Source organism: Crotalus tigris, unplaced genomic scaffold (genome assembly GCF_016545835.1).
Source record: "Crotalus tigris isolate CLP2741 ecotype Arizona unplaced genomic scaffold, ASM1654583v1 scf7180000024465.619267, whole genome shotgun sequence".
Taxonomy (NCBI): Eukaryota; Metazoa; Chordata; class Lepidosauria; order Squamata; family Viperidae; genus Crotalus; species Crotalus tigris.
The window spans coordinates 449,058-506,510 of NW_024100636.1; the positions used below are offsets into that span (position 1 = coordinate 449,058).

Below are 57,453 nucleotides of genomic sequence, written 5' to 3' on the forward strand. Positions count from 1 at the left end.
TTCTCCAGTGAGTCCTTCCTTCTCATTAGGTGGCCAAAGTACTTGAGTTTCAACTTCAGGATCTGGCCTTCTAAAGAGCAGTCGGGGTTGATCTCTTCTAGGACTGACCGGTTTGAATGCCTTGCGGTTATAAACAATTATATTTATTTACAATTATTTCTCAACAGTGAAAAAAGCTTAACTGTATACTTGTTGCACATAAAACTGATGTCTCCTTTCAGAATATGTTTTTTTTTTTCAGCTAGAAATCACACTCCTTATATTGTGTGGTCAGAATTTTTTTATTTGAGGAAGAACAGGGAATGGCCTTGAAGGACAAAAGGAAGAGTTGCTACCAAGGCAATGGTCAGATAAGAGACATTTGAGCTTGGGCCAAGAAAATAAAATGAGAAAGCATCTCAGACAAGCCCCTCTCAAGTTCACACAAAGAGAAAGAGAGAGGTAAACACTCAGACTTGCAATACTTTGTCACTATAACTGTACAAAAGTAGTCTTGACCTATATGGCATTAGTTTCTTTATCTGATCTATCTTGTTGGGCTACTCCAAGCTCTCCTATGTCCACAAACCATGATTATGTTTCTTACTCTTTTACTACGCAAAGATATTTATTATTCCCTTTGTTCACACAGCTTTCTCCAGCCTAATATCCCCAAGATGTGTTAGAAAAGTTCCCATGAATCTTAGCCAGATTTGTGGAAGCTAAAATCCTGAAAAGTACTAGCTTGGGAAAGTTAGTTCTGGTATCTTTCTCTTCTTACACTTAGTTTATTCATCTCCAGCTTATCCATCTCTAACTGTATTGTACACTCCACAGTTCAGGAACCTGTCACGTTATTTCACAAAAGCAGCATAGGGATCAAGAAAACCAAGTAATCACGTATAATAACCAATATGGAGGATGCCTTGAGTAGCAAATGCAACAAAATTAGAAAAAAATGGGGGGGGGCAACTGAAAAACAACAGCTCTCTACATTGTAAAAGTGTGTCTTTAGGTTAAATCCAAGGTTTAGGGAAGGGAAGGGAAGGATAAACATTCTCTATTAGAATGTGCATACATATCTATATGCAGCCCATCCTGCTTACATATAATTTATAGTTTACTGGAGAACAAATTGGCTAGTTGGAACTTTCAAACTTGAGCATTCCAACTGGGAGGTGAGAACACATTGCAGCATTTTATTGCATTTTTTACTCCAAAATAATAAATACCCCTCCCTTCCTCACCCAACTAGCACATTTGTTTCAGTTAATAGTGCTATCTGGAAGGTGATAATCTATCTCTCCCAAATTCATATAACATGTCGCAAGATTTTTGTTTATTTTAAACAAGCTCAAGTAAGAACTTTGTTATCTACCTTATGCCCCAAATGGGAATGTTTTTATTATATATATATATATATTGCCAAATTTAGAAACTACCCATCTCACAGAGAGACTCTGGATGATGTAAAATTAAATGTTCATAACCTAAAAAACTAAATATAGAAATTTAAAATAGAGGCAAGGATAGTAAAATTTAACATTGAAAGTTAACTAAAAGATGGGAGGAGAACCTTCAGCACTAATCCAGCCCCACAGTTGCTCCACTGTAAACTCCAAATGATGTCCATCCAGCCTATCATTTTAACAGGGACAACAGAAGTATAAAGTATAAAATTCAGATGATCTCCTTTCCTTATAGGAGTGTTTTGCTGCTGCACTGCCTTTATACACAAATCATCCCAAAGTTTCTTTACCAAAAGGCAGCTGGACTTTTTTCGCTTTTTCCTTGAAAGCATTTCCCTTCTTGTCTGAAAAGCTTCCTCAGTTCTGACCGACTGGTGGGGAATGGAAAGATTTATATTCTTTGCAGTCAGCTCTCTGAGAGTTGTTGAGGTCACTTGGGGATTTATCTATATACTCAGAGTCACCTGAATCAGAGTGCAAATGGGTCTGGAACCTTCTTGGTACTGCTGAAAGGTCTATGTTGTGGACAGGAGATAGGTGGTGTTATATTTTCCCCCCTCTGTTGAGAGAGGGCTGTTCAGTTTTAATATAACTGAACTGAAGAAGCTTCTTGGACAACCACAAAAAAGATGTTGAGACTCTAAAAAGAGTACAGAGAAGAGCAACAAAGATGATTAGGGGACTGGAGTCTAAACCCTATAAGGAAAGGCTGCTGGAATTGGGTATGTCTAGTCTAATGAAGAGAATGACGAGGGGAGACATGTTAGCAGTGTTCCAATATCTCAGGGGCTGCCACAAAGAAGAGGGAGTCAAGCTATTCTCCAAAGCGCCTGAAGGCAGGACAAGAAGCAACAGATGGAAACTAATCAAGGAGAGAAGCAACCTAGAACTAAGGAGAAACTTCCTGACCATTAGAACAATTAATCAGGGAACAACCTGCCTCCAGAAGCTGTGGGTGCTCCAACACTGGAAGTTTTTAATAAAGACTGGACAGCCTTTTGTCCGAAATGGTATAGGGTTTCCTGCCTGAGCAGGGGGTTGGACTAGTTGACCTCCAATGTCTTTTCCAACTTTCTTATCATCATCATCATCATCCAAGGTTCTTTGGGACAACCATGATCTGGATGCTTGCCATAGACATTTACAGGCAAATAGCAAGGCACCTCCCATCATAAATTTGGACACAAGATATGATTCTTCTCCTCTTGGATTTGGAAAAGTGAATGTTTTCAACTGTTAGAATAACCTTTCCCTGTCTCTAATCGGGGACTGCAATTCCCAGAATTTCAAAACCTGGGAATTTTGGTTGTTCCACGGTAGCTGGAGAGCACCAAGATAAGAAAGGATGGAGAAAAAGAATCAAGTGAAGGCAGTGAGGGAGATTTCCAAGTATCTTGGGTCCTGCACATGTATTTTTCTATTATGGATTTAGAAGGATTAAGTCTACTGGATCAAATATTTGTTAAGAAATAGGAAGAAGAAAGTGTTTTCTTTTGAGATAACACAACAAATTGGAATGAGATTAATGGCTAGTGTTGGAATTTGGCAGTGTTTCCTGGAAATAATCTGTTGTGGTTCACAGACCATAATTATGAAATTTGGAGAAGGCATAGCGGAAGAAATGTAAGTAACATAAGTAGCCTAACTCTTTTAAATGTGTCGTTATCAAGCCAGATTCAATACTAACAGACAAATCAAATCAATACAGGAACATCCCCATATTAATCGAGGCTTGATATGCTTCAGAAAGCTATTAAGATACAACAGAGATCAGCCCAGAATCTAGGATTGTACAATCCATATAAAAATGGATGTAGAATTATTCTGAAAGGAATTATCAGATGCATTATATGATAAACCTTGTTGTCAAAATATTTTTTTTAATTAAACATATTGTCTGTATTTACCACTCTATATTTATTTATTTATTGAAGACATTTTCATTCTGTTTAAAATACTCCCAGAATGATTTGTTTACAATAGAGACAACAAGACTGTCTTTCTTGTCTAGGTCTACCTAGGCAGAGGCCCCAAAGGAAAGCAGGATGGAGAGGGAAAAGGAAGGAAAAAAAGAGCCTGGGTATCTATTCTTAAGCTGTAATATTTTTTTATTATCATCTGGAATGCATTAGGGAGAGGAAGAGACAACTGAAGTTGTTCTAGCAGTACAGGTAGTCCTCGACTTACGACCACAATTGAGCTCAACATTTCTATTGCTAAGTGAGTTTTGTTAAGTGAGTTTTGTCCCATTTTACAACTGTCTTGTCACAGTTGTTAAGTGAAACACTGCAATTGTTAAATTAGTAACATTGGTTGTTAAGTGAATCTGCCTTCCCCATTGACTTTGCTTGTCAGAAGATCGCAAAAGGGGATCACGTGACCCTGGGACACTGTGACCGTCATAAATATGAGTCTGTTGCCAAGCATCTGAATTTTGATCACATGACCGTGAGGACGCAATGGTCGTTAAGTGTGAAAAATGGTCTTAAGTCACTTTTTTCAGTGCCGTTGTAACTTCAAAGAGTCGCTAAATGAACTGTTGTAAGTCGAGGATTACCTGTATTACAAATTTTGATTGGAAGCAACGTACAAAAAACAAAACTGGCATGCGTCTTCAGAATATAACATGGGTGTATTTCATGTCAGAACCAGAGATTGGCCCTAATTTCAAGACGTTTATGACAGGCAAAATCCTCTCAGATATAGAGCTTTCCTAGTAACAATACTGGTTTTAAACTTCTGTTTGCTTGCAGGACAGGGTAGTACGATTAATGAGGAGCACATTCTACGATGCACCGCATAATAGATTACATCTAAATTGTAATGTGGTTTTTAAAAATGTAATGCTAAACTGTTGAAGTGGAAATCCAGGTGGTTCCTGAATAAATGCATGAAATCTCTCAGTTTACCAAGGGATAGACCCATCTCCCTTATTTATTTATTTATTTATTTATTTATTTATTTATTTATTTATGAGACTTATATACCGCTTTAAGTGCAAGCACTCTCTAAGTGGTGTACACCAGTAAGCAATGTATATATATATTTACATTGCCCCCAACAATCTGGGTCCTCATTTTACCTACCTTGGAAGGATGGAAGGCTGAGTCAACCTTGAGCCGGTGAGATTTGAACCTGCTGACCTGCTGAACACAGTCAGCTAAAGTGGCCTGCAGTACGGCACTCTAACTGCTGCGCCACCTCAGCTCTGGACATATGCTTAAGGTAAAGCGTGAACTTCCCGCTCCCTATCTAGTTTCTTGGACTTTTATGATAGTCTGATGTTGCACTGTGACACTGTCTAAATGAAGGGTCAGGCAAATTTCTGGACTATTGTGGCCTCCAGTGTTCTGGTGCCTGAGGCTCCATTTCTGCAGTCACTGACTCGCTTTTCTTTCCCTCAGTATAATAGTGGCAAAAGGTAGGGATAGGTTTCTTTGCAAGTGGGAAGAGGGAGCTCATCCTGGGAGTATAAATGTGATGGAACCTTCTAATCTTGCTCTTTAAATCAATCTAGCAGGGAATTCCACACTGTCATCTTGAATGCTTCCAGGAGAAAAAAAATAGCTAAAGAAAAAAAAAACCTGAGTACACATAGCAAACTAATTAATAATGTGCTTTTTTTGGTTGTGGCTTAGTATTACATGTGAATTCAGGTGTGGCTTGTTCAATAAACTGTAGTTAAAACATGGTTAAAACGAACAATGGCTTAGTATAATATGTGGCTCCAGCTTTCATAATACTATATATTTATGTTTTTGTTCTTGGTTGTTGAAGGAGGCTGGGTTCTGGTGGAAAATAACAATAAGAGGTTTTGTTTACTTGTTTTCAGTCAGAGAACAGAAATCTAACAGATCAGCCTTTCCCACTCCGTTGTCCTCCAGAGGTTTTGGACAATGACTTTTAAATTCCCTGTACTAATGGCAGGACAAGATTGCGAAGGGAACATCAGGCAACTGATCTATCTACTGCAAAGATGGGGAACTTCTGCCTATTTATATTCCAATGATTGGAGATAAGAATTGTAATCCATGTACGTTAGAAGGATTACACCTTGCTAAACCCTGATTCTTGTCTTACTAGCCAAGTTAATCCTGCTATGAATGGGAGTAATTCTCTAGTGTCTTGGGAATTTTCATTTTATGAAATCATTTTAACTGGAAAAGCTGGAGTTCAAACATAGGAGCTGCTGTTGAGAAAAATATTTTTCGTCTTGAGTTCTAGCCCTTTCCAAACTGGCACTTTATAGATTTCCTTTTGAACACTTAGGGTCTCTTTTTTCAGAATAAGCAGGTGGTACTGTATATAGTTGTCGCCTTTAACATCTTAGCCAACTATCCCTTTTCCTAAACTCATGGGGCAAAGGGGGAACATCCCTTAGCTCAGCCAGTTGTTTGGTTAGATTCACTGCTGGACAGTTCCCTTGTGCACAGTGGCTGCTGGAAGAAAGAAGCCTCAGCATTGGATTATAGGGCGGTCTTTCACAATTGTCTGTCCAAAGGAATCATTTCCAAACACCTCAGGTTACCAAATGCTGGCAGATAAACACAGGGAAAATTTCTGAGCTCCTCTAAGTATCAGAGTGGCTAACCTCCGGGGACAGAAAGCAGCTTCAGAACTGGCAAAATGATTGGGCTTCCGTTTCTTGAAAAAATGAGAGAACCCCCCCCCCCAAAAAAAGGACAGCTCTAGAGAGTTGTGCTGGTGTCGCTCTGAAGCTGCCTGTAGTTGGATGGAGGAATGCCCAGGAGATGAGTACAGTTCAGGATCTACTGTAGGAGGCTTGAAGGGATTAAAAGCACTGGGAGGAGGGGGGGAGGTCACAATGCTGCATCTTTGCATTGCATGAACTAAATCTTTCAGCCAAATCCCCAAATGTGGATTCAAATGGGAAATGGAGCATTCCAAGTTCCAACAAGTCCTGAGGGTGACAACTGCTATAAACTTGGAGGCCTCCCTTCCTCTAGGGATGAGCGTAGCCTGCTCTGTTAATTAGATCCGTTGTGGTGATCCCCTCAAACAGTGTTTTGAAGTCTGCCATTAAAACAGCAGAAAAAGCTAAGTGGATTACTGTACCGTTATGACATTATGATATTAGTAGACTTAGGGAAAAGAAGAATGGCACATAATTTTCATGGCCTTGGGCTTCCTTCTGACTGTGAGAGTGGAAAATGTAATTTGCAGCAAAACGTCTTGATTAACCTTGAAATAAGGTCTTGGAATTTTCCCATGGGGAACTCTTTTTATTTCTCCTCCTTACTTATAATACCTTTCTGTGTGATGATTAAACAGGTTGCATGAACTCCACTGTAACAGGTTATTTTGAATAGCAACTATCATTTTGTTTGGAAGCCAAAATATTGTGAAGCTGGCCATACAGCATCTGCAGACGTGGTGCCCAACAAGCCTCGCTTACTTTTTGTTTATTTTTCCTGTAATAAAAGAAAAGAAGGGAAGTCACCATGCTACAAATCAAAGCACTAGCTTCCAGAATCATCTTGATTTACAAGAATGCCTCAGTTTCTAAGATTGGTCTCACGGGTATCCGTAGAAAATAATTAACTGCAGGGTGTGGCTGCAGTTTATTCACATTTTGCATAGAAAAAAAAAACAAACATAAACTGGGGAGACAAAGAACATCTTAGCAGAGAAATGAGTGAGGAAGGAAAGAGTCACCCTTCATAAAATGGCCTTCTTGGAAAGGCGTGGTTTTCCTTTTAAGATGAAAGTGCCAGCTTTTCAAAATTCCTAACATGCTTTATTAGTCCAAACGGTTGCTACCCCTGAACAGAGTAAAATGTGGGGACTCTACCGCCCCAACACTGCTACTATTGCCCTGTGTGCATTTCACACTAAAAACAAACTAACGTAAGGATTTGGATTACTGATATCCTAGCTCTGTGAATTCCCTAAATGCTAATGTATGTCACTTTCCCCTGATCTGGCTCCCTCCTGCCAATTTTGGGTTGCAACTTCCAAAGTAATTACTATTCCCAGAGTGAAGCTGGGATCAACACGCATTCAAAGGGAACCACTGACTGTTCTACGGCTAAATACACTGCATGGGTTCTATTCCCCTCCCTTAAGCTGAGAACTGATAGGATTTTCTCTCTTGTTTTTTCTTTTCACTTTCACTCAGCCTCTTGTAGAAATAAAGAGAAATGCAGAATTCTTCCAGCTCTTCCAGAGCGTGGAAAGGCTAGTTATTTTCCCTTCTCCTGTCTTCTTTGTTGCTGAAAGCCAGTCAGGGATGAGAGATCAAGTCCTTGCTTTGCATCTCTCTCCCCTGCGCTAGGAGAAGAGAGTGAGAATATAGATTGGCCAAAGGAACCTCCAGCCTGCTTTGCAATTGCTAGATTCTGATTTCTGATTGCGTCCTCACCCCTCAAGAGATGGATGGTTTTAAAAAAAAATTGAGGCCAGGAATCTCATCTATCAAAATGTAGGAAAACTACCGCTTGCCTTTTGTCAAAATATTTCAGTTCTGCCTTGAGGTTTGCATAGTGTCAGTCATGCTTATCTGATGGGATCTAGTGATTAATGTGGAATTTAGAGCTTTTAATTCCTGTTGTTGGCGGGGGGGGGGGGAGTTTACTAATGGGTGGGTGTCTTATTTGTCTCTCATTAACCAGCAAACTATATTACATATTGCTGCATCTATCAATAAAATTGATTATTTGAAAATGAAAACTAACTAAAGTTCCCTGCTTCTTACTGCCAAGGTTATAGATTAACCTATTTAATTTATGATGCCTCTCACACACTATACACCCACAGAACAGAGAACTAAAGCAATCAGTAAGATAATAGGAATATTTTTCAGTTATGAAATATAAAGATACTATCTTGGGAGCTATTGTTTATTTTCTTTTTTTAAAAAAATCCTGCAGATGAAGAATTCTGTATGAAATGAAAGATTACTTTAGACATTTTGACCTTTAGCAGTTATAATAAAGGCACAGTGTCTTTTGCAGACAAATCCTTCTTGGTGAAGTGATATTGTCTTAGACATCATGGCTTGGATCAAGAATTGCAAATGGATTGTTGATGACATTTACACTGAAGTCCTCTAACAAGGATAGTGGGAGCAACTCCTATTATAAAAAAGTACACATTTTACACATGTTAATTATTAATGAGAAAATAAATAAATGTTTTATGTGGCAGTATTAATGTGCACAAACCTTTACAAAGTTTATATAAGCCAAAAAAAAAAAAAAAAAAACCCAGGTCCTTGACTTCCAAAGTAGACACTATTGAAATTTAATGATTGGAAAAACCACAAAAGCTGGAAGGGAGGCACAGAATGAACATGAGAAATGGGGGAAACGTATGTGTGAATCTAAAACTAGAAAAGATGAACTTAGAAAATAATGAATTTTTCAGAAGGAATTAAAAGTAAGGGGGAGAGGAAAACTCTCACTTTAGCATTCATCAGAAAGGACTATCCTGAGCAAGGATGGGCAACTATGACCCCTTTAGGGCCTATGGACTTCAACTCCCAGAATTCCTGAGACAGCATGGCTGATTTAGGAATTCTGGGAGTTGAAGTCCACCGGTCATAAAGGGGTCATAGTTTCCCATCCCTGACCCAGAGGGAAAACAAAGAATGGAGTGTCAGCTTTTTTCATGTGGATCTTCTAGGGATATATTGGAACTACAGCTCCCAAATTCTTTGCAATCCATGAAATAAGTAGACCTTTAGAAGCACTTGCTCTGTTGTATCTTAAATCACAGGAGCATTTTAGACTATGATTGCATGTCCAATCTCCCCCCTCTCTTCTTCCCCAACTATAGTAAGTCCTTCTTGCATATTTCACAGTAACCTGTTGCCCCTAGGCTTGGGGGCAAGATTCCATTCAAAGTGATGTATTTAACTTTTAAAGCTTTAGTGTCATTTACTCATTGCTCAGTTGAAGAATTACAGAACAATCCTTGAAAAATGGGCCAGCATGACGTGTGCTGAGCTCTATTCTACTTCTATTGTCTGTTCTGAGTCATTGCTGAATTATGCTGTCCTAATTATGCATGTGCAGCACATCATAACAAAAGTGATTACTTTATTTCTCTAGCTCTGCAGCACTTCACTTGCCCTCAGTCAATAATGGCACTGCAGTAAGAAAGTGCTGAGTCTGGCTGCAGGATACCCCCCTCCCCCCCCCGTTTCTAGGATTCTTCTTGGGCCCCTCCTCTTATACCCATTCCACAGTAATCAAAGTTGGATAAGTTAAAAAAAGACTGAAAGGAGCTACGTCAAAAGTAGAATTTTTATTTGGGATTTCCCTTTCCTTTTTGTCACACCCAAACAACTTTTCCTTTCCTTTCCTTTCCTTTCCTTTCCTTTCCTTTCCTTTCCTTTCCTTTCCTTTCCTTTCCTTTCCTTTCCCACCTCTTAATAGAGACAACAGATACTGACTTTCATGTTTTTCAATACTTGTTTATTTATTTATACAATATATCTACCATGGATTCTCACAGACATTAAGTCTAAGCTATTTGAAAGACACGTGTCAAGATACTGATGCTTAATCCCATCAATCTATTCTTGCCCTTCATCACACCCAATTTTATGATCTTTTTACTGCAGTTGTTAAGCAAATCATGTGGTCATTAAGTGAATCTGTCTTTCCTCCATTTACTTTGCTTGTTAGAAGTCCTCTGGGAAGATCATAAAATGGTGATCATGTGATCCTCGGACATAGCAACTGTCGTAAACACATACCAGTTGCCAAATGTCCAAATTTGGATCACATGACTAAGGGACACTGCAACGGTCCAGTTATAAGTCACTTTTTTCAGTTCTAGCGGTCATTAATCAAATGGTTATAAGTCAAGGACTACCTGGACTTGAAAAAGGCTTTCCCTTTGTATTCGTCTTGTTGAATTCTAAAATTATTATCTAAAATCCTCCCTCAGATGTCGCACGAAATGAGGAAGGTGGGTGATACAGGGAAAAGGGCCTTTTTAGTGGCAACGCCCTGTTTCTGGAACGTCCTTGCAAAAGAGGTGCCTCTGTGCTTTTCAGTTTCAAAGAATGACCTTTCTATTTTCTACAGCCTATGAGGAAACTGAATTTTTATGCTTTTCAATCTTCAGTGTTTTTATATTTTTTATACCGTTCTTTTATTCTTTTGGTTTTTTTTAATGATTTTCATTTATTTGTATATTGCCCAAAGATTTTTGGTAGTCTCCGTGTCGTAAGCGAGCCCACTATCCTGCTATAGCAGGTCACTCAAAGCAATGGTCTTTAAAGGACACGATCCAGATACATCTGTGGAGACTCCCACATCTGTGGATTCCCATAGCATCAGCTGTGGGTTAAAAACTTATCTGATTTATTTTGCTCAGTTATCCTAAAGCTAGTCTTTGGGGTTAGTAGGAGTATCTTTCCCATGTGCAGAAACTCAGGAACAATTTGCAGTTTTAATATGACTGTATAGATCAGGGGTAGGCAACCTTGGCTCTTTTATGACTCACGGACTTCAACTCCCAGAATTCCTGAGCCAGCATGACTCAGCTTGGAAACCTCTCCCTTTCCCCTCAGCATGGTTGGCTCAGGAATTCTGGGAGTTGAAGTTCACGAGTCATAAAAGAGCCAAGGTTGCCTACCCCTGGTATAGATGGACAGAATACGACATGGATGGTTAAGTGTGTATGCAAGCAATTTTTTTTATGGGCAATGGGGGTGAGGACCGGGGACATTTGTATCTATAAAAGCTGCAGAAACTTGGAACAGAGTAGTGTTCCTAATTCTTGGTGTTTAGGGTTGGAAGGCTGGAAGATCATCTTTAAATAGCTTTGCGGGGCTATTTAACAGTAGTGGTAGTCATCGGGAAATGCTGTGAGACTGGCTGTCGGAACAAAGAGCAAGCCTTATTAATGGGTAATATTTGGAATAAATAATCCACTGGGTGAATCGATACCAGTTTCTTTGAGAAACATCTCCAATTATATAATGCAACACTATATAAATTTTAATTTTGCAAAAATATTTCAGTGCTATAGGTAAAGCGAACATGAAGCAATTGAAATGTAAGCTGTTACAAGTTGACGCTTTTGGTTTGTGCTTCTCCCAGTGCCCTAAGGCAACCAAGAGATGCTAATCGTCAAGGCTCAGAGAAAGAGAGAGACTTGTTGGCATTGCTTTGGGGCAGTACATACAGCTCTCTAGGAGAACGCTTTCTATTTTCTTATGTTGAAGAGACTTTTGGCACTTGATGTTATAAAATGAGCTTTCTGAATATTGGATTTGAGACTATTGTATGATACAAACAGAATATATACTTTCTTAGTTGTGATAAATGTATTTGCTGGTTACTTGGGCTAAAGACGCGTTGCATAGAACTTGAATTTATTATCCAGGCGTGCATGGAATGTATTAACATTTTGTGTATTCACGTTTGCTGCATACTGGATGAGCATTATACTCCTTTTCTTCAAGGAGATCGGCCTTCACAGAGTTAATTTTAAATCTGAGCCGTATGTTTCTGTTTTATTTCTGTACACAATTTGCAGCTTGTATTTTTGATGCTTCGTTTCTATATTGTGGGATGCAAGGAAAGCATAATGGCGCAAGAGTGCCCAGTTCGTATGAATGTTTTTGAAACTCTTTAAGAGGGACTGGGTTTCTCACACCTTCCTAGTTGTCAGAACACATATTTTCGACATATCTGTCTTGTGGCTAGGCTGTTTACAGTTTTGCCCTTTGCAGCTAATGGAATAGACTAAGGGGAGACTGGGAGTTTATCGGGATTTGAGGCTGGGTTGACCCTTCACCCCACTCTTTAGCAAAAAAGCCAGCAGGAGATCAAACAAAGGTTTGAGAGGATCCTTCTAGTTGCTTAGGAATTATATCTAGAGCAACGGGTGCCCATTGTCCTTGACTGAAACAAAATACTTGCTCCCCTTACTGTAGAACATAGAAAAGCGGACAGGTCAGAAGAGCTTTCAAGCAAAGAAAGGGGAAAAGCGTCTTTAACTCTCGGCATGGAACTGTTATGGAGACATAAGTCAAGCCGGAAAAAAAATGGAAATGTCCAGTCTTCCAGCCTTTATCTTGTATGTGTTGTATATACAGTGATGGCCTGGTACATTTTATTTATTTATTTATTTATTTATTTATTTATTTATTTATGAGACTTATATACCACTTTAAGTGCAAGCACTCTCTAAGCCAGTGGTTCTCAACCTGTGGGTCGGGACCCCATTTGGGGTCGAACGACCATTTCATGGGGGTTGCCAAACCATGCTGTCCACCATTTTGTTCCCTTTTCCCTAGCTGTCCTACTCCCTCTTATTGGTGGCCACACCCACTTGGGGGTCACCACAACATGGGGAACTGTATTATGTGGTCACGGCATTAGAAAGGTTGAGAACCACTGCTCTAAGCGGTGTACACCAGTAAGCAATGTATATATATATTTACATTGCCCCCAACAATCTGGGTCCTCATTTTACCTACCCCGGAAGGATGGAAGGCTGAGTCAACATTGAGCCGGTAAGATTTGAACCACTGACCTACTGAACACAGTCAGCTAAAGTGACCTGCAGTACTGCACTCTAACTGCTGCGCCACCTCGGCTCATTTACTGTTTAGTTTCAGTAGCCGCAATTTCAAATCTGTGCAGCAAGCGAAGTAATTAGAGCCAGCTTTCCCTAAAAATCTCTCCTGAAACACTACAGGTAGCCCTCAACTTACTATCAGAGCCCAAAATTTCTGTTGCTAAGTGAGATATTTGACTTCAGGACACTGCAACAGTCATAAATATGAGTCAGTTGTCAAATGTCTGAATTTTGATCATGTGACCATGGGGATGTTGCAACGGTCGTAAATGCGAAAAACAATCATAAGTCACTTTTTTCAGTGCCATTGTGACTTTGAATGGTCACTAAACAAACTCTTGTAAGTTGAGGACTTCCTGTAGTGGATCTGTGATGAAATGTAGTCTGGATTCCCAGGAGAGAGAGGTACATTCCAGAGGAAGAAGAGCCTATGCAGTTCAGATAACCTGTGTGAGAAACAGGATTCCCCAATCGTTTTCAGAGTATATGCTTTACGTGGTGGTAGCATGCTTTAATTTGGCAAGATTCTGCCTATAGGTGAGGAACAATAAAGATCTGAATCAGGATCTGCTTGGAGAATCTCTTTCTTTCTTTCTTTCTTTCTTTCTTTCTTTCTTTCTTTCTTTCTTTCTTTCTTTCTTTCTCTCTCTCTCTCCCTCCCTCCCTCCCTTCCTTCCTTCCTTCCTTCCTTCCTTCCTTCCTTCCTTCCTTCCTTCCTTCCTTCCTTCCTTTTTTGAACCTGACAGGATCCTAATCCTAGTTCCATCGCTTGCTGAGGAAAGTCCAATGCTTGAAACAATTCAGGAAGATTATGGAGAAGCTGTAACCAGCTAAATACAGAAGAAGGGAGACCAACTGCATCTTGTTCTTCATGCAAGTGCTGCTTATAGGAATTGGGGATTATAGATTGCTGCATCATAGAGTATATAGGACAAAGCCCCATAGGGTTTTAAATTAAGAACTCAGTAGCTCAAGTGCAACTTTCTCATTCACCAGGATGGCTCTTTGTAACGGGAACTGGAATGAGGTCCAATCTGAATGCTAATTAAAGGATAAAACACAATGCAGAAAGTAGGATATGGACATTGTGGAAATAAAGATGATTTCCAAGGCTAGAAAAATAGGGAGAACTATCATAACTGTCACTAGCGTAAACTAGTTTAAGATATATTTTTTTTCTTTCCCTATCTCGTGCCTTAATTTATTATTCCCTATACCTTTTCTGAACTAGACAGGAGGGTTTTTTTCTCATAAAAGGTATGGGGATATAGTACACATTTGCTGACTATATGATTATAATATGAGATCCCCTTCTTTCCAGAAATGAAATGATACCTGTGAGCAAGCATCAAGGCACTGTCAGCTTTCTTGAAAGGTCCCGGTTTTTTTTCTCTTTCTGAGTCACTTGACCTGAGGGCAGCCACAGGAGACCCCTCTGTCCTGCTAATCCAGTCTACTGCTGACATTTCTGCCTGACTTTAAAAGCCTCAAGGCAATAAGGGGACAGTTGCCACTGTAGGGCCCATCCTGCTTCTTCTGCTTTTTCTTGTTGTTTTCCTGGAAAGCGACAACCCTGGAATTTTGCTTGCCCCAGTAATAGAAAACAGTTTGGTGAAGGCCAGTCATCCAAGATCTATTTCTACAGCATCTGGGCTTTTGAAGGTTGATGCCAGTTCCTGGAATTAATCTACAAATCCTAACAATCAAGGGATATTCTATCTGTATTTTATAAAACAGGAGGATAACATTTTATATTTTATAAAACAGGAGGATAACATTACTGGGGGGCGGGGTGCTGTTGCCATATTGTTTTTAACCTTTTTTTTTGTGCCTATAGAAAAGGAATCTGGGAAAATGCATTTTCTTCTGGAGAGGGAAAATGGTACTCTCTGAGGGTTAAATGTTTAAGAAAAGGAACAAAAACAAAAGGTGCAGAGGATTGCCTCATGTGTTAATTAAGCCATTCCAATACAAGGTCTCCCTATTCTGCCATAAAATTTCTTACAGTATTTGCAACATTTAAACATGGACAGTGGGGTAATTAAGGGACTTAAGAAATTGGGACCTAAGAAATCCAGACGTAAGTCTGTTCTTAATTACAAGAGTTCTGAAGGAACTGGCAGATGTTCTCTCAGAATCATTGCCCCACATGTTTCAAAAATCCTGGAGCACTGGGGAAGTACCTGAGGATTGGAAAAGGGCTGATGTGGTTCCCATCTTCAAGAAAGGGAAAAAAAACGGACCCAGGAAACTACAGACCAATCAGTTTAACATCGCTACCTGGGAAGATCCTAGAAAAGATAATCAAAAAACAAATCTGCGAACAACTAGAAGCAAACAAAGTTATAACCAGTACCTGGCACCAATTTCTTAAAAACAGATCATGCCAAACCAATCTTAATTCATTCTTCGACAAAGTGATTAAACCAACAGACCAGCGAAATACTGTGAACATAGTATACTTAGATTTCAGAAAGGCATTTTATAAAGTAGATCACAACTTACTCCTTGGTAAGCTAGAAAAATGTGGAATAGACAACATCACCACCAAATGGATCTGTAGCTGGCTGACAAACCATACTCAACGAGTAGTTCTCAATGGCACTACTTCCACATGGAGAGAAGTAAGCAGCGGGGTACCACAAGGTTTCATCTTAGGCCCAGTACTCTTCAATATCTTCATCAATGATTTAGATGAGGGAATTGAAGGGGAACTCATCAAATTTGCAGATGACACCAAACTGGCAGGAGTAGCCAACACTCCAGAAGACAAACCCAGGATCCAAAAAGATCTTGACAAACTTGAACAATGGGTCCTATCCAACAAAATGAGTTTCAATGTGGAAAAAAGCAGAGTTTTACATTTAGGCAGGAAAAATCAAAGCAGAGTTTTACATTTAGGCAGGAAAAATCAAAGGTACAAGTACAGATTGGGCAAGACCTGGCTTAAAAACAGTAACTGTGAGAGGGACCTTGGAGGCCTAGTGGACGATCACTTAACCATGAACAAGCAGTGTGCAGCAGCAGCCAAAAAAGCTAATACAATTCTGGGTTGTATAAACAGAGGCATAGAATCAAGATCACGCAAAGTATTAGTATCCCTTTATAAAACCCTAGTAAGACCACAGCTGGAATACTGCAGCCAGTTTTGGTCACTATATCATAAAAAAGATGTTGAGAGTTTGGAAAAAAATTCAGAGAAGAGCAACTAAGATGATCAAAGGCCTGGAGACTAAAACATATGAAGAATGGCTGCAGGACTTGGGTTTGGCTAGTCTAAAGAAAAGAAGAAATAGGGGAGACATGATAGCAGTATTCCAGTATTCACCAAAGCACCAGAGGGCAGGACAAGAAACAATGGTTGGAAACTGATCAAAGAGAGAAGCAATCTGGAATTAAGGAGAAATTTCCTAATAGTGAGGACAATTAACCAGTGGAATGGTTTGCCCCCAGAAATTGTGGGCACTCCATCACTGGAGATTTTTAAAAAGAGGCTAGACAGTCATTGTCTGAGATGGTACAGGTTCTCCTGCTTGAGCAGGAGGCTGGACTAGAAGACCTCCAAGGTCCCTTCCAGCTCTGTTCTATTCTAACTTCAGATTTCTCTCTTTCAGTCCCCTTACAGCACGGCTGTCAAACTCACATATGGCAACTTTTTTCGCATTGCTAGAGGTGGGGTGGGCGCAGCCTCTGCATGATTCAGCTGGCCCGCTGGCCAGCAGTTTGACACCCCTGCACAGGTAGAATGATGGGAACGTAAAATGAAGAGATGTTACTATGGGGAATTCTTTGAGAACAAATATGTACCAATAATGAACACACTAATTATGCTGATTTTTTTGTTGTTTTTTGTGGTTGAAGGTTCCAAGGAGATAAATGTATGCTGGGGTGTCTCTATCCCAAAGGCACTCAGCTTTCAAGCTACCATGAAGAATATATTGCATAAATGCATCTCTATGTGCCGATTGTAAATATAATTTAGATTATTAAGAGGCAGAAGGCAAGGAATCAAGAAAGGGGTATGAGCTATGTTTTGTCAAGCTTGGCAATGCAATTTAAGCTTTGTTCTGTTTCCTGTTGGAGATGTGAGCAACAGCAAGCTGCTCTGCAAGGTAGTTTCCAGATTAGAAATCCTAGCCTGCATAGCACAGAGTGAGCACACTTGGTGTAAAATGGGCCTTTAGTTATGCTTGTGGTGTATCACCCTTGAAATGCCAAAAATGTACACTATTGCTGACCATTGCCTCACACTGGTAGCCAATGCACACATGAAGTACAGCTCACAACTAGTCTGTAGTTCCTCTGTCTTACTAAAAGCATTGTGTGACTGTTTCAGTTGACTAAAGCCATATTGAGCAAACAGGGTCAATATCAATGGGGCCATGGATGTGGCATGAAGTGTAAGAGGACTCATTAATAAAGAGCATGAATTAATGAATGAAATCAAAAGAGAGACAAATAGGCATGCTGTGTGTCTGTAAGAAAAAAAATGGAAAGATGTAAGAGATCTGAATGAAAGAGGTCAATCCTGTCGGGTCAAGGGGTTGAATACAGACCAGGATGATGGGCTGATTGCTAAAACAAAGCAAGGTTTTGGCATACACTTGAAAGGAGACTGGGAAGCCTGTAATTGTGGAGGCAAGAACAAAAAATGCTTATTCACAGGGAATATGCAAGTGTAAAGCTGGTAACAATTCTGGGTGGTTAGAAAGCTGATAAAAGTAATAAAGAGTTAGACATCCTGCATACCTCAGCTAGAAATTAGGAATAAGGATGACCTGGAGCAAATAGAATGTGTACTGGATAACTCCTGGAACATTCATTAGCCAAGGTTTAGGATGGCTAAAGACCAATAGAGTAATTATTAGATCATTACTAAAATGTTTCTTATATATTCCATCTTTCTGCTTTGTAAAAATGTATAAACCTTTGTTAATTCTATGGTTCAGGGTTTCTTGGCATTTTCTAGCCAGGACCCCTTTTTTTGGAGCGCTTCAATAAAAGGAAACAAAACCTGCACCTCATGTCTGGTGTTCTTCATTGGCTTTGGCACCAGGCTCAGATCTGAACTGGGGACAACAGGGAAATGGTCTAGGTTTAAATTATAAATTATGAATTGAGATATGTAAGTTAGAAGGTATGAATATATGTCGTTTATATTGCTGGAGTGTATATAAAACTAAGAATCTGTACACTGGTCATAATTGCATGTTACCCTTATTTATTTATTTATTTATTTATTTCTAAAATTTATATGCCGCCCAATCCCAAGGGACTCAGGGCGGCGTACAAAATTAAAACAATAATATGACAATAAAACAATAAAATAAATACATTCATACAGCGTGTCCGATCATATCCTGCCCCCCCCCGGGGACATCAGCCCCAGGTCTGCCGGAACAGGAGAGTTTTAATGGCTTTCTTAAAGGCCGGCAGGGTGGGAGTAGTTCGAACCTCGGGGGGAAGTTGATTCCACCAGGTCGGAGCCACCACAGAAAAGGCCTTTCCCCGAGGGCCCGCCAGCCGACACTGTCTGGCCGACAGGACCTGAAGGAGGCCCAATCTTTGGGACCTCACCGGTCTCTGGGAACTGTGCGGCAGTATGCGGTCCTGTAAGTAACGTGGCCCTATGCCATGAAGGGCTTTAAAGGTGATAACCAACACCTTGAATTGCGTCCGGAGACCCACAGGAAGCCAGTGCAGCTTGCAGAGGATAGGTAACACGTGGGCGTACTTTGGCGCACCCATAATCGCTCTCGCGGCTGCATTCTGAACCAACTGCAGCCTCTGAATGCTCTTCAAGGGTAGCCCCATGTAGAGCGCGTTACAGTAATCCAGCCTTGAGGTGACAAGGGCATGAGTGACCGTGAGTAAAGCCTCCCGGTCCAAATAAGGCCGCAACTGGTGCACCAGGCGAACCTGGGCAAAGGTCCCCCTGGCCACAGCCGATAGATTGTTCCAAATTTAGCTGTGAGTCCAGGAGGACACCCAAGTTGCATGCCTGCACTGAGGGAGGTAAATTTACCCCCCCCCAGGACTAATGATGAACCATCCAGTTGACCTTTGGGAGGCAAGACCCAGAGCCACTTGGTCTTGTCAGGGTTGAGTCTAAGCCTGTTTACCCCCATCCAGACCCTCACATCTTCTAAGCACCGGCACATCACGTCGACTGCTTCACTGAAAGGACACGGGGTGGAGATATACAATTGGGTATCATCCGCGTACTGATGATACCTCACCCCGTGTCGCCGAATGATCTCACCCAGCGGTTTCATGTAGATGTTAAAAAGGAGGGGGGGACAGGACCGAGCCCTGAGGCACCCCATGATCGAGGCACCTAGGGGGTCGATCTCTGTCCGCCCGCCAACACAGACTGTGACCTGTCAGAGAGGTAGGAGGAGAACCACCGCAATACAGTGCCGCCCACCCCCACCTCTCCGAGACGACGCAGAAGGATACCATGGTCGATGGTATTGAAAGCCGCTGAGAGGTCAAGAAGCACCAAGATAGAGGAATGACCCCTATCCAGGGCTCGCCAGAGGTCATCGGTCAGTGCGATCAAAGCAGTCTCAGTGCTGTAGCCGGGCCTGAAACCAGATTGAAAAGGGTCCAGATAATTAGTTTCATCCAAGGATCGCAAGAGTTGGGACGCCACCACCTTCTCTACAACCTTCCCCACAAAGGGGAGGTTGGAGACAGGATGAAAGTTCTTCAAAACAGCTGGGTCCAGGGAAGGCTTCTTGAGGAGGGGCTTCACCACCGCTTCCTTTAAAGGTTGCGGGAAAGACCCCTCCATCAAGGAGGCATTGATTATCGCCTGGAGCCAGCCTCGTGTCACCTCCCTACTGGCAGAAACCAGCCAGGAGGGGCACGGGTCCAATAAACAGGTGGCAGCATTCATTTCCCTCACGGCCTTGTCCACTTCATCGGGGTCACAGGCTCAAACTCGTTCCAGATAACATGATTAAGACCAGCCCCTGGCAACTCGGCTGGCACTGCCCAGTGGGAGTCCAGGTCTCTCTGAATCTGAGCGATTTTGTCCGAAAGAAACTGAACAAACTCCTCAGCTCTCCCCTGCAAGGGTTCCTCCGCCTCCTCCACTTTAAGAAGAGAGCGGGTCACCCTAAACAAGGCAGCCGGGCAAGATTCTGCGGACGCAATAAGTGCGGAAAAGTGAATGGTGATGATGGGAGGAATCAGAGATGAAACTTGGGTGGAAATGCACAATATTTTGAATGAATGCAATGCAAAGTAAAAAGAATTTGGTTAGCTGACATGAATGGATGATTGCAACAAGTCCAGAGAGTATAGCAAACCTGATTGGGTCATTTAGAGACCCAAGAATGAATAAGAACAGTGGCTGATTTAGTTAAGCATCCGTTTAGAAACAGGTTGGTTTCTTTCAGATATCTTGTTTAAACATGTCTATTTAAGTACATATGACAAAGGAATTAATGTAAGTCTAAAAGCATGATTGATTTAATTGTTCATGATGAAAGACGAGAGAATTAATGAGGGATAAAAGGGTGTTGAGAGGTTCTGAATATGTGTCAAACCATTTTTCTGGTTATGGATCTTGTAGAAAAATGGACATGTCTGAAAACAAAAGAAAAACAGAGGGAAAAATTAATAGAATGTATGAAGTATTTATGAAAAAGCATTGGAATATAGATTAATTACAATAGAATAAAAGTGAATGCAGGGAAAGAGGATGTGGAAGCTGTTTGGAACAGAATGAAAAGAATAGTAATAGTAATAGTAGTAAAGTTGGAAGGGACCTAGGAGGTCATCTAGTCCAATCCCCTGCTCAGGCAGGAAACCCTACATCATTTTGGACAAATGGCTGTCCAGTCTCTTCTTAAAAACTTCCAGTGTTTCCACCATTTCCAATGATGTTACAGAGTGGCAGAAAAGTTGGTGGAGTTAAATTAATAGTAAGTATGAACAAAAATGTCTGTTTCCTACTGTAGCTGGAAAAAAACAACACAGAGAAGAAAATAATAGTTGCAAAATAAGGTATAATATATGTGTGATAAGATAATAATAATAATAATAATAATAATAATAATAATAATAATAATAATAATAATAATAATTGGCATTGACAAATTCGCTATTAGTCAATTGCAAAAGGCAGCCTTACTAGGAACTGCTTCCATCCTGCGACGCTATCTGTAATACCATCAAACATCCACATCTGCTTATCCCAGGTACTGGGTAAGGACTCGATAGGTAGACAAAATGCCAAATCCAGTCTGAACATCTGGCTGACTGTGCGATGATCCATAATAATAATAAAGTTGGAAGTGACCTTGAACGTCATCTAGTCCAACACCCTGCTCAGGCAGGAAACCCTATACCATTTCGGACAAATGGCTGTCCAGTCTCTTATTAAAAACTTCCAGTGTTGGAGCATTTACCACTTCTGGAGGCAGGTTGTTCCACTATTTAATTGTTCTCACTGTCAGGAAGTTTCTCCTTAGTTCTAGGTTGCTTCTTTCCTTGATTAGTTTCCACCCGTTGCTTCTTGTCCTGCCTTCAGGCGCTTTGGAAAATAGCTTGATTCCCTCTTCTTTGTGGCAGCCCCTGAGATATTGGAACACTGCTATCATGTCCCCCCTCGTCCTTCTCTTCGTTAAACTAGTAATACCCAATTCCAGCAACCGTTCCTTATATGTTTTAGCCTCCAGTCCCCTAATCATCTTTGTTGTTCTTCTCTGTACTCTTTCTAGAGTCTCAACATCTTTTTTACATCATGGTGACCAAAACTGGATTTAGTATACCAAGTGTGGCCTTACCAAGGCATTGTAAAGTGGTATTAATACTTCATGTGATCTTGATTCTATCCCTTTGTTAATGCAGCCTAGCACTGTGTTGGTCTTTTTGGCAGCTGCAGCACACTGCCGGCTCATATTTAGGTGATTGTCTACTAGGACTCCGAGGTCCCTCTCACAGTTACTACTATTGAGCAAAGTGCCACCTATGGTGTACTTGTGCATTTGGTTTTTCTTGTCTAAATGTAGAACCTTGCTTTTTTCACCATTGAATTTCATTTTGTTAGATAGTGCCCAGTGTTCAAGTCTGTCCAGATCCTTCTGTATCTTAAGCCTGTCCAGATAATTGCATAGAATACTGTCAAAGAAAAAGGAATGATTGAGATTAAAAGAGGAAGAGAAAATGCATGGTAATGTTAATAGAAATTAAGTGTTTTGGAAGTAAAGCAGACGAAACAAGGATTAGCAGTAAAATAATTGGAATAAAAAAAATGAACATGATAAGATGATTTGGCATGAAACTGAAGTGAGGGAATTCTGGAAGGAATGTTTTAAAGATTTATATAGAAACCATAGTAATTTCAATCTAAAAAGAATAGGAAGAATATTCTATAGAGAATAATTCTAACTCAATAATCCCTCTGTAAAACTGTTATCAACAGCTCTTGAGGCAGTCTGAACTTCCTGAGTTGAAGCAGGAAGAACATTCTATACAACATTCTATAGAGAATGTTCTTCCTGCTTCAACTCAAGAAGTTGAGACTGCTCCAGGAACTTTTGATACACTTTTACAGAGGGATTATTGAGTTACAATTATTCTCTATAGAATGTTCTTTTGAGTTATTGAGTCTGTCATTTGTACTTCTATAATTATCTGATTTGGTACAGCAACCAAACAGGATAGGCACAGACTCCAATGGATAGTTAAGACTGTAGAAAGAACAATTGCCTTCCATAGAATATCCGTATATTGTGTGGATCAGAAGGAGGGCTGAGAAGACATCTGTAGACCCTCACATCCTGGACATAAACTGTTTCAACTCCTCCCCTCAGGATGGTGCTATAAGGCATTGCAGGCCAAAACAACTAGACACAGGGACAACTTTTTCCCTGGTACCATCACTCTGCTGAACACCTAATTCTCACAGTGCTGTCCAAGGTTTATGCGTATTTACCCATGTAGTATGGCTGTAATATTATTGTTTATCCTTCTTATCATGTTTACTCACCTTATTGGTATTATTATTATGATTATCATTATTCTGTTACTTGGCATGTACACTGAGAGTTTCTGCACTGGAGACAAATTCCTTGTGTGTTTAATCACACTTGGCCAAATAAAGTATTCAATTCATTTCAATACAGAATTGCAACATATGCTGTAAGTATCCAAGAAAAAAACCTTATGAAAAGAAAGACAATGTGAGAATGTTACAAGTTTAAGTCTTTTCATTTACAAAATATTCAGCTGTGGATGTGATTTCCATATGCAATGTCTGAGCAACTTGTCTGAGAGCTGTAAAGACTGTATCTGTAAAGCCTGACATTGTATTCTTATATCAAGGAAAATATGGCAAAAGTGAATTTAAAAGCTACAGAGAAAGTGGGCCAACAAATGTATTTTAGAAAGAATTTGACATAATTCTGACCAAACTGTACAAGGAATGACAATGAACAAAGTGTGGAAAGTGCCATGTGACCTTAAACCAAGCAGCATATGCAGAAAGATTTTTGCTCTTCAGCAACAGAACTGTATGTAGATGAGAAAGAAAGTGTGTTGGACATCCACTGATTTAGGAGAAAGCATATGATAAAATGATTAGGCGTGAATTATGGACTCTTTTGCATTAAAAATGGAGTTGTAGGTTGGTTGTTGAATGAAGTAAGGGCAGTGAGTAATGGAAAGGAAGCATGTGTCACAATAAATGGAATGCTTAGCTAATAGGTCACCACTGAGCAAAGAGCAAGGCAAAGATGGCCCCTTGGTTGTTCAAAGCACTTATGGCTAAATCTGTAAGAAATTCTTGGGTCACATTTGAAATGTGTTAGTTGTATGCAAATATGCTCTGTTATTGAGAACCAGAATGATTTGCAGTGAATATTAGCTAAATTATATGATGCATCAAGAAACATAAGGTGCCATGTTAATTATGCTTGATAATTGAAAGCAAAGTGAATGAATCAAGTTACAGAAAAAACCAAGTATATGAATTTTTGTCCCTGGAATGTTAAGGAAATGGAAACATTTTATGAAGTGAAAATATTGGTAGGAATATAATGGGAGTATGTGGTCAGTTACAAGACCTGAATATTTGTTGAAAGAAATGAACCGTTAGCTAAAGAAATGTGCTTCTGTTCATTTTGTTATATGAAAGTGAGATTTGGGTATGTCAGGAGAAGCATAAAGGTAGGTTCAATGGAGGGAGAATGGTGCATTTAGAAAGTCTGGAAAACAAGAAATTTATTGTAGATGTGAGTGATCAGTACATTGAGGTGGCTTAATCATTCAGAGAGAATAAATGAGAATCAAACTGCAAAACAAAGAGTGTGTCAAAAGGAATGGGAAGACTGCAAAAGTGGTGGCTAGCTGGTACTGAGATCCTCAAAGAGAGAGGTGAAAAGTTCAAAGAACAATAAGCAATATGTGGTCTACTCGGATATAGGATGGTTTGCAAAGTAACAGTATAAGTGAATATTGTTGGTGTAAGCTAGTTTTAGGTTTACCTCCTTCTCTTTTTCTCACAGTATGCCTTTTTTGCTTATTATTTCTTGCTATTTTCTGGGTTGCTGCTGATAACCCCAGAAGAAAATAGTTCCTTGATGTAGGATGTGTGCCCCAATATAGCTGGAAAATTGTACCCCAACATAGTCAACAAATGCATCTTAAAGCTGAGCTAGCTATGCTTTACAAATGATATTTACATAATGTCCACTTAGATAGGTCAAAGTTAAGTCCATTCTCAGCCATAAAACTCACAGGGTGTTTCAAGACGATCATTCAGTGACAATTCAAGCTACCTCACAAGGTTGTTCTGTGGATCAGACAAATCACCATAGAAACTGCCTTGAGCTCCTGGAAATAGAAAGGGATAGATGTGTAATAAAATATTAAACTAAATAAAGACCAGTGGACTACAAGGATAAAAATGGCTGTGTTTTAAGGTGAAGAAGGCAGAGATAATAATATATAGTATTTGACTGCTTGTGTGCATCCATGTACAGGTCAGTTCTCAAGCTCCCCCTTCTTTCCTGTTTCCTGGCAAGAGCTCCATCTTTTTAACATTTTAATGCGGTATGTATATATATAAATCTGCATAAGTAATTTTAGAACAGTCCTGAAGATTAGGGAAGAGGTTCACTAGTAAAATTGGGTGTAAGCCATAATACATTCCCATTCTTTCCCCATCTCTCCCATACATAAATATTCCCTCTGAGGGCATTCAATCCTTAGCAATTGAGCATTTCTCTAGTTTTTAAATGTTTGCTTGGCTGCACTTCTCACCTGCTCCCTCAACTTAAAAGGATGGGAAGCATCTGGGTCTGCCTGAGAGAGCCGAAAGCTACATTTTCCAGCAATCCTACCTAGAATGGCCAATGGAAAGGGGTGCTGGGAATTGTATTTTGGAATGGGCCAACTCACTGAGGGACAATTCAACAATTCAATTTAATTATTTAAAATAATTTAAAAACATTTTAATTTTTCTCATTCTCATTTCATGTTGTCCCTCCTTTGGCATCTTTTCTTTAATGATTCTATTCCACTATTTCTTCAATATTAGTGTAATCTTGTCCTGTGGCAAGTTGGGGTCATGGCAGATTGACAGTGGCGAGTTATTGTAAACCCATTGTATTTCAGCCTGTCTCTTAATTAGGAAAGAGAGCAGTTTGGTATAGCGGTTAAAAGCTCCAGGTTAGAAACTAGGAGTTCGAACTTTTAAAGCAAGCTGGATGACCTTGGGCCAGTCACTTTCTCTCAGCCCCAGAAAAAGAGGCAAGGGCAAGCTAATTTTGAAATGCCTTGCCGAGAAAACTGCGGGGACTAGTCAATACTGACTCTAAGGCGGACACAGACGTTAAGGAAAGGTGAAAGATCTTCACCGCCTAATCATGGCAGGTCCGAAAATGCTTTGCTGCAAGCTGGCGCCCTCTGGAGCGGCTGAGGCCTCCCGAGTTTGGCAGCTCCATTTTCCCCAGCAAGTTGGGCGGGAAAGCGAAGTGGCGGAACTTTCCAATTGCGAGGGCTAAACTGTGCTTCTTTCCTCTCAATTATTCTGTTGTGACGGGACCAGGAGACAAATTGGCATGTCAGAGGCAGCTGGAGTGGGTTTGGAAAGCGAATTGTGCAAATGAATACAGATGGGCTTCAGGCGGCTGGGTTTGCTCGCCGTTTAATCCAGGGCGTGCTTGCAATCAAACAAGCGCTTCCACGCCGAGGCCTAAATTGGATGAAAATTGCCCTTGAGCAACTATAGAAACCCAGAAAGGAAACGGTGCGTGTGTGTGTACGAGCACCGGATTAAAACAACAGCAGATTTGGGGGAAGGTATTTGGGTGGGGGGAATGAGGTCCATTTGTGTTAAAGGGAAGGGGTAGGTGGGAACACGCGTCCCCCGGGGCGGTCGGAAACATCTGTCTCCTCGGAAAATGTAAGCAAGGCAAAGGAGCTGTCCCGGCAGGGCTTTATTGAAACAAAAATTGACTTGATTGTTGGGGATTACGGAGCGTGGCACGGAACGGCGCGGAGGGTAATAGATTTGTTAGCATAATAGAGCCCGTCGCCAGGAGCTGTTAGCGTCACGCCTGGGTGGAGACCACGTTTCGCGGATGTCTCGTACATTACGAAATTGAGCCCCCCCCCACCAACCCGGCGACAGGAGCTCTTCCAGGCTTCCCACACACGCATCCATTTGCCAGCGAGGGAAAAGCTGGCAGGGGGTTCGTGGGGATCTAGGAAGCCGAGTGAAGAGGTGGCAGCCTCCAGGTATTGCGAGGAGCCGGCGGGAGGATAGGGGATCGTTGTCAAGTGTTTACTGGCTATTGTTCCACGAAGTTTTATGCGGTTGTCAAAAGCCCGGAGGGTGAATGAAATATGAAGATTGCACGTGAAACGGTGCACTTCGAAACAGACTCTCCTCGGCGGCGGTGGCGGGAACGGGCCGGCGCGCAGGGCGGGAAAAAGCACCCGGGTAGCGACTTATGTCTCGGGACCGCTGGAACGAACGTTGCGTCCGGAGTTAGGCGCTGTGATGCAGCCAGGAAGCTCACGGGCACAAATGCAGATAGGCGACCCGGTGTCAAAGATTGGCTGCTTTGGCATAATGCACATTTTGATTTTACCTCTTCTCTGAGCCCGGAATCCTACGCGACGAAAGTCATTTATTTTATTCTCTGAGAAGGAGGATGAGCAAAGAGTGACTGGCTCAGAGCCGTTCAGTGTTGTAAATGGGGCCTGGAATCCGGCTCTCTCAACATCTTAGACGGAATTTCTAGTTACTGCACAAGATAGAGTGGATTGCAAAGCGATTTTGGTTTATTCATCACTACTGCTAAGACACAGGTCTTGTTAAACCATGATTAAGTAAGCTGCAATGCTTGTGTTCACACCATCAGATAAATGAGGAAGTTTACTAGAGCAAAGTAAAAAGCCCTGCCCCCTCACTGTACAATTGCCGGTGTAAGGAAATACATCCAGTGTTTTGCAAATACACATTTACCCCGACCAGATTTTCTCAGCCTTCCATGGCTCTACTCACAGAAGCCTTTTTGAATATAATGAAGGAAGTGTGTTGACTTTGGGGACTCTTCTCTCCTTTTTCAGCCCCAGCGTTCTGCAAGAATGAATCTTATTTACCCAAATCTTTAGGCTCTCTGGGGAGATTTTTATGTTTCTCCTGGTTGTTTTGAATCTTACTGGCTCTGTTTTTTTTTTTTGTTGTTCTGATATCTACTTGAGATAACTTACCCAGGATCAATTTAAATAGGGGCATTTGCTCTTTAAACATGTCTTTTAATTGTTGATACCTATGGAAGTGGAAGAAAGGGATATAGCTCAGATACATAAAATTGTGTAAGTCATTTCTGAAATGCACTGGAGTACACATGTACATGTCTAGGACTGGAATGATGAAGAGTCACTCCTCTTCCTTTCATGCCACTGCTGTTCTGTCCTGTACACACAGATCCTCGTCATCACTTTATGCTGTGTAATGCAGTATCAATTAAGGTATTTGGCCTTAATTGGTGATAATGAGCCTGTCCTCCTTGGGGATGCCTAAGGTAATTAGTGCTCTCTGCCCTACCTCTCCCAGCCCATTTTCAAGGCTAGCCAGTGGCAGGCTGGCTCTCTGCCCAGCGGCTGCATGGGGAGGCTGCTCTTTATTAAGGGCTCCCAAGGTGCAGGCAGGTCCCTGAGCTGTCAGCCTGGCCTGCTTTGCAGTCTTGTCACGCTACTTAAATTGGGCTCAGCAGAAAGCAATTTAAAGAGTGTCAGGGCAGGCGGCTGACTCTGGTGGCAAAGGGCTCTCACGCCAGTGGCTTGATAAACGAGATCCAACTTGCCACAGTGAGGTCGATAACCAGCAGCTGAGCATGCCATGGCAGAAAAGGGGAATGACACTCTTCCACCACTCAGGCATGCACACACCAAGACTTTTAGACCTGACAGTCTTGACTGGTTCCATTCTGGCCCTACTAGGAATGAAATATAGAACAAATAGGAAAAGTATTTCAGGCAATCCAGCTCATTGGAGTTGGCTGTACCCATCCTAATCCCTGATTTATTTAACTAACCCATTGTATGAGTTCCTACAATTCACTGAAATGTAAACTAACCTCCTGACTACATATACAGTGGGTCTCCACAGCATACAGAGTTACAAACTAGATATTTGGATTTAGCTTGTTGTACACTGGAGTCCCTGAGATAGACTTCATTGCAGCCAAACCAATCTTCTCTGATGGTTTTGCAATTTGCTAAATTAGAGTTCCCATAATCTTCAACCACAACAGCTGTTGTGGATGATGATAATTTAAATCCAATACTTATGGAGGGACCAGAGTAACGAAGGCTTATCCAAAGGGCAGACAGCAGGGAAAAAAACAAAACCAATTGTACCATATCATGGAATGATGTCCTCAGCACATCTCAAACCCAGGAAGGATGTCTTCAGGAACTTAACAGTTTTACTGTATTGTTCAACACTCCCTTTTGGTCATTTGGGTCCGTTTTCAAGGCCACACAGTCATCCTCCACTTCCTTTAAAAAAGGATTCACATGTCCAAGAGACTTTATGACATCATGATAAAACTTTGTTAGGAATCTGAACATTCTTCTTTTAGTGTTCCATCTCCTTCCCACTCTCTTCTCCTGTATCATGATTATGTAGCACAAGGATGATAAAAATAGGAAGACCTAATCTTAACCTCAGCCTTCCAATATTTTCAAAATCAGCAGTTCCTCTGATTCAGAGAAACAGCCATGAGTGCAAAAAATCTCTTGTTCTAAAACAACATTCCCAAGGATAGAATCAGTCGAAGAAGGGTGCTTGTATACTTTTGAAAGAATAGTCAGGCCAATGGATGTGAGAGGCCAGCCTTTGCATAGTTGACTGAATCTATCAGTATGTCTGGATAAAGGATTTGTTTGATGTTCAGCTGCAGTCTGCTCTGGATATATGGGCAGGATATAAGATATTATTCTTATATTCTTAGCTTCCTCTGCAGTTCCCAGTAGGTGAAAAATCAGTAAGAGTATGGGAATGTTTAAGCACTGCATTTTCTTTGTGCTCATATAAGGTAGAAGGTTGAAAAGGTTTTAAAAATGAGTTTGAGAGGTGGATTACATAAAGCAACTGCATTTCTGCTCTTGGTTATGGTCTCTGTATCCCAAGATCAAAAGTCAGAGTTAACTTTCTCTTCTAGTGCATGCAATACAGTCAAGTAAATAATTCACAATTACTGAAGCCCAGATGATAAAAGACAAAAGAAGAGTATAATCTACTGGAGAAAGAAAAATAAATTAATGGTGCAAATATATGGGAAAACTACACAAAACATTCTCAACCAGACATTTCAGTAGGCCCTAAAAAAATACTGTTAGCAATAAAACTGTAGGAGCTGATGAAATATCAGCAGAACCTTAGCAAGTTTCTTAAAGTGCTATTTGTGATTTGTAAAGAGGTGTGGCAAACACAGCAGTGGCCAAGGGACTAAAATGATCAATTTACATTCCAGTATCAAAAAAGATTAGTGATCAAGAATGCCCAATCAAATAGTTGCAGATACCTTGCTAGCATGTAAGACAGTAATGGCGAACCTTTTAGAGACGGAGTGCCCAAAAACTACCCTGCCCCTTTCCCCATCACTCTGCCCCACCTGCTCCACCCCCACCCCACCCTGGTCCTGCCCTACCTGCTGGGCCACCCACCACCTCCATGGCCCGCCACAGATCACTCAGGTGGCCCTGCAGTGCCATGGTGGCCACACCCTCCACCTGTGCCCTACATCATCTGAGCGTGATGGGGCATGAGGATGGAGTCTTGTCCCTGCTGTCCAACTGCCATGTGCTTGGCTATGCTGCTCTGCGCCTGGGGGCAACTCTGGGGGGGCTGCTGATGAGGGGGCCATAGGGAGCAGGGCTGGGGACATGGCGTGCATGCCCACAGAGAGGGCTCTGAGTGCCGCCTCTGGCACGCGTGCCAGAGGTTTGCCACCACTGATGTAAGATAAAGTTTAACATTTTATAGTCCAAACTTCAGTATATGAAATGAGAACTCCCAGATGTGCAGGAATTCAGAAAAGGCGCAGAAGCACCTGAGACCATTGTGTAGTGTCTGATGGATATAGAAAAAGCAACGGAGTTCCAAAAAGACATCAGCTTTTCATGGTATTGATTGTACTACAACTTGTGACTGTGTAAACCTCAACAAGTTGTGAATAGGTCTTAAAAACGGGCGTACCATGTCTTATTTGTTGGCCAGGAAGTAGCAGCTGGAATGGATTATTAAAGAATTAAATGGTTCAATGTTTGGAAAGGAACACACCAAAATTATAGGTCAGTGGTGGCGAACCTATGGCACGGGTGCCAGAGGCGGCACTCAGAGCCCTCTCTGTGGGCACGCGCGCCATGCCCCGGAGATGGCAACTGTCCCTCTTCAACCAGCTGCCTGCTAACTTGCCAAGGTCCCATGTGGCCAGATGCATCCCACCCCCTGGATCTCGCCCAACCTTGCCCGGCCCCCACAGGCATCCCTCCCCACAAGTAACATTGAAGTGACCACGCCAACCTTGGCCACACCCACCCAGTCTGCCATGACCAACAGCCACGCCCACCCAGTGGGCCATGACCACCTGGCACCCGGCGATAAATAAGTGGGTTTTGGGTTGCAATTTGGGCACTTGGTCTCTAAAAGGTTCGCCATCACTGTTATAGGTGGTCAGGTTACTTATTTAACTTATACACAAAATGTACCCTGAGAGAAATGCTGGACTACAGGAACTAAAGATGAGAATTTAAATTGTTTGGAAAAGCATTATTCTCAGATATCTGAAAATACCGCTTAAATGGTATAAATATAAGGAAGATTTAAGGAATCTGTTACTGAAAATGAAAGAAGAAAATATCAAAGCCAGTACAGGTGGTCCTCAACTTATGACCACAATTGAACCCCAAATTTCTGTTGCTACGTGAGATATTTGTTAAGGAATTTTGCCCCATTTTACGATCTTTCATGCCATGGTTGTTAAATGAATCGTTTCAGTTAAGTTAGTAACAGAGTTGTTAAGTGAATCTGGCTTCCCCATTGATTTTGCTGATCAGAAGTTCACAAAAGGTGATCGCATGACCTTGGGACACTGCAACCGTCATAAATATGAGGCAGTTGCCAAGCGTCTGCATTTTGATCACATGACCCTGGGGGTGCTGCAATGGTTGTGTGAAAAAGGTCATAACTCACTTTTTTTCAGTGCCGTTGTAACTTTGAACAGTCATTAAATGAACTGTTGTAAGTCAAGGGCTAGCAGTAGGCTGTTCAGGATTTTAAAAACAAATCAGGCGGTACCAATCTACATTCCTAGGCTCAAAATTTTTTAGGAAGGGTAACTGTGGCCATGAAATAAAGAGACTGACGTCTGCTACTTGAGAGAAAAATTATGGCAAAGAAAGAGCAGAGACATCATACTGCCAAACAAAAGTACATATTGTTAAGGCCATGGTTTCCCCAGCTATAATAGATGACTGAAAGCTAGAACATCAGAAAGGATGAACAATGAGAAGTGCATACTTCTACATTGTGCTGCTAGAGAAATTTGCTGAAAATACCTTGGATGGAGTAAAAGAATGCACACTGAAAGCACTAATAATGGAGCTAAAGTTTAAATATTTTGAACATAATAGAAAAGGTTATCAGAAAAATCCAAGTACTTGGGAAAAGGTACTATATAATCAGAAAATGAAGTCAGACAAAATTACTGATATCACAAGCACGAGAGCACAGTTATCTACAGACAATTCTGTCAAATAATGCCAGTGGGTCACAAGATGTCAAGTAACTACACAGCCAAATGGTTAGGCTTATTATAACTGGCCTGCAAAAACCCATGCAAACATTGGATGGCAGCAAAGAGATACAAGAATTCTGAGTCTCTGCTGCCATCTAGTGGTTGCTTAGATATAGTAGCTAAAATACTACAACCAAACCTTAGAACAGTGGTTCTCAACCTTTTTAATGCCGCGACCCCCAACCAGTCGTAAGTTGAGGACTACTCAACCGGTCGTAAGTTGAGGACTACTCAACTGGTGCAGCACCGTTTGCAGAATGGGACTTTTGGCGGGCTCAGCAGGGCAGAGACAGCCTGGATAATTCCTGTTGGCTTTTGAAAGCCAATAGAATTAGACTCTATTCAAGAGAGTCTATTCTATTGGCTTTCAAAAGCCAATAGAATAAAAGGGAGTAGCACAGCTAAGGAAAAGGGGGAAAAAAATGGCAGACTGCGTTGTTTGGCGACCCCTGTGAAATGGTCGTTCGACCCCAAATGGGGTCCCAACCCACAGGTTGAGAACCACTGCCTTAGAAGATGACCCAACTGTATACTGCACAGGAATCTGACTAGGAATGTATTATTCTAAAAACCTCTGACATTTTCTGAGCTATAAACCTGCCTGAAAGGCAGTTTGATATAGCCGTTCAGACAGTATCAGAAACTGGGACATTCTTGGATTCTAGTTTATTTATTTATTAAATTTATATGCCATCTATCTCTCCCTAAAATGTCACTCTGAGTTCTGCCAACACAAAGCCAGCTGGATGTTCTTAGGCCAGTCACTCTCCCTCAGCCTTGGGAAGTAGGCAAGAGCAAACCACCTCCAAAAATCTTGTCAAGAAAACTTCAGGAAAGAGTTGCCAAAGGTCAACACTGACTGAAAGGTGCAAGCACACACATATACTCACACTCACAAAACCTGTATACTTTTAAAATCACACTAGGAGTTTTAAACTGGTTTGCTAGATTTATTTATTATTTATTTATTTATATTTAAATGTATTGGCCGTCCAACTCCAGTGGACTCGGCACCATACAAAATTAGAATGAACCATATAGAAAATAGAATAGAATACAATTTAAAACAGAATAGAGCTGGAAGGGTCGTTGGAGGTCTTCTAGTCCAGCCCCCCGCTCAAGCAAGAGAACCTAAGCAATAATCAAGCCATAACATGTTTTACTTGTATTGTATATGAACCAGGTGGTGGCTATAGTAAACCTTATAAGAGTCCTTCAGCAGAGGGCAGCGAAAATTGACACTTAGTGCTTAGACACTGATGGGCTAATAGCTGAAGCTATTCTATCAATTGCTTCTAAGAGCTTTTCTGTTTGGCTAAGTCAGTAGTACCCATCAGTCCTTCAGCCAACAAAAAAAAATTCATTGGCATAAAGTTCGTTGCCTCAACTGTTGACCCCAATCCTTTCACAGTGTATATTAAAGACATGTATTGGATCCCTCCACCCCAAGCTAAATTTCCTTTCCCTCCCACCAGACATCACCAGCCAGTTGGGAAATATCCACCATCCTCAAAGAGCATGGGGCCAGAGAGAAGGAAAGTTTTGATCGCTGTATAGATGTTGGGTTAACTGTCTATCAAAACTCATTCTTGATTTGCAGAATTGTTATGCACAGGTACATTCAAAGGGAACCTATCATTACTTCACTGCACCGTCCATCTCCTTCCACTGCTGAATCACTTCCTGGTCAGGCAGATCCAGGTCTCCAAGATGGGATTGGTCAGAGACCTGAAAAATAAGGGGAAGAGACTTGTCTTGGAAGATCACGCGAAGTATTAGTACCGCTTTATAAAACCCTAGTAAGACCACACCTGGAATACTGCAGCCAATTTTGGTCACCATATCACAAAAAAGATGTCAAGAGTATGGAAAAAATTCAGAGAAAAGCAACTAGGATGATCAAAGGCCTGGAGACTAAAACATATGAAGAACAGCTGCGGGACTTGGGTTTAGCTAGTCTAAAGAAAAGAAGAAATAGGGGAGACATGATAGCAGTATTCCAGTATTTGAGGGGCCACAAAGAAGAGGGGGTCATGTTATTCTCCAAAGCACCAGAAGATAGGACAAGAAGCAATGGTTGGAAACTGATCAAAAAGAGAAGCATCCTGGATTTAAGGAGAAACTTCCTGACAGTGAGGACAATTAACCAGTGGAACAGCTTGCCTCCAGAATTTGTGGGCACTCCATCACTGGAGATTTTTAAGAAGACTGTTAGACAGTCACTTGTCTGAGATGGTATAGGTTCTCCTGCTTGATCAGGGGGCTGGACAAGAAAACCTCCAAGGTTCTATTCTATTCTATTCTATTCTATTCTATTCTATTCTATTCTATTCTATTCTATTCTATTCTATTCTATTCTATTCAGACCCAGTCAGGCAGCTGGAGGGAAATGCCCATCAATGCACCACGCTAAAGGAGCCAATAGGTGTTGTGCTGATCCTGCCCCCAGGGTTCACTGGATTGCATCATTGACAGGATGGGAGAAAATTGTCCTTGAACACAAGTATGCTGAAGACGCCTTAAGGCTGCCTCACTATGAGGAACAGATTGGATGAAAGGAACATCATGAGGATACAGTAGATCAAAGAGGTTGCTGGGTATGTATATGCCACAGTTAAGTGCATGTGAGAAAAAAGCTGTTTAAAACACAGCAAAGGAACCCTGTGTTTTATCATTTGTATGTGTGGAAATGTACTTTATTTTGAACTTCCTGTGCCTCCAGCTCTGGCCTTGCAGAAACTGCCTCTACTAACTTACTCCTTGGATTTATGAGAAATGCATAAGATTCAAACATGAAACTCTGCACATAGGAGGGGAGCATGGAGGGTCAAGAGACAAATGTGCATTGCAGTGTTGTGATGCAAACCATATCGCATACATTCTTGCCTGCAACACTGGGTTGTAGCCTTGAAAGGCTTGGTTTGGGCTTTCTGTGCTGCTCCAGCCTGAATGTTGTGAGCTCATGACTTCCATTTGTCATTTTGCAGCACTGCAATTTTTACCAAAGCAAGGTTGATGGGAGAAGAGATAATACAAGTACGACCCAGCTGGTTTCAATGATGCTAGGGGAAAGTGACATCTATAAACTCATGTATATCAAATATTGGAATTTAAGGTGGTTGGTAGTTAAGGCCAACTTTTCAGGACTCACAGAGACAGGTCTTCAGGCTGTGGGAGCAGCTGTTTATCGAATGCCACCTGCTGACCTCCTGTTTCCTGATATGAGTGTGTACTGAAGATCTAAAGGAGTTGGAAATGTCACCTGTCACTCAGCAGTGCATATGTTGTTGACTTTTGGCAGGTGAAATTGTAGAACATGTGACACTGGGGTCTGTTTTTTTCCCCAGGAGAACATATTTACACCACTTCAGGACATTCCATAATTACATGAAACTGAAGGCTTTAGAGAGTTGTGGACTTCAATTCCAAGGGCAGTTGAAGGACTCAAGTGAAATGTATTACAATACACTGAATTAAAGATGTAGAAACAATTTCAATAGATACAGGTCAATAGCTGAAATTCCCATGAAGCTTTGGGAAAAATAATATTAATAAAAAAAATATAAGAAATAATGTATGTTCTATGACATGTGTCAAGCTCCATGGGCTCGACACTCAAGAGGGGGGGGAAGGCACCAGTGCCACCAGAGGCGTACTTCCATCAAACCCGGTCCGTCAGCTTACGGGACGTGTAAGCAGAGGGCCGTAACGTCCCTTGCCCATTCCTCTGGAGCAAAACCACACCCACCGTGATGTCACTGGCATCGGCTTGCACGACAAACAGCAGGTCAGGGTTAGGGTGGAGCAAAACCGGCTCCCTCGCGAACAGGGCCTTTAGGTTCTCAAAGGCCTTCTGGCATGCCATGGTCCATGCCAGTGGTTGACCGGGGCATGGCTTGGTTGCGGTCTATCATGTGCGGAGTAGGTCAGTTAGGGGTAGGGCCACCGCAGCAAACGAGGGGATGAACTGCCGATAGAAATCGGCGAATCCCAGGAAACTGTAACAGGGTGGGGGCAAGCTAGAAATTATGGGCGCACCATCACTGGAGATTTTTAAAAAGAGGCTAGACAATCACTTGTCTGAAATGGTATAGGTCAGGGGTAGGCAACCTCGGCTCTTTTATGACTCATGGACTTCAACTCCCAGAATTCCTGAGTTAGCTGACTCGGGAATTCTGGGAGTTGAAGTCCATGAGTTATAAAACAGCCGAGGTTGCCTACCCCAGGTATAGGTTCTCCGGCTTGAGCAGGGGGCTGGACTAAAAGACCTCCAAGGTCCCTTCCAGCTCTATTTTATTATATTTTCTCTAACTTGTGCATCTGTATAAAATATCTAGTAGGATTAACATGTCATAGAACGTACATTAATTCTTATATTCATTTTTATTAATATTAATTTTTCCCAAAGACTTCATGGGAGTGTTTATGAGAGACTAAAATCCCTCAAATATCTTTGACCAAAGTGAGCCATGATGATGGCTTTAATCTTCAAGATTTTTCACTATCATATGGCCTACCAAATGAATATGGTCTAGATTTAATGATTGGCCAACCGTTGCATTAACTTTATATAATTATCTGTAGTTCTTATGGAAATCCTACTAAATAGGTTTCTTCCCTCTCTTGTCATGTTTATTTTAATCACTAGACTATATCTTATCTTTCTTTACTGTATTGCTTTTTCTGTTGGTAGGGTAGAATTGTTTTTTTTTTTTTTTTTTTTGGTCTTTCACCCTTATTAAACAAATAAATGATAAATGCTTTTAAAATTCAAAAAGTCCAGTGTGTCAGAAGAGGGATTTTTTTTGCCCCCTTAGGGAAGAATTGGCTGCTTTGAGGACTTGCAGTACTTGGAAAATCGGACTGAAAATCTGAACATCCTTGCAAAACTATGCACGCCTGTTTTTCTCTGTGAAAATGCCCCCCCCAATCCTGCTTGTGCCCTGGCTGCGGTTTCTGGAGCTCCCCAAGGTGGTTCCTTTCATTATGGGATATATGGCACTGCAAGCAGTCTGTCAGAAGTCCTTTCCCTGGGCGGTCATGCCTGCTGCCCTTGATGGGCTGGCAGAGACACAGACCTGGGTGCCTGCTGGCTTTTTGAAACACAAACAAGGAGGGCTGACTTTCCCTGATGGAAGGCACCTTGGATATTGGATGGGGTCAATAGAAAGGGGCACTCAAGTCAGTTGATGCTGAGAGGAGGGATGCAAAATCCCATTGCTCGATCTGCATGCGGAGAGTCGAATGGCAAAAGATCTCTGAGGACTAGAATCTTGCAGGGAGAATGCCCTGCACAGCCATGATTCAAAGGAGGACTGGCCCTTAACATTCCCCTTCCTTTACACTACTTCCAGGGTAAGGAGGAGCTCGTTGATATATTGTGGCACTGAGCAAAGAGACTGGGAGAGAAAGGTGAAAAGCAGATGGGCAGAAGGGAATCTGGCCGTATGTTCACCTTTAAATAACAAGTGGCATGTAAAGCTCCCAGAAGCAACTCTGGGAAATTATATCTAGCACAGATAGCATAGTAGCCCTGTTGCTACTGGCTGTTCATGACTAGATTAAAGAAGAGGCAAAATTCTTGGTTTTAATTCTTTATGCCACTTACTGCAATCTCTGCACATTTACTTCGAAGTAACATCTATTATGTTCAATGGGGCTTATTTCTAGAAATTGAGAATAAACTTGCATCTAATTGTGGTTTGGTTTTTTTGGGGGGGAGGTAGTACTTTGATACTAATAGACCCTAGTGCTAAAGATGCCCATTTTGAATCAAAAAATTCTCAGTTTAGGATTAGAAAGGAACAAAGGATTATCTACCAAAAATATAGGTAGTCCTTGAGCTATAACTGCAACTGGGACCAGAATTTCCCCTGCTAAGTTGCTAAGTAGGTTGGACCCAAATTTACAACCTTTTTTGCCATTTAAGCAAACCAGTGCAGTTATATCAAGCGAATCATGAGGTTGTTAAGTGAATCTAGCTTTCCCCATTGACTTTGTTGGTTGAAGCCATCTGGGAAGATTGCAAATGGCAATCACGTGACCCTGGGATGCTGCAACCGTCAAATACATGCTGGTTGCCAAGTGCTCAGATTTGATCATGTCACTGTGCATATGCTGTGAAGACGGGCTATAAACCACTTTTTTTCAGTGCCATTGTAATTTTCAACAGTCGCTGAACAAATGATTATAAGTCATGGACTACTTGTATACTTATTTCCTCCTCCAAGCTTTATTTAAATCCATAGGACAGAGGATGACAAATTAAACTGCAGTACTATATATAATGATATATAGGCATTTTATTATGTAAGTAATTATTTGATGTCCTTTTATAGCAAAAAAAAAAAAAAAAAAAGCCGGGCGTGGGGGGCATCCATTCTGCCAGAGGTCAGGCCTTCTCCTGCAAAGAATGCCTGCCATGCTAAACCCTTTTGCAAGATTAATAATAATAATAATAATAATAATAATGATAATGATAATGTTGGAAGGGACCTTGGAGGTCATCAAGTCCAACCCCCTGCTCAGGCAGGTAACCCTATACCATTTCGGACAAATGGCTGTCCAGTTTCTTCTTAAAAACTTCCAGTGTTGGAGCATTCACTGCTTCTGGAGGCAGGTTGTTCAACTGGTTAATTGTTCTAACTGTCAGGAAGTTTCTCCTTAGTTCTAGGTTGCTTCTCTCCTTGATTAGTTTCCACCCGTTGCTTCTTGTCCTGCCTTCAGGCGCTTTGGAGAATAGCCTGACTCCCTCTTCTTTGTGGCAGCCCCTGAGATATTGGAACACTGCTATCATATCCCCCCTCATCCTTCTTTTCATTAAACTAGACATACCCAATTCCAACAACCGTTCCTTATATGTTTAGCCTCCAGTCCCCTAATCATCTTTGTTGCTCTTCTCTGTACTCTTTCTAGAAATCCAGGTTGAGCCAGCTGCTTGAAATCTAATTGATATTGATTAGCAATTAAAAAGCAAACGATTATTCTAAAAGCAGCAACAATACTGCATTTTCAGAGAGAGATATTCTTGTTATCATTCAGCCTAAGATGTGGAAAATTAAACTGGTATAATTTCTATAAATGACTTTAGCACTGTCCAAAAATTGACCGCCCAGGAAAATAGCAAAAGCTAGGCCTTTCACAAGCCATTATAATCGATTAGTTTTGGAAAGAGCCTTTAAAAATAGGCACCCTTCAAATTTACTATAATAAGGCATACCCAGATCTTTGCTTCTGTAATATATATATATTTCTCTTTCCATAAGCTGTACTCTTTAGCTTCTGGTCACTTTTATTGGAGAGCCATTTTTGATAAAAGAGTCAGGGAGTCAAAGGCAATAAAGGCTTTAGGCAATTATTCCAGCTTCCCTGCCTTCCACCCCCAGGCATCTCTTTGCCTGCCGGACAGTACAAAATTAGCATTTCAAGTGCAGGAAAGGGCAATGCGAATCGTCAAAAGGCAAGAACACTTATGAGAAAAAAGGGGAAAATATTGGAAGCTTTTCCTTGGTAATAAAGACACCTAAAGGGAGACATGATAAAGGGGTTGATAACATGATGCGCCGGGTGGGTAAAGCAAACAGCGCTTTCCTCTTTTATTTCATCACTGGGATAACCAACGAAAATGATTGGCATTATATTCAGGACTGAGAGACCCAAATGTTTCTTTCTGTAATGCATCATTGGCTTGAGCATTTTGCTCCCACGCTAGGGGGCAATAACTATTGGTTTAAAGATGAGTAGGGTTTGTCAATGGAGGGGTTACCCAAATTCCTGGGGGGATAGATTTCTCAGGAAGCATTGGCTATAGTGGAGCTAAATGAAGCCTGCAAGTTCAGAGGCTGCGTGGTCATAAACACCAGTAGAGGAAACAACAAAGTAAAGCAGAATAACACAAGTTGGAAGGGACCTTGGAGGTCTTGTAGTCCAACCCTCTGTTCGAGCAGCTGTGGTGCTTATCTCATACTTGGCTGGCCTCTATGGGAAACAGTATTCTTGTCAAATGATTTAATCCTGCAGTGTTTTTATCTTCCTATGTTTTTAAAGGCTATGCGACATGTTTTACATTTATCTGAAGTGTCAATAATTAATAGTTACAGGTAGTCTTATGATCAGTCGCTTAGCAACCGTTCAAAGTGGTAATGGACTCTGAAAAAAGGACTTACAACCTAGATTCAAAGTTCCACCATCTGCCCCCCACCCCCAGTCCCCATGGTCCTGTCACTGCATTTTGGACGCTTGGCAACCAGTATACCTTTATAGCCATCTGCAGTATCCCAACATCATGTGACCATGATTTATGACATATTTTTGGAAACTGGCATTCGCGTCTGGTTTCCAGCAAAAAAAATGCTCCATGGCGTTTTTAACAACCATGATGCTTCTTTAATGACTGCCACAAAGAAGATTATAAAATTGGGTGTGGATACATGATGGCCTATTATGACTTGTGACCAAAATTGCAGCTGGATTGTGATCATAAATCAAGGATGACCTGTATGCCCACAGAGATGTGGTGGCCTGCCAGATGTTGAACAAAATTCCCAGCCAGCATTGCTGAGATGAAGGATGCTATGGGCGGTAGTTTAGTGTTGGCTGAGGAATTCTGGGAGTTGAAGTCCACATATCTGTAAATTGCTAAGGTTGAGAAACACTGAGTTAGACTATGGGTCACAGCCATGGCAAAGCAATTCCTAAAGTGTATTTATAGAATTTAAAAGCTACCTTTTTGATTTCTTGGATACAGGGACATATATAATGCAGAGAGAGAGGGAGGGGGAGGGAGAGAAAGAGAAAAGAAAGGAGAGAGAGAGAGAGAGAGAGAGAGAGAAATAAATAATTTGGTGGATTGCCACCAACCCCCACAGGTGGTTCACTTGTCTTGTTTCCTATGTTCCTGAAAATGTTGCCTACTTTATCTAAATGCCATGTACTATTTTTTTTTTTCATGTCAAAAGCTGGAAAGAGGACAGGCGAAAGAATATGTGCCGGCTCCGAGGTGCTTGTTCTTTGATTAGTATTTTGTGGATTACTGTCGTATTTCCCTCAGGTTTGGGTGTGTATATTGTTAGAAGTAAAGTCTTCATCCTGGTTCATCCAAGCCGGGAATAAATAAGCAAACATGGCGACTGCTTTGGGAAGAAGGTTACAGTTTATTGCAGAAAGATGGTTCTTCAGGAAAGTGCAGAGGAGAGAGAAGGGCTGAGCACATGGGGCAGTAGGCTTTTATACACCCTCTAGCCTTGTTTGGAATAGTTTCCTGTTCCTGTGGCATGAACCTTGAGGCTGTTTCTGGGTGTTTGTCTAGGCCTTGATATCTGTGGTTTAATTCTATTATCATATCCTGCTTCCCAGGTGATGGGGCTGACTCCTAGAGTTTGGGTGGGGTATGCAGATCTTCTCTTTTGTCTTCTTGATTGCTCTGGCTTCAACTTTCTGATGGTTTTACATCTGCATTTGTATGGGGCTAAAGTCTTGCTTGGGGCAGAGAGATAGATTTGGGGCCAGGTTTGGTTTTAAAAAGTCCTTTTGAGGAAAAATATATTTTTTTGCCCTTTTTACTATTTCTTTCTCTGAGGAAAAATATATTTTTCTGCCCTTTTTAATATTTCTTTCCCTGGGCTAACTTCCCTCAATATATGTGTGAGAAGCATTACCTAACATTTGCAGTGCTTCTACTCTGCTGTTTTTCTATTATACGTTTATATACAGTCTGCTGTTACATTAGATTCCAGAGTGGTGTAGAAAAGTGTTTAATAAAGTGGAAATTGAAGATAAAAACAAGGAATAGTAAAGAAATATTTCTTCCTATATGGACCTATGCTAACTCTTAGGGAGGCCTGAGGGTGTATTCTAGATACCTTCTCAGGGATGGTGGCTTGTTAAATGATTCTCTTCTTGTCCCCAGCTCTGGAATAGATGTTTTAGTAAACAGAAACAGAATAACAAAAGTTGGAAGGGATCCTGAGGCACTTTAGTCCAACCCTCTGCTCAAGCAGGAGACACTACATACCATTTCAGACAAGTGGTTGTCCAGTCTCTTCTTAAAAACCTCCAATGATGGAGCACCCTCAACGTATGGAGGCAAGCCGTACCATTGATTAATTGCTTAATTATCAGAAAATTTCTCCTTAGTTCTAGGTTGCTTCTCTCCTTGATTAATTTCCATCCGTTGCTTCTTGTTCTGCCTTCAGGTGCTTTGGAGAATAGGTTGACCCCCCTCTTCTTTGTGGCAGCCTCCTAGATATTGGAAGACTGCCTGAGACACACAGACCTAAGCAAATACAAATCTATTCATCTGGCACTGAAAACTGTCTTTCCAGTGAAGGCATTTTTATTCTCTCAGGTCTTTTCATATTTGAATATGTTATTATTCCAATACTTTTAACATCTCTCTATGGTGGAGCCTTCTAATCAATTTCCTTTCTGCTGTTCTGCATATAAATTATGCATCTTAGCTGCTAGTTTTAGTTTATTTTTTAGTTTACATTTTAGATCTGGATGGTGGACTTTGCCTCCAAGGCTGACACTTCAGGTGTTAGATTTGGACCAAGAGAGGCCTGGGTTCAAGTCCCCGCTCAGTCATAGAGCTTCCTGGGTGATATGGGGCCAGTTTCTTCCATATCAGCCCTCCTCATAGATTAGGTCTCTCTGGGAATAGAATGAGGGTTTGGCACTTCGAACTCTCAGAGAAAACGTGGAGTGTAAATAAATATTGTTATCTTACCTTTTGAATTTGGTATTCGTATTTTCATAAGGCTTTCTCTTTAGAACAGCGGTTCTCAACCTGTGGGTCGGGACCCCATTTGGGGTCGAACGACCATTTCACAGGGGTCGCCAAACAACGCAGTCCGCCATTTTTTTCCCCCTTTTCCTTAGCTGTGCTACTCCCTTTTATTCTATTGGCTTTTGAAAGCCAATAGAATAGACTCTCTTGAATAGAGTCTAATTCTATTGGCTTTCAAAAGCCAATAGGAATTGTCCAGGCTGTCTCTGCCCTGCTGAGCCCGCCAAAAGTCCCATTCTGCAAACGGTGCTGCAAGTTGTCTGCAGCGAAGGCAAGCTGTCTGGAAGTTTCCACCCCTCCCTGCTGAGCAACTACTAAAAATGTAAGTAAAAGAGGGCCAGCGGTGGGAGGTGGGAGGCCGGTGGGCACAGGGAGGGTTGCTGGTGCGCGTGGGGCCCGGCGGGTGCCTTACCTCCCTTGGGCTGGGCCAGCTGGTGGCCCAGCCGGTGGTCGCCCTGCGTTGTCGCTGCCCCTTGCCAGCGACGCCTCAGCTGGCGCAGGGGGTGGCACCACGCATGCGCGGCACTCCCGGGCAGGGAAAGCCCTCGACTTACGACCAGTTGGGTAGTCCTCGACTTACAACTGGTTAGGTAGTCCTCAACTTACGACCGGTTGGGGGTCGCGGCATTAAAAAGGTTGAGAACCACTGCTTTAGAAAGAAGCTGGAGAAGGGCCGGGGGCCTTTTGTAGTATTTGATTTATTTCCAATTTATAGGAATTGTGGTCCAGCCCATTTGAAAGGGACCAAATCTGAGAAGGCCAAGGGACCTTTTCCTTAAGGATTGGCGGATGAGAAACCCAGATATCCACATCTAGGCGCGCTTGTTTTTCTATATATCTTTCTTGAAAACTGGCTGCTCCTCTTCCAGAGATGGGGGAAGACTGATGCTTATTGTTGGGGACGGGGGAGGAGGGAGGATAGAGCCTGTGAAAAAGGCCGTTTTTCTCTCCTCTCCCTGCCCAATTCAGCTGGGATTTACTGTCCAAGGAGATGCACTGCGCTCCAGACCATATAAAATTAGTCATTTCCTAAATCCACCAGCTCCGTGCTAATAAATGGCAACCAGGCAGTATATCACCTGCATGCCAGTAGATGCCAAGATTGATATCTGCAGGGCGGCCTGAATTAATTCTTCGGACAAGCAGCGTTTATTAAGCATTCTAGGGATGTCGGATGAAGAAATCCATCCTGCCCTCTTTTGGCAATTAGTTGGGCAAGGAAAGATTGGGTGGCTTGCAGCAGCTCCCCATGGGGTTCAAATGCCAGGTCAGAGCCTGCGCTGGCTGCAAGGATTCTAGACAGGCAAGGTCCTTCACCGAGGCCCGTCCTTGGGCCGCACACAACATGCTGTTAGATGCAGTATTATTAGAAGGGCGCAGCGGGAGACAGAATCCCCAAATCCAGATTGAATTTCAGTCCCAGTTTCAAAGGCAGGATCCCAAAAGACCATCTCCCCAATGGGAATAAAGAAAAATTCACATGCATTGTATACTTTGCCTTCATTATGGAGTGCTCAGAGTTGGCAGAAAGGGCACACATGCCCAGGAATAGGATTCTGAGTGAAATGGTTAGTATCCATGACTTAATTTATAATGTAGACCTTGCACAAGCTTGGTTTCCATATGTACCCACAGCAAGTTTTAAATGTAAAAATGCCCAAACAAAGTTTTGTTTGCATGTTTGATATGTCTGTCACACCAGCAAGAAAGGACACCTTACCCCATGTGATATAACTTGGTGGTGGTGGCGGCTTTGATGTTTCTTTCTTCACCTTATAAATAATAAAGTCATAACTAGCCATAAGTAGAAGATGATTACAGGATATAATAGCAATAGCACTTAGACTTATATATACCACTTCATGGTGCTTTACAGCCCTCTCTGAGCAGTTTACAGAGTCAGCATATTGCCCCCAACAATCTGGATCCTCATTTTACCGACCTCAGAAGGATGGAAGGCTGAGTCAACCTTGAGACAGTGAGGATTGAACTCCTGGCAGTCAGCAGTGAGTTAGCCTGCAATACTGCATTCTAACCACTGTGCCAAATCATGTAAATAAAATAATTTCCTGTACCTTCAAATTTCTTTGCTGATACCCACATATATGGGGGTTATTAGCAGAGCATTGTGATGGTACAGGAAGTGTTAACAAGTTCATTTAAATATATACAATCTTGTACTGTATTTTTGTAATTGAAAGACCAGGCTTTCACCATCTTTATCCCCCTTAGCACTTCTCAACTTTCCAGAGAACCAAAGGTGTTTCTAGAAGCTTAGGGGCAATTAAAAGTTCCACGGATTAGAGGGAGAGAAAGCAAGGGAGAAATCCCTTGCTTTCTTCCCTGAACATTTGAGTGGTGATTCTGAATAAAGAGGAGACTTATAGAATTAAAAGTGCTGTAAAGTCTCCTTTGGAGAGCCAGTATAGAGATTAAGACCATGAGCCAGAAACCGGGAGATGGTTTCATCATTTCAGGGTCACGTGATTGCTATCTGCGACCTGCTCAGCCAGCTTCTGACGAGCAAAGTCGGTGGAGGAAGCCAGATTCGCTTCACCCCTGTATGATTCTCTTAATAACTATGTGCAAAAAGGTAGTAAACTCAAACATGACTCACTTAACAACTGCTTTGTTTAGCAATGGAAATTTTGATCCTGATTGTGGTCGTACGTCAAGGACTACTTGTATATGACGACTAACCATACCAATCATGGTAGGCATTTTGTTAGCAGATACACTTTCCCCTTCCCATTTCATTTAACTATTATTAACTGGAATTGACCAAGCAACTACATCTTGTAGGGAATACCTGCTGTGGGGTCAAAGGTGGAGGACGAGTGAAAATTTGCCTAGTTTTTATTTAGAGCTATGGCACCCTTTCTGTTGGGTGTCTGGTGGCTTTTTAGCTTATTAATAAGCTATCATAAGCTTTTGTAAGCAATAAATTAATTTTAGTCAGAGTTAATAGTTGTGCCTTTGCCTGCTAGAACACCTGCCAGCAAGAGCTAGAAGGGTTGACCACAAACACTCCCTAGGTTGACCACAGATGCCTCCTATTTAGATTAGCTTACAGGTTGTGGTTTTGACCCTTGATTAAAAGACCTTGCAAAGTGAACTGGTTACTGGAGTTAAGGAAGGTGACTATGATGTTTAACTTAAGTACTGCTTAGGTGTCTGGACAAGGATCTTGGAGGTGAGCAAAGTTTATCATTAATGACATAATAAAAAACACACTCTGAGGTAGTCAACTTATATAATAATGAAGTAGAATTAAATAATTGACTATTAAGGGATGGCTTTGCTTTGTGCGCATGTGGGACCAAGAGGTAAATGTGTAATCAATCAGCAATTCTTATTTTTTTCCTGTAGAAAATTATATAAAAATAACTGTACCTGATTTCTGGGGTGCTCTTTGGGTATGAAACCCAGACACATCCCCCTTTTTTGCTTCTGTACTGAAATGACAAGAGAGTATTGTCATTCTTCGATCCTGGATGGACATTGGCTTCCTCACACTGTATTCCTGTACCTCAGTGTTTCCCAAACTTGACAATTTTAAGGCATGTGGACTTCAACTCCCAGAATTCCACAGCCAGCGTTGCTGGCTGTGGAATTCTGGGAGTTGAAGTCCTCATGCCTTAAAATTGTCAAGTTTGGGAAACACTGCCGTACCTAGCCAGCCTTCTAGCCAGCCAAAGTCAGGTGACGCTTCTGCTCTGAAATGGCCTCCCTTTGGTAATCAAAATCACCCCTCTGGCTTTGAGAAAGTGGCCAAAAACCAAACTATTCTTGACATTTTCTTGTTTTAATGTATGGCAACATTTTTATTATTGTATTTGTTTTATTGTCATTTGTATTGGTATTTTATGGTGGATGTTTTGTCATGAGTTGTATGCTTTATAAGCCATTTAGAGTCAGTGGATTGTGGTGCTGTATAAGTTCAATCAGTCAGTTAATCGATCAATTTTATTATTACACCCATGGTATTCTCTCAGAATTTCAAAATTGCCCACTGCCTTGATAAAATTGGAGACCTTTTATTTAGCCAATCTGATATGAAACAATGCCAATTCACAGCATTGTCTTAAATGTGATGAATATCATCGTCTGAACAATGTGAGGTTATTGGATGTTTTGATTTAGGGATGAAGGACATGTTTGCAGTGTGCATTTTGCCACTTTTTGAATCTCTCCCCAAAATAGCAGTTTTTGTAAAACAAGCTCCACAAAAACTGTTAGTGAAATTCTCTCCCTCCCCCTACAAAGTAACTTAAATCTGCTTGATGGCAATTTGGGCAATATAGCCAATAGTATTTGGGAATATAGGGTTTAATGCTAACATCATCATCTCTCAAACTATACCATTTTTTTCCCAAATATTTTGAACCAAAGGTGTAAGTCTTTCATCAGCCAGTAGGATGTGAATTTGAAGAGACATTTGACGGACTGAAGAAGCTGATGTAATCCATAGGCAAGTACAGTATTTGAATCATTTTGTGTTTGTAGCTCAGCCTTGCTGCAGATTGGTGTTTTTTTTAAAGGATTTTGAGATTCACATTGCCTAGATTGCCTGATCTTCAGGAGTGGGGTGGAGTGCGCTCTGCGCATGTTCAGAAGCACGTGTTCATCTCAAAGAAAACATATTCCAAGCCATAATGCTCTGGCCAGTGCTCTATGGCAAAAAATACTGACTCAAGTGATACCTTTGACCAGCTAAGGCCAATTTTGCTTTGCAACAATACTTTCTGGTATTTTCCCAGAAGGCCCAGCCAAGTCCATAATGTTAAACACAGCAGCAAAACAAAGAGTTTTTCGATGCAGCCAAGCTAGAGAAGCTGTTGGTTTGAAACAACTTTGGGGACCAAGCTCGGGTATCCTGATTAGATGGCCAGGCATTCTGGTCAGTTTAAAAGACAGTGCTTTCACTCTTGTTCCTGAAACAAAATCCAAGGAAGCGATTGGAGAGCCATTTGTCTGGAACACTATAATCTCCTGCTTGAGCAGGGGGTTGGACTAGAAGACCTCCAAGGTCCCTTCCAACTCTGTCATTCTGTATTCTGGTCAGGTGCTCCAGCTCCATAGAGTTATGGAGCAATGGGTAATGGGTGTTGTAATCGGACACTCGAGCCGGGGAGGAGACGGAGCCAATCTTCCCTTTCTCCCGGAAGGGTTCCCTCCTTCCTCCCGCCACTCCAGAGAACCTGGAAACTTTTTCTCCCCTCCCTAAAAGCTTCCTCTCGGCCTCCTGCTTGCCTTGGCTTCTTCCCCTCCCCGCCTCTTCCCCTCCCCCAGGCCTCTCTCCGCCCCCTCCCCTCCCCGCTTCCAGACAAACCGAGCAGAAACGCAAACATTTTGGGCCGCGCGTCTCTGCCATCGATCATCCCGCGGCCCGGCTCAGGCGAGAGCCGCCCCCGCCCGTCCCGAGACAGGTTCCGTGCTTCATTCCCGATTCGGCTCATGCCCACCTGAGCCGCGCGCTGACAAATAGACATTTAAATCAGACAATTAGCTGGCCTCCACTGCTGACATTTTTAATGTATTAATGTGCATCAACAGCTAATACATAGAAAATTCCCCAAATAACAGGGCTCGGGTAAAAGAGGTTGCTTTGCCGCGCGGGAGCTGGCAGTGATATACGACTCCGGTGGGGCACCGGACCCGCAGTTCGCATTAATTACCAGCCGACTGACAGGCCGACGTGACAGCGCGGCGTAGGCAGGAGCCCCGTTATATTATCTTTAGCCCCCGGGGTGGGCGCGCTGCGCCGGCAAAAGGAAGCCGTGTACATTGTGCATCTGTTAACACCAAATCCTCGCCCGCGCTCGCCTGCCTGTGCGGGTGTGCATATAGTTGGCAGTCCGTAAACCATGGACCAGCCCCCCCCCGCCCGGTCTTGGGGGTTGAAAAGAATGACATTTATCCGGGGTGTCAAACGCACGAGGTATTTCTGACTGGGCCTATCAGAATTTTAACTGTGTAACTCGGTTTAGCAAAAGGAAGAGAGAGAGAGAGAGAGACAAGGCAAAGGTGTGTAAAAGTTGTGCCAGAGTGTGTTGCGGGAAAGAAGCAGAAAGCAACCCATCTGGTCTGCAAAAGTGAGAGAGGAATAAGTGGAGCTGTCTAAGGCATGTTAGGGGTCAGCTAAGGAACATTGATGGAGGATGTACGCGCAGAGTACGGGTACGTATGAAAGAAAATTATATCGGGTGTATGGGTATAACTGTAAGAATGAAAAATATAAAAAAACATATTTCCTCTCCAAAGACAGTTTCCATGCTCAAAGCTCTCAAACACGAAAAAGGAAGAGAGAAAAGCAAACAAAAATGGATCGTTAAAATCACACTAAATTGCACTGTGGTGAAGAAAAGGATCAGGTGTGTACAGAATTTATACTTAAAACTCAAGCATGGATTTTGCATGCAAAAGAGGCTGTACATGCACATAACTGATTTTCACACTGTTGTAAATACATGTTGAAGAAATCGTCAATATTGCTTAAACTGGAATATATTTCCATCTACACAATGTGAATCTGTGGGCTTGGAAGGAGAGAAGCTGTAAATATCTGTGAGGCCGTACAATCCAAAATAAAATACGTAAATTAAAGGATAATTTCATATAATAAAACAGTGGAAGTAAATGAGACTACGTTTGCTAGCTGAGTCTTATCATTCTGGTTAATGTTAGTAAAAGCAAACCTAACAGCTAGAATTAATCTGGGAGTAAATTACAGAATAAAATGTATTTAAAATTTGTTCTTTCAAAGAAATTTATTTTGGAATCATTCTTAGAAAAGAAATAATGTGATCTTTTGGGGAAAAAAGACTGGCGGGTGACAGTACAAGGTGGGCAAACCTTATAAAGATCTTTGTGTGTATATTAAAAATGAAACGGTTCATTTCTGATGCTGCTGCTACGGTAGTTTCTTCAATTGTTATATGTGTGAGTCTGAAACCATTTGCCTTCAAAATTGCCCTTCCCTTTGGTTTTTGCCTCTTCCAATTTCAATCTTCCATTTTTTTTTTTATCAGTCAGGGAAGATGTTTCCCTCTCAACACTACACAACTCAGTATTGGAAAATAGTTTGTTTGGCTAACAGATGTGTACTGTGGGTTGGCAAACATGGATTGCTTCTCTCCTGTGATATATTGCACATTTAGCTGAGGTTTAATAATTGCAGTACTTTGGGGTTTTCTTCTTTTATCCTATAGATGTCACTGATTGCTCCAAACCGGTGGATGAATGTGTAGCTCTGCTCCTGTCTCTTCCCTAAGGAAATGAATGTCAAGAATGGCTCAGAATTGCTACTCTCTGAACCAGAAAAATATTGAATTTCCTTCTATCCCCTCTGACGTGTTTCTTAATTCCCAGCAGCAGCAGCCACTCATCTGAAAGAGAGCTTTGTACATGGGTGAAACAATAGCTCAACAGCAGGGATATGTAAGAAGGGGACCCAATGCTGCTGTTTTCACTGAAGCCTTTGAAACACTGCTGGATTGTAAGAAATGAAGATTCAATCACAAACCATGCCTTGCAGACTCATAAATATATGACTTGCAAGTGGCAGCTTTTCATTTGCACTCATTTGCAGAAATATGATATGTGGTATAGACACACTGTCGTTTGTGTATCAGCTCTCCCGCATATCCATCATGTAGCCTCCTTGTCCTGTTCTGGCCATGAATCATCCACTACTAAGACGTGGCTTGATTTGCTTAACCATAATAACTGAGTACAGTACAATTAACTTGAATTTTTGCATCATGCTAAAACTATGAACCATGGTTAACACATCCCAGTGATTCAGCTCATAGTATGCAAATTGCATTATGACCAAATGCAATGTAGTCATGATGAACTGTAGGGATCATGCCAGGGTTAAGATCTGCGTTCAAATCCTTATTGGGACATGAAAATTAGTCAGTGACCTTGGATTAGACAGACGGGGAAGGAACATGCATGAGCTCCCTGGAGGAAAGCTGGGAGACCCATGTAATAAATTAACATTGCTCCTAGTAGCTGTTCTACCACTGTTGTAAATTTTCCAGCAGTCGAGTTGGACAGCTTTGATGCTGACCTCCCAGCACTGCAGGGAAAAGATATCCATCACAGCCTAGGCTGGAGGAAATGTTGAGGGTGTGTGGTGGCTTTCTGTGACACTGAGAAATCCAAGTAATTGTATCTCCACAGAGCTGAGTTTAATTTGGTTGAGATCCTGCTTCATAATATGATTAACACAATGATTAATTCTGCTCAGAGATTCTGGTTGACATACCAGAGGCTTCCAGGTCCTGATTGCAAAGGTGCAGATGCCACTAGGCTGCAGAAATGAAGTAAGACTTTTCTATAACTATTGGTTATTATTATTATTTGAATTTTCACAGCCCAGGTCTGATTTAAAAAATTAGGTTACCTATGTTTTAGAAGAAGTAATAGTTTCTGTATCTCTTTGCGATGCCACCTTTTAGTCATCCTGAGTTGTGTAGCCCAGGTCGGCTACCATTTTTAAAAGTAATCTTAACAGAAAAATCCCATACTATTTCGTTTGTTTGTTTGTTTTCTTTCCAGATTTTTTTTTATTAAGTTTCAGTAAAGGATAACGTACAAAAAGGCAAAATAAAAGGGGCTAGGGAAAAAAAGCTTAAATAAAAAGCAAAATCAGGAGTGCAAAGAGAAAGAAACAGAACTGAAATAAAGACTGTTTAGGATACCAGTTAATTATTTACATTTTTAGGCAGTTTTTAGGTCATGTGCCCTTCTAAGGCACTACTTCCTTGAGAAATTGAAATACACACACACACACACACACACACACACACCCTCCGTGGACTTAAAGTTAGAAGAGAGGAGCAGGAGGATATGGTCAAAACTAGTCCTGTCAGAAAGTGGATGATGGCTGTTCTGGTGGGCTGATTTTAGTTCGGGGCAGGTAGAGCCTTTATATGTTTTTGCATATCAGATGCTAAAGTTAACAATATTCTCATCAATTTTGGCTCCTAGGCCAGGGGTAGGCAACCTTGGCTCTTTTACGACTCATGGACTTCAACTCCCAGAATTCCCGAGCCAGCGTGGCTCAGCTTGGAAACCTCTCCCTTTCCCCTCAGCATGGCTGGCTCAGGAATTCTGGGAGTTGAAGTCCACGAGTCATAAAAGAGCCCAGGTTGCCTACCCCTGGCCTAGGCATTTTGACTTGGAGCAGCGATGGTGGGGAGCTGGTCGGTGATAGTTTTTCAGGCAACAGATTTTCTTTGGGAAGCTCCTGTTTGGAGAAGAGGCCCTTCCTTCTTTTTCTCTCTCTTTCAGCTTTTCATTGACATTGCCTACTACAACCAGACGTAGAAAAATGAAATCCAGTCATTTGAAATATATTCAGAATGACCATTTCGACAAAGACAGTTCATTCTGGAGGAATAATGGGAACACAAGTGGAATAATAACAGAATATTAATCCCCTGTAAAGAAGCTGTGTTGCAGCATAATCAAAGAGTACAGGGGATCCAGACATTGGAACATTTCCCCAATAATTATAAAGAAGCTGACTCTGCTTATAGAACTGCCCAGATAAAAAGACAGCTATTCTTTTTTTCTCTTCCTTCTTCCTGCCTGCCTTCTGTGTGGCCACCCAACTTACCACTTTGACTCTGAGCAGCTAACAGTCCACAAAAATAAACGTAAGTACAATCTGAGATCTATAACATAAGTTCATCCCTCAAAAGGGATCAACCTCTGTGAATGTTTATCCAATAAGTTGCTCAGTCATAATGTGTCTATTTTAGTAACTTAAGAGCTAAGCCCATTTTTCAGGGCTTAGGAGCAGTTCTAATTTGTTTTAGGAAACAGAACTTGATTCATCTGCAGTCTAGGGATACGGTAGTATTGGGCTTTATGGTAGGAAGAGAAGCATCCTATCCTTCTTAACAATTTTCCCCCTCTTCAATCAAGGGAAAAGCAAAGGGATCCTTGACTAGAGTACAAGCTAACCAATGAAGGCTCTCCCATGTCTTCAGCTTTGAAGAAACACAAAATAAACAACATTCCTATGTTGGGAAGGCCAGATACATTTATGCATTGGATGCCTGTTATAAGGCATAATTGGGAACATTGATCAGACCTGACCACCAGTGCTTCAAGGAATCAATTGGCAAAATCTGCTTACTAACTGAAACATTTGTCATCTTGTCCAAACTTGGGGGCAGGGGTGGGGGGGGGAACAGCATGGAACGTGAATAGGATAGAAAGGTAACGTTTCATGATCATATCACAAGTCTTGGATTCTCTTGTTGATTTTCTATGTTATCCCCAGGCCATCCTTCCCCAATAGGTTGCCTTCTATGTTATATCAGATTATGACTCCCATTGCCACATCCTGGATAGGCACTGCTCTTTCTAGAGGGAATCGTAGGTCAACAAACTTCGAAGGTCTCTGATTAGAGGATGCTCTTCTTCTATTCAAGATGTCACCTTTCCCCCACTAACCTGTCCCTTTACATAGTAACAGTTGGGATTATTATGCAATTGTTTGCTAATCTTCACCCTTAGTTTTTTCAGGCACAGGGTTTGTTTTGGTGGTTCATCCAGCTAGGATTTATATGGAAGTGGACAAATGATGACTGTGGAGTAAGAGCCAGGATCTGAGGGTGAAAAGCAGTTCTGGCACTCTCCCCTTCCTGTCTTGTTAGCCTTTGCTTAATGTGAGTGTTGACAACCTGAGAGATCGATACAGCTGACCTTTTGCAGGGATGAGAATCTGATGCATGACAGGTCAGATTTGGTAGCAGAATATTGCTGAGGCCTAAAGCTCTGATCCAGAGAGAAGAATGCCGTAATGGTATGTGGGGATGACCTTGGGAAAATGAGCTGAGAAATACTGCCTGGGGCAGGGGTAGGCAACCTTGGCTCTTTTATGACTCGACTTCAACTCCCAGAATTCCTGAGCCAGCATGGCTCAGCTTGGAAACCTCTCCCTTTCCCCTCAGCATGGCTGGCTCAGGAATTCTGGGAGTTGAAGTCCACGAGTCATAAAAGAGCCAAGGTTGCCTATCCCTGGCCTAGGGAATGGCCAGAAAAGAGACAGCATAGCCTGCAACTGGGTAATGGGAGGGGCAGGAGGCTCAGAAGAGACCCTCCCTAGTTTCTAGGACTGTAATTGAGACAGTGGGAGATTTGTACTTTCAGATTTGCAAGATTCTGACAACGTAGCTTTACGATAAAATAGAATTAGTTCATATTGTCATGTTTCCTGTCTGGTCAATCTAGTAAGGCTGACATCAATCTTACAAGTACAATTTATAGTTGTATTTGTAGCCCAGGTCAGGTGGAATCAAAACTCTAGGGATATAGAAAGTTGGCAGTTTTCATTTATAGTGTCCTACCTATCTCAGGCTGCAGCTTCTGAGCACTTGGAGAGTTCCTGATCACAAGTAAAGCCTAATAAAAAGGAAGGTTGGGATGAAGATAACCTAAGTCCAAACCAGACCTGACAATGTAGAAAGCATACAATAGGATAGGATTTCCTTTGTTTGCTCAGAGATTATTCACAAACACAAGAACGTTTAGTATTCCCTCCTTCAACAGACGGTCTAAGACAGGGGTGTCCAACCTTGGCAACTTTTAAGACTTGTAGATTTCAACCCCCCAAATTGCTTAGCCAGCAAAACTTGGACACCCCTGATCTAGGATAAGATGATAGGCAATATCATAATAAGATGATAGGCTGTCACAATCAGATAAATTAGTCCAGTATTTTCATCTCTAAGCATTCAACATTCCTCAGATCCTTGTAAACGTACAGGGTCACGTTTCTGTTTTGAAAGATTGGTTTTCTTTTGATAAACATATCCCTATTTCTTTGTATACTTTGGGAGGCCGAAGTTATACCCTCTAATTTTTAAGTGCATATTAGTGCATTTTTCAGTGCTGACTTTTATTTTCAAGTTAGCTTGGAGTAATATAAGTTGACTCCGTCAAAAGTGGGTCTTGAGTTTTGTCAGCACTTCCTTCTTTCAGGACCGCCCATTCCATCTTTCCCACGGCATCCACCAGCTGAATTACAATATGCTCACTGAATTTAATCAGGTACCTCTAAATGCTTTGCTGATCACCATCACTTTAGTTATATTTCTCCTGAAATACTAGTATTGCCGCAAACCATGAGGCTACTACTGATATGAGTTTGAATGAAAGGAAAAGCTTTACCTCTTTGAGCACAGGCATCTTGTAATAGGGTTATAAAGGCCCTTAGAATAGGCATTTAGCACATTGGGACTGGGAATTGTGGGTGACCAATTTAGGTAAACATTCCTTCAAACAAATCCTTTTTTGCCTTCTTCAGGTGACAATATAACTTTTCAAGGACTAAAAATTTCTCAGGTCTACTCTTCTTCTCGTCCGTTTACATATTCTTCATCTGAAGTCTAAAAAGTTGAAGGTGTACATTCCACAGGTGTCTTTGACTTACCTTTCGTTCATCCTAGTGTCCTTTATAATATTCTAAATAATAGAATATTTATTTTTCTCAGAATACAGAGATGGATAGTGACAGGAAGGGGACCTTAAAGAAATGGAGTGACCCAGTTGTTGGAAGAAGCAGATGTTTGAAGCAACTTGAATCCAAAAAGATGAAGAATTCACAAACTCAGCAGAGATATTAGACAGGCTGAACAAATTCCAGAGTATCCAGGGTTGGCAGCAGATGAAATTGATGTTTTAAATAATTGTGAATGCTACTCATCAGTGCTATGTTATTGAACTTACTTCGATTTTATGTATAAGAAATTCAGGCTATGAAGCAAAATCTCCTGACTCAGCTCATTTGCTAAACATCCAGAATTATGGACTATGTCTGCTTTCTAAACCTTTAAAATGCTAACAAATTGCTCTTTTGTATTTTAGCCTCACACCAGTACACTTTCAACACCCTGAATAATCAAAAGTGTAGCTGAAAAACTCTGATCTCTTTCCTCTACAAATAAAATGCTGTGCCAGCATCTATTAATGATAAAGTAAGAAATAATATATTCAAAATATAATGGCTGTGAAAAGTACTTACTTGTGCAAACAAAAGCAATTTGGATTCTCCTGTCTGTGTGGGATATTTTGTGTTACTGATGAATGGATGGTGCAGAAAGAAGCTAGCAAACAGGCTAAAGGTTCATTAAATTAAATGTTATATGGGGCACTGCAAAGGTGATGTTTTTATGTATTCTGTCTCTTGTATAAATTACCTTCAACAAGCTAAATCCTTAATCATAGTAATGAAAAATAAGCTGGCATGCAAAGTGAGAATAAGCAGTAGGCCACGCTTAGGTCAAAAGTCCAAAAACTACAGTATGTGAGAAGTGATTCTTTAGTTGCTGAAATCAAAGAAAGGAACCACATGACTCAGCCAGTGTTTATGGAGGTGGATGACAGATATAAAAGGAAGCATTTTTGTTCCTAGTCTCCAAATTATTGATGTTAACCATTGTTTTGCTGCTGAGTCCCAAATCAGTGGAATGAGTTGACCTTTATTAAATTGCATATCAAGTAAGATTTCATTCCTATAATTCTAAATTATGTGTTTAGAGTTATAATGATCCTGACTGTAATCAAACTCCAAGCACTTTTTCTCCATAGTAAATCATATTTCCCTGGCCATTTCTCTAGAACTAAAAACCAAGAGGTGTAAACCTGTTCCTGGTTAATATATATATTCCTCCCCATAGGAGAAGAATGCTTCTTGGGATTCACTGGAGAATTTTTTTATTGGGACTGAGCTCATAGATCCAAATTTGCCTTGATTTTAGCCAGTGACCTCAATGCAGGCAGTCCTGATGATTTTTAAGTCATGTGGTCTGAGGTGGACCAGATCTGCCTCCACAAGAAGACTAGAATTATATTTTCCCATGTCCTTCGGGTCAACACATGCTTCTGTATCTGTTATTATATTAACGCTTTCTGAATGGTTTCATCAAGGTCATCTCTATGGCTCCATGCAATGATGAATCCTTTCCTTCCCCATTTTAATGCAATTTTTTTTTCTCATACAAGCTATTTCAATTTGGCCCTCGGCATTCTAAAGACAAATGCATCATTTCAAGAGGCTGCAGGTTTATCTTTTGTCCATTAAACATTACTCACAAATTATAAAGGGTTCAGCCTCTCAAGACTGGAAGGAGAATGCACCTTCTGGGGCCAAAAGAGCATTCCTATCTTTAATTATATAATTGATACATAACACACTTCTTCTTGGCAGTTATGATCTTGAAATAGTTTTCCATTCTGACTGTAATCCCTTTCCACTATCTGGGGTGTTTGATCTCGTAATGATTTGGCTTAGAAAATGTAG

At 41.4% G+C, this 57,453-nt stretch overlaps 2 long non-coding RNA genes across 6 annotated transcripts; both read left to right on the forward strand.

Moving 5' to 3' along the window:
- The first annotated feature begins 26,637 nt into the window (after window positions 1-26,637).
- Window positions 26,638-47,598, forward strand: LOC120303381. Its single transcript, XR_005555438.1, has 3 exons — window positions 26,638-26,765; window positions 34,707-34,938; window positions 47,520-47,598. It is a non-coding gene; the product is annotated as an uncharacterized LOC120303381 (long non-coding RNA).
- A 17-nt stretch (window positions 47,599-47,615) lies between these two features.
- LOC120303380 lies at window positions 47,616-56,655 on the forward strand. Of its 5 annotated transcripts, XR_005555437.1 has the most exons (4): window positions 47,616-49,307; window positions 49,392-49,501; window positions 50,339-52,798; window positions 55,646-56,655. It is a non-coding gene; the product is annotated as an uncharacterized LOC120303380 (long non-coding RNA). The 5 variants fall into 5 exon arrangements; XR_005555434.1 differs by having other exon boundaries at window positions 47,616-49,501; XR_005555435.1 differs by having other exon boundaries at window positions 49,392-52,798.
- The last annotated feature ends 798 nt before the right edge of the window (window positions 56,656-57,453 follow it).